Genomic DNA, 72,089 nt, shown 5'->3' on the forward strand with positions numbered 1-72,089 from the left:
CTCTTTTACTGGATAGGGATGAAAAGGGATGTGGTGGAGCTGGTCAGAACTTATGACATATGCCAGAGATGTAAAAATGAAAATGTGGCTAGCCCTGGACTTTTGCAGCCACTAAATATCCCAATGGAAGCTTGGCAGAGTATCTCCGTGGATTTTATAGAGGGTTTACCCAAGTCTGGACAGAAGGAGGTGATATTAGTGGTGGTTGACAAATAGACTAAATATGCTCACTTCATTGCATTGGCACACCCCTTTACTACTGAAACAGTTGCTGAGTTGTTCATGGAAAATGTGTATAGGTTGCATGGGCTGCCTAGAAGTATCATTTCAGATAGGGACGAGATATTTACTAGCAAATTCTGCCAGGCATTGTTCAGAAACATGCAAGTTAAGCTCAATCTTTGTACTGCATATCACCCTCAATCTGATGGCCAAACTGAGAAGGCAAACCAGTGTGTGGAAGGATACTTAAGATGCATGATATTTCAGAAGCCTAAAAACTGGAACACGTGGCTACATTTAGCAGAATGGTGGTATAACACCAATTATCATTCTGCCCTTAAATGCACCCCTTTTTATGCATTGTATGGATACTCCCCTCCCTTACCGGCTTTCAGCTCATTCCCAAGACTGGAAGGTCTCAGTTGGCTTGAAGAGAAGAAGGCTATGTTGACAGCATTGAAGGAGAACCTTAGGCAAACTCATAACAGAATGAAGGTCTAGTCTCATAAGGGGAGGAATGAAAGGAGATTGGAAATTGGGGATTGGGTTTACCTGAAGATCCAGCCCTATAAACAGGTGTCCCTAGCTGTGAGAAGTAACCTGAAGCTTGCATCTAAATATTATGGTCCCTATGAGGTGATAGAAAAAATTGGAGAGGTGGCCTATAAGTTGTTAATGCCCCCAGGTTGACAATTGCATCCTGCATTTCATGTGTCTCAATTGAAAAAAAGGATTGGGGAAGGAGTTGTAGCTCAGTTTAATCCTCCAGAGGTGGGGCAAGAGGGAAAAATTTTGGCAGAACCTTCAGTTGTGTTAGGCAAGAGGTTGGTCAAAAGGAATAACAGGGCAGTGACTCAAATCTTGGTGCAATGGGCTAACCAACCTAGAGAATATGCAACTTGGGAAGACTACTACCACATCAAGAGCCAATTTCCCTAATTTGATCCTTGGGGACAAGGATCCCCTGAGGGGGGGGGGGGGGTGTTGTAACAACCCAAGTGGAAGCCATTAATGGTGAAGTTGGAAGGGTGGAATAAGGGAAATAGAAGCAGGAAAGAGGAAGCCTAAACTGGAAATCAGAAGGAAGTAGTTGGATCAAAATGTCGTCGTACGAATGTCAGGTTGTTATGAGTGTTTAGTTGTAGTACTGTTATGGTTGTTATGAGTGTTTAGCTGTAGTACTATTATGGATCCTAAGGAGTGGGGATTTGTTTTGGCTAGTATGTAACCCCCTGGGGGATGTATGAGGAGATTATGCTATTATCCTACAATTTTCCATCTATCTCTTCTTCTTTTTCCCTTTAACCCTAATCTGCTTCTTCTCATCTCCTCAGAATTCCTGTTTCTTTGCTAAGTTTACTGCAAGTGGTATCAGAGCCCAAAGGATGGAGGATCGGATTCAAAAAATAGAAGCCACAGTGCTTGAACTTAACAGTAAGATTGATGCCAGGTTCCAGGCCACGCAAGACTCGGTCACTGAATTATCCTCGTAGGTGGCCACCCAGTTTGAGAGTCTCAGGGGTGAGTTACTCAACCTGCTAAGGCTTAATAGGCATGTCCCCCCCCCCCCCCCCCATCATAGGGAATTCCCCTGGACAGTAATCAGTCCAACGGCAATTTCCAGATGAACCTAGCCTAGCCCGAAAAGGGAGACCAGACAAGGCACATGTACAAGAGGCTGAAGTTGAAGGTGCAGATCCAGATGAAGTAACTCCTTTGGGTGGTGATCAGCTGGCTAGAGAGTACGTGGCTCCTAGGAGAAGAGTTCTAGAAGGAATAAGGTAAGGGGTGGCTGGGCAGAATCCTGATATATTCCCAAGGTATAAGAGTGACTTTCCTGCTTTTGATTACACTAATCTTAGGCAGTGGATTTTGAGATGTGAAAAGGTTTTTGTTCTTTCCATGTTCCTAGACATGAAATTATGAATTTATTGTATGTGCAATTGACCGGGAAGGTTGGGATATGGTTTGAGAGTTATGTTCATAGCCTAAGGGATGAGTTCTCTGGGCAACTTTTACTGAGGTTGTGTGCAAGAGGTTTGGTAACAGTGGGGTCTCTCTAATGGAAGATTTTGTTGAATTCAAGAAGTTTGGAGGGGTAGATAATTTTACTGTTGAATATGAGGGGTTCAAGAACTTACTACTATAGGCTCACCCTTACTTAACTGAGAATTATTTTTTGAAAAACTACATTTCCAAACTGAAACAAAACTTGAGATACTTGTGTGAGAACTGCTAAGCCAAAGAGCCTGGAAGATGCCATATGATTTGCTAGGAAATATGAGAAAGGTTTAAGAACTACTGAGGGGCCTAAAACACCATCCTAAAACACCAAAACCACCCAGCCTGCAAAAGCCTTTAGCTCCAGTTCCAACAGCCCCAACCTCCATAACCCTACCCACATTTAGAAACCAACACCTTTAACCCAAACTACTGCCTCTAAAACCCCAGAAATTATCCAATTCAGGAACCAACTGAGGGAGCAGGGGAGGTGTTTCAAGTGTTTTGATCCATGGCAGCCAAGGCACAAGTGCAATAGGCCTACCTTCAGTATTATAGAAGGCCAAGAAGAAACTGAGTTGCCTGACTTATTAGAACAGGAAGAGGGTAGATCAGGAACTGAAGAGGCTGAGGTTTCCCTTTGTGCTATAATAGGAGGGGAAGGATTAAACAACATCAAACTGTTGGGCACTATTCAAAGGCAATCAGTAGTCATCTTGGTTGACAGTGGGAGTACGTACACATAGTTTCTTGGATCCCAAACTGTTGGATCAGTTAAGAAAAGTACCTGAGAAAGCTAAACCTCTAGTGGTGACAATAGCCAATGGAGAGAAAGTGGTGTGTGATTCAGTCTGACAGAACCTCAGTTGGCAAATCCAGCAGGAGTCCTTTGTCAGGGACATTAGACTGCTCAGATTGGGTGGGGCAAGAGGGACAAATTTTGGCAGAACCTTCAGCTGTGTTAGGCAAGAGGTTGGTCAAAAGGAATAACATGGCAGTGACTCAAATCTTGGTGCAATGGGCTAACCTACCAAGTGAAGAGGCAACTTGGGAAGACTACTACCACATCTAGAGTCAGTTTCCCTCATTTGATCCTTAGGGACAAGGATCCCCTGAAGGTGGGGTGTTGTAACAGCCCAGGTGAAAGCCATTAATGGTGAAGTTGGAAGGGTGAAAGAAAGGAAATAGAAGTAGGAAAGAGGAAGCCTAAACTAGAAATCAGAAGGAAGTAGTTGGATCAAAACGTCGTCGTATGAATGTCGGGTTGTTATGAGTCATTGAGACAATAATCCAGCGACGTCGTTTGGAGTCAACCGTTGAGGACAGTTGGGGACTTCATCAGACGACGCCATTTTCCGTATTTAGCATTTTTTTTTTCCGATTTTCTTATAGCTGTAGTACAGCTATGGATCCTAAGGAGTAGGGATTTGTTTTGGCTAGTATGTAACCCCCTAGGGGATGTATGGGGAGATTATGCGTAGTATTATCCTACAAATTTCGTTCTCTCTTCTCTTCTTCTTCTTCTTCCCTTCAACCCTAGTCTACTTCTTCTCAACTCCTCAGAATTCCCGTTTCTTTGCTAAGTTTACTGCATTTTCTTTCCCAATTTCCATAGCATCCTTGCCAATATCAAAATTGGATCAATTATATAACATTATTAGATATAATACAATATAAGTATGGCCCTACTACGACTTATGTAGTTTCTTCCATTCCTCCGAAAAAGTGTTAAAAGACACATTAAATGAACATTAACAAGTGCCCAAAGGGTATATATGGCACTTGGTAGAAGAAGTGTGTATACTGGAATTTGTCCTTTTCTGGGGCAGTAGCAAGCCGCCAAACCTGTATGAAAAAAAATCGAAAGATATAGTCTGAAAAGATATAAAGACCAGGTCCTGCATAGTCCATGAAATCTTACAATAAAGCAATCTGCAATCATGCTACAAAAATCACAATACTAACTAGGAGCTCTAATAAAACGAAATCTAAGAAGTCCACTCCAGAGTCTTGAAGGCTAGAAAATAGTTATATGCCTATAAGTTGCTGTAACACCCCGAAATTTTAAAACTTTTGAAACTTATATAATAAAGGTAAACTCTCATTAAATCCCAAAACATAACCTAGTAGAGTACGGGGTGCTATGCCACGCCTGAGCTAGAGAACTCAGGCGCACAGGCTAACTAACTAATATCCTCAATAATGTGAATACATAAGCATGACACCCAGGCCGAAAGGGAGACTATCTACTTACGTACCAAATCTCTAGCGCGCTCCAGTGTCTACTCCTCTGTGACTGAAAGCCAAATATATCTGTTCAGCGAGAGATGTTGGTAACCCACTCCAACGCGTTGAAATACATTATATATATATATATATATATATATATATATATATATATATATATATATATATATATATATATATATATATATATATATATATATATATATATATATATATATATATATATATATATATATATATATATATATATATATATATATATATATATATATATATATAGATATACGAAAACCATTTTGAAGCAGGAAGATATATACTTAAGAGACACTAGTTTTAAAACCAAGAATAGACTCGAAAGATAGGGATAAACACATTCAACAGTTATAATCAAGCATATATCCTATGGTCACAGATTCACTTAATCTCATTCATATCATCATTCCAATTCGTATCCCATCACACACAAGCACACTTTGGTGGCGCCACAGGACCAATCGCATGCCCATACATGAGGGTCAGCGCATATAGCTCTGACACGGCCCCGCAGCACCCTGCCACGTATCGCAATACGAAGGGGTCGATCGCAACCGACCGATGAACCGCAGCTCATCATAATGTTTGATCGCAACCAAACAGTGGACCGCAGCCCAAGAGTAGTCATCTGACCGCAGCTAGGAATATGAACCGCAGCTCATGTAAAATGTTTGATCGCAACCAAACAGTGGACCGCAACCCAGGAGTGTAATTCTGACCGCAGCCAGCTTCTGAACCGCAGCTCAGGAATAACCAATTTGATCGCAACAAATTGGGGTATCATGCACACATAACACATAGCAAGCTCATGCAACCCATATTAACACATTGGGAAAGGGGAGAAAACGTATAATGAAACCTATGCGTGGTCATCCACATACTAGGAATAATCCTAAGGGGTTCATACTTCTTTCACCTAGGCCAACGGGATACAATTCCACTAGCATGCGACATATATAAGACTCGTTTATCCTACGAATGGTACCCGAAACATCAAACTAGACTTTAGGCACAATAAACGGGGTCCGTTGGGACACCACGAGGGTCGGGGAAACATCAAACGGGGAAGCCGAAGTCCCGATGTGGACAATTTCCAACGGGTAGCCGGTGGGTGGAAGGCCACCCGTCGGCTGCCCGCCAGCGACCAGTCTCCGGGCAGCGGGTGCCCGGCGGGCAGTCGCCTGCCCGATGCCGGCGACGCCCTTTTCGGGCAGCGGGTAGGTGGCGGGTCCCCCTACTCCCTCCTACCCCCCACTGACTTTTTACTAAAATAAACGTCCCGGGATCCGTTGTGGAACCCGAAACCATGCTTAGACACTTTTAAACGCAATTGATGACACCACGTATACAATTAATGGATCAAAAGCAAGAATCACATAGCACATATCCTATCATGACTTCTAAACATAATCAACGCCCGAACATGCGAAATCCCATCCAATTATATCAAGAATAACACAATACGAAATTCCCAATTTTAACCTAGGGCTCTAATCATATTCAAATCAATAAAATCATAATTCTTCTTTTAATCATCAAAACATCAAGATTCATCAAGAACATCACATAATCATCAAGAACCTCTTATCATCGTCAAGATCATCAAGATCACACATAAAATCATCTCACACTCATCAAGATCATATCATCAATATCATAAACGACCCATCAAGACACAAGTATAGAGAGGAGGCCAAAGGATATAATTATAGCAAGGAAAATAGGTTTTGTTGAGACATGGGTTACCTCTTAGCCTTAATTAATTTCCTTGGCTATGAAGGGTCTTTCTTTAAGATTCCTTCTTTCTTGATTTCTCCTAGGGTGATTCTTGGAACTTCTTGTGTGGTGAGAGATTATTGTGGTGTGGGTTCTAGGTGCCTCCTATGCCCCCTATTTATATACCTAAGAGTCCCTAATCAGGGTTAATTTTATTCCTTCTAGAACTAGGGGATTGGGTTTAGGGATAAGGGCCAATGGACTATGGTGGGCCTTTTCTTAATTAATTATTGGAATTTAGTCCTTTCTTTTGGGTAATTGATTAAGTGATTAATTGGTTTTAGGGGCCGTAACGCAGGGTGTTACACTCTCCCCCCCTTACAAGAGGCTTCGTCCCCAAAGCATGTGTGTTAATCCACTCTTTCACCCCTGGACACCCTGTATTTTGGTCTCCTAGTTAGGAACGTGGCCCCACGTGTTGTCCTTGCTGGGGTAGACTGGATTTCTGGTGACGTGGTGATTGGAGAGTTCGGGTCTACCTTGGTTTCCTACTCCGGAATTGGATGCCCCGCGAGTGCCCAGGATGGTCTCGATTGCTGCCACCCTTTGATCTAAAGTGCGTGTCGCGTGGACTAAGGACGAGAACCCTTCGTCCATGATTTGGTTTTGCCGAGTGAGCTGTGCTAGGATGTGCTCATTGACAGATTCTTCATTTTGTCCCCTTGGGTTTCCTCCTGTTCATGCGGGTGCCGGTGGGTTAGGCTCGCTGTCCTTTTCCTGTTCCTCACTTCCTTCTAGTCTCCCACAATCTTGCATTGCTCGTTTAAGCTTTTTGTTGGAGATGTCCAATTGGTCAACAAATTCTCTTCGCTCCTCATCGGGTTTCAAGCAAATCTCTTCGAGGGTGAAGTACTGTCCCCCTTCGGTGTAGTAGATATCATTGCGACGGAGGTTCTGGGTATTAAAAACCATGCCGTTTGCGGTCTTGATCTCAGTGTGGCTCAGATCCACCCCCTTTTTCTCCATGATCCAACTTAGGATCATCCCGTAGGGTAGGCTATGTCGGTTGCTAGTTTTGCAAAATTCCATGTGTTTCAACATGAGGGCCGGTAGGTTGAACTTGATTTTGTGTTTCAAGAGATAGGCGAAAGTGCACTCTAAACTCCCCACGTCCTTGCTTTTATTATTGGTGGGCAAAAGGCTGTCAGTTACAATCATAACCAATATCTTTTGCTCCGCAGTTAGCCACTTCCTATTTGGTCGTGTGGCCGGGGTGAACCCTTCCTCCTTTCCGAGTAGGTACCCGAGGTAGTCCTTGTACCCCAGGTTTTGGGTGCCGATCCACCCCTTTCGGTCGTAGTTTGACACACCCGTGATGGTCAGTTTTAAGAGCTTGGCCAAGCGGCCTTCGGAAAGTATTCCTTGCCTCGGACCTTGGCGGTGATCTCCAATTTATCACCTCGCTTGACGGCCACCAAGTGACGATAGAACTCTTTCACCAATTCGGGGTATGTATCCCCCTTTATGGTGAGGTACGTATCTAAGAGCCCTTGGAAGTTAAGCATGTCGACCAACTCCGGAGAGAATTGGTCGGGTTCGAGAGCTTTACCTCCAATCACGGTGTAGTCGGCGCTGCTCCATTCCGGGGTGCGGGTTCCGAGGGGCTTTTTCGGCATTTTTGGGTGGGTAGTGTTCTCCGATGAACTTCCGGTGAGGGTTCCGGCGAGCTCCCGGTGGCGTTGCTTTCTCGACGGCGAGCGGGCGGCGGCGCGGTCTGGTCCCGGCGACGGCTCGGCGTGGTGGCGTAGCTTTGGGCGGAACCGGGCAGTGGTGAGGCGTGTGGCAGCGGGGTGTGTCCGGGTGGGTGACGGATGGTGGTGGCGTCGCGGGTTGCCTCCGGGTGGCGACGTTGGTGTACGGTGGTGCGTCGCCTGGGTGGCCGGCGGCGACTCGGCTGGTGACGGCGACGGGCAGTGGTGGTTGCTGGGGTGTCGTTGGGTCGGCGGGGAGGTGAGAGGGAGAGGAAGGGAGAGAGAGAGGGTGGGGGAATGTGGAAGAAGAAGAAGGGTTTTTTATTTGGAGATTTTTGTGGGTTTTAGGGATTTGTAGGGGTTTAAGAAGGGAGTGTTCCCTTGAGGTTTTAAGAAATACTCATGGCTTAGTGGTTGGGGACTTGGGTTTTCAAGTGGGAGGTTTAGGGTTCAATTCCCATTTGTGACATTTAGTCTTCTCCATTATGTGACCCTTGTCTTTTTCCTTCTTTCGTCTTCTAGTAGTAGAAGACTTGGTTTTTGTCCCCTTTTGTGCATAATCTAGTCTTTTTCCCTTATGCTAAAATTAATTTTGATTTAGTTCTTTATTTATAATAATTCCGAAATAGCTAATCTATGCAAGTGATTCTACTACGAGGGTGGTTACAAGGGTTTTGCCAGTTATCCTAAGCAGAACTCATCTCCTTGGTTTTCTTCTGGTGGGTTTGCGTGGTCCTCGTCCCCTGGAGCCATGTCTCCTTCCTCGAGGTTGCTTTCGTTCTCGATTTTGGCCTGGGTGCGGCTTATGATGAACACCTTTTCGGGGGCACCGTAGTTTCCTTGATGATTCGTGTCCCCGTGTTGGCCCGTGGTTGTGGGGCGTGATTTCTGGGGTTGAGTGCATTGGAAGGCCTTGTGCCCTTCTTCCCCGTAGTTGAAGCATCGCCAGGGGTTGCCCATGCAATCTTTGCCTCTATGGTTTTTGTTGCATTTTGGGCAAGGGAAGCTCCTTGCGTTGGTTTCGTTGTTTCCTAGGGGTGGCCTCTGGCCAACTGGATGGCTTGGCCTTGTGTTGGCGTCGTTTCTCGTTCTCTTTATAGGTGGTGCTCCACATCCTGTGTTCCTTTTTTGAATTTGTTCCTGAACCCCACATTGCAGTAATTGGATCCGATAGAGATTTGCGGCACTAGAGTAAGCCTCGTTGAGGGTCCGGGGTCTGCTTACTACTAGTGCTTTTCGGGCTTCGAAGTTGAGACCCGATACAAACCTTTCTATTTTGGTTGCCTCAGTGGGAACTAGTTCTGGTGCGAAGCGTGCTAGTTCGAGGAATCGTTTATGGTATTCCATGACGGTGGTCGTTCCTTGTTTCAAGTGGAGGAACTCTTCGTGCATGGATGCTTTTACGTGTGTTGGATAGAATCGTTCGCGTAGTCGTGTTTTGATGTTTTCCCAGTCGAACCATGGTTCGTGTCTGTAAGTGGGCCCCTCGTGGATCCACCAAAGGTCTGCCTCGTGTCCGAAATAGAATGAGGCTATCTCTACACGACGTTCCTCTGGGCATTCTACCAATCCTAGAATCTTGTCGAAGGTCCGGATCCATTCTTCAAGGATTACGGGATCTTCTTCCCCTGAGAACGTGGGTGGTTGATGATTTGAAACTTGTCGGGCGACTTCCGAATTCGTGTTTGACGGAGGGGGTCTGTGGTTGCGGAGAGCTACGTCGCTTAGTGTCTGGGCGACTTGTGTTAGTTGCTGTAGGGTTTGAGTCAGGGGGTCGTGTGTGGCGGGTTCCGGAGTCCTTGATTGTCTTTTGTTTGGTGCCATGCCGCTGTTTTACTGGGTCAATGTTTATAGTAATGTTGAGTTAGAGTTTCGTACCCTTACCTTGGTGCGATAAGCGGAGGGGAGGTTCTTTTAATTTAAACAAGAGTGAGGGGGGATATGTGATGGTGGGTATACTCACAATCTCACCACGCGCCTTAAGTCTCCTAAGTCCTATGTACTTAAATACCTAGAGTTCAAGCCTAATGTCTTAAAGTCCGATCTTCGAGGTCTTATCCTAGGGTCAAACTTAGGCTCTGATACCAACTCTAACACCCCGAAATTTTAAAACTTTTGAAACTTATATAATAAAGGTAAACTCTCATTAAATCCCAAAACATAACGTAGTAGAGTACGGGGTGCTATGCCATGCCTGAGCTAGAGAACTCAGGCTCACAGGCTAACTAACTAATATCCTCAATAATGTGAATACATAAGCATGGCACGCAGGCCGAAAGGGAGACTATCTACTCTACGCTCCAAATCTCTAGCGCGCTCCAGTGTCTACTCCTCTGTGCCTGAAAGCCAAATATATCTGTTCAGCGAGAGATGCTGGTAACCCACTCCAACGCGTTGAAATACATTATATATATATATATATATATATATATATATATATATATATATATATATATATATATATATATATATATATATATATATATATATATATATATATATATATATATATATATATATATATATATATATATATACGAAAACCATTTTGAAACAGGAAGATATATACTTAAGAGACACTAGTTTTAAAACCAAGAATAGACTCGACAGATAGGGATAAGCACATTCAACAGTTATAATCAAGCATATAAAGATACTAGCATATATCCTATGGTCACAAATTCACTTCATCTCATTCATATCATCATTCCAATTCGTATCCCATCACACACAAGCACACTTTGGTGGTGCCACAGGACCAATCGCATGCCCATACATGAGGGTCAGCGCATATAGCTCTGACACGGCCCCGCAGCACCCTGCCTCGTATCGCAATACGAAGGGGTCGAGCGCAACCGACCGACGAACCGCAGCTAATCATAATGTTTGATCGCAACCAAACAGTGGACCGCAGCCCAAGAGTAGTCATCTGACCGCAGCCAGGAATATGAACCGCAGCTCATGTAAAACGTTTGATCGCAACCAAACGGTGGACCGCAGCCCAAGAATGTAATTCTGACCGCAGCCAGCTTCAGAACCGCAGCTCAGGAATAACCAATTTAATCGCAACCAAATTGGGGTATCATGCACACATAACACATAGCAAGCTCATGCAACCCATATTAACACATTGGGAAATGGGAGAAAACGTATAATGAAACCTATGCGTGGTCATCCACATACTAGGAATAATCCTAAGGGGTTCATACTTCTTTCACCTAGGCCAACGGCATACCAATTTCACTAGCATGCGACATATATACATATATAAGACTCGTTTATCCTACGAATGGTACCCGAAACATCAAACTAGACTTTAGGCACGATAAACGGGGTCCGTTGGGACACCACGAGGGTCGGGGAAACATCAAACGGGGAAGCCGAAGTCCCGATGTGGACAATTTCCAGCGGGTAGTCGGTGGGTGGAAGGCCACCCGCCGGCTGCCCGCCAGCGACCAGTCTCCGGGCAGCGGGTGCCCGGCGGGCAGTCGCCTGCCCGATGCCGGCGACGCCCTTTTCGGGCAGCGGGTAGGTGGCGGGTCCCCCTACCCCCACCTACCCCCCACTGACTTTTTACCAAAATAAACGTCCCGGGATCCGTTGTGGAACCCGAAACCATGCTTAGACACTTTTAAACGCAATTGATGACACCACGTATACAATTAATGGATCAAAAGCAAGAATCACATAGCATATATCCTATCATGACTTCTAAACATAATCAACGCCCGAACATGCGAAATCCCATCCAATTATATCAAGAATAACACAATACGAAATTCCCAATTTTAACCTAGGGCTCTAATCATATTCAAATCAATAAAATCATAGTTCTTCTTTTAATCATCAAAACATCAAGATTCATCAAGAACATCACATAATCATCAAGAACCTCTTATCATCGTCAAGATCATCAAGATCACACATAAAATCATCTCACACTCATCAAAGATCATATCATCAATATCATAAACGACCCATCAAGACACAAGTATAGAGAGGAGGCCAAAGGATATAATTATAGCAAGGAAAATAGGTTTTGTTGAGACATGGGTTACCTCTTAGCCTTAATTAATTTCCTTGGCTATGAAGGGTCTTTCTTTAAGATTCCTTCTTTCTTGATTTCTCCTAGGGGGATTCTTGGAACTTCTTGTGTGGTGGGAGATTATTGTGGTGTGGGTTCTAGGTGCCTCCTATGCCCCCTATTTATATACCTAAGAGTCCCTAATCAGGGTTAGTTCTATTCCTTCTAGAACTAGGGGATTGGGTTTAGGGATAAGGGCCCATGGACTATGGTGGGCCTTTTCTTAATTAATTATTGGAATTTAGTCCTTTCTTTTGGGTAATTGATTAAGTGATTAATTGGTTTTAGGGGCCGTAACACGGGGTGTTACAGTTGCCTTTAGTTCCAATTTGCCTAACCAAATTATACACCAGTACCTATGTAGCTATATACATATTCCTAACTGGAAAAGCTTAAGATTATAGATTATGATGATTATGGACTGTATATCCTAGTTACTTGCAAAATATTATTGTAAGAATCTAAAAGTTGTAGAATCCACAAACCTATTTTAAAAATAATCTTTGCCAACATGTAAAAAGCTAATGTTTAAAATATAACAACAAGCTTAGCCATACATGCACATTATAATATTAAAAATCTTGGCAGATCTTGCAAATCCCAAAAAATACAATGGAAAAGGGAAGGAAGAATTAACCTCTTTCAATTCTGTGCCAGGCAAAGGCTCGCCTTCTAGATCACATGGTTGATAAGACATTGATTCATTCCATTTTCCAGTCATCAGTATTTTTGGTTCCTCGGCTACATTATAAACATATCCATCAACTTCATACCGTCCAGCCCTGAACCCCCAAATAATTTTGGTCAAGCAATCATACAAGCTCCAAATATATTCTAGCTACTTAAGAAGATTTGTTAAACCATAAATTCAGAAGGAATTGAACTAGTGTAGGAAACCAACATACCCAAACCAACCACAAGGTTGAAAATAGAGCACAGCTTTGTCCCTAGTATTCAGATTGGTCATGATCATTTCACCAGGGGAATCCACCCAAGTTCGACCAAAAATCAAATTGTTGACCTTTGTGAGTGGTGGAACCAAATCCAACACAACACCGTCTCTTTTGAGAGTCACATGTGTTCTGCATCCAAAAGAAACACACAGAAGATTATTTCATTTTGGGGCCACGTAGGTTCCGGTTAGCTTCACATCCTCTATAGTATTTTATCTTGAGTTTTTCTAGTTATAGGAGATATTAAATTAGTCTAAAAGTCAATAAAAGATTTATGGTTATTGCTAACTTGAAATGCACAAAGAAGATTATTTCAGCCTTATCAGACACGCAAATTCCTAACATAAATTATAACAGCCTTATATCCTATTAGATAACTATTCCCGAATATTTTTAATGTTGAAGAAGATATTAAATCACAGTTAAAGCTTGAACCTCAAGGTAGGGAAGGGGAAAAGAATATATTTCTGGCTAACCTTCCAACAGGATAGATATCAAGGGAGTTCCCTAAAAATTTGGTCTTCAATTTTGATGTCACATCATATGCAAAATGCTCATTTTCAGCATGCCCTGCACTCATTGGTGGATGATGACTAACCTGTGAAATGTGAAGCTTCAGCATTAGTAAACAGCATAGAAATCAATTTTTACATAGCTCTCTAATAACCCATACGAGATATGTGAAGCATCAGCATTAGTAAACAGTATCAAATTAGTATGCAAAAGAACAAAAACAGTACAATGGACAAAATATAGATGATGCGATGTAAAAAGTAGAAAGTCTGACAAACTGGACCTACCTGTTCCGAAATAAATGTAACTCCACCATGATTGACCATTTCATAAGTCTCGCCAAGAATTGGATTAAAAGGCTTCCAAGTACGTTGGAAGGCATAGTAGACAGATATTGCCCAAGATGCTACAATTTATATTAAAAGCAATTTTAAAATCTCTCAAAGAAACAAAAAAAAAAAAATATGACCAATGTGAAATTTACAAGTTCCACTCACTTGCATACACCATGCGCATATAAGGATCGTCACATTCATCTGCCCTGTCTAAAAGGTGGGAGTATTCCATTAACTGCCACAAGGATATCAAAATTAGTACTTAATTTTGCTTGTCCACGGACCATTATGTTGTGTTAACTAAATCAACAAGCAAATAAGAGAGCAGAAACCTCTGCCATTTTCTGAAGCATTGTCATTGGTTCAAATATCAGGACAGGGAGTGTCACCATTGATGTGACATCAGCTCCAATGTACTTCTGCATCATCCTCCAGTAACTATCTCGTTCCTTTAGAGAAACCAATTATTCTGTTAGTTTACATAATATGTAAAATTGTTTTTTAAAGAACTAACATAATATAAAGTCTTGGTAAAACTAAAAAGAAACCAAAATATTCACCAAGTTTGTACTGAGTGCTCAAATGAATAGCAGAAACTGTCCATACACAAATCTAGAAGAAAAGAGAAAGCATGTCCATTGATATTATGAAGAAAAATACACATGAAAGGCTTTTGATTATACTGTTATAAGAATTCTTAGCAACTTTACTGTCTTAAAATCAGTTCAGAATTTAGTGCTCCACTTGGTAGACAAGCAAGTGCTTAGAAACTTAAAGACGCATATAGTGTAAGGTAATAAGGTATAAATTATAATTATTCAACCCAAGCCTAATTAGATGTTGAAGTAGTAAAGACAAGAATCGTGTAGTAGCACAAAGTGTGCAAAAGCAAGGATCGATCCCACGAGAAAATGTTCATAACCAAATAAAATAGCTAGTCAAATGTAATATACTCACTAAGAGCTAACAAAAACTCGCATTATATTCATCATATGCTATTTAAAAGACTCACTGGGTAAAAGCTCAAGCTCATACTTATTTTTATAAGTAAAATATTTTTTGACATTTGAAAAGTACATAAAATTTTAAATTTTTCTAAAAGTTTTCAAATTATTATTATTATAACCAAAAGAGAAATAAACAATTTGAAGTAGTAATCCATTCCCCACACTTATTTCAGCATTGTCTTCAGTGTGGAGAAAAATAAATTAGAAGATAAGGAAAGACTCCAGGATAAATTATCTTAAGATGTCTTCAGATTATTCCATAAAATAAGTCACAACAATTTGCCAACTTTTAATTTTATTATATAGCAAAGTTTGCAGACACTAAATGCTGTTATAGTGTTATAGACTCACTTTCTCCATCAACGAGTGCAGGCAATGAACTGTTTTCAAATGGATTCACACACATGAGTGCAATTATTGCCCACACAATTTTCAAAACATGAAAGAGCATTTTCTGGAGAGAACTTACTATTCGAAAGAAAATAAGATTCAACAATTACTCACCTCTTGTTTCTATCTTCCTTTCAATACTTCCTCCTCTGCATCTTCTTTACCTCCTTCGGGATTTATAACTTCCAATCCTTCATATCCAATCAATCTGAAAGCAGGAAGAGAAAAGGCCTCTGTTAAAATAAAAGTAGCTCACCTATTGCAGGATAAAGAAAACAAGAGCTAGAACAATCATGAGAACACCCTACTGCTCAGTGCCTATAAGAGGGAATTTGGGTACACATTTTCATGCCTAAAACTCCAGAGTAACAAATAAGCTGCATTAAGCAATGAGATTAATTCAGAAGCTAGTTCACAGCAAAATAGAAACTTACAAAATTTTGGATGCCCATTAGAAGATAGCATTCTCCCCTACAGCTAGTATTTAGAAATATAGCAGTTCACTATTACTCCAATCAGTAAAATAACTGACAAAATAACTTTATTCATTGGGAAAATGGGGGATCTAATTATGTCAATCTCCATTCATCCTTTGAGATCCAGCCCCATTCATTATCAATTTTCAAATTTCCCAGCAATCTTTGAACAAAGGAAAATATGAAAATCTTGAAGACTAAGATACAAAGGGCTATGCAAAACATTTGAATACCTTTCTAAAATTGATCCAGAAAAAAGTAAAATGCATTCCAAAGCTCTCAAACAAGTGTTTTTTTTATAATCAAAAGTACAAATCTTCTACTCAAAACAGCTCTCAAACAAGTTTTTTTTTTTTTTTTTAATCAAAAGTACAAATCTTCCACTCAAAACATTGCACGTACTCAATTATAAGTGTAATTTGGTGGATTGTAGTGCAACGCACTCACACCAGAAAATTGAAAGAGAAAGATACCACTTAGCCTGCAAAGTCTCACATTCGAAATATGAAGAACGCCAAACAAAACAAAACTGACACTCCGTAGCTCGCTACTCAAAAAATCGCGCACTGAAAAGTGAAAACTGAACAAAGTGCTCCATATATCTATCTATTTACCGAGTGGCGGATCAAATCAAAGCATGGAAAGAAAGAGACGACGAGAAGCTTACCCGTTGACGGATCTGTGAATGGCGCTACTGAACATCGACAAACCCAACGTCATCGAGGCGAAGAAACCTTTGTTCTGGTTCTTCTTCAAGCTCCCCATCTCTGTAAAACCCTAATGCAATTCAATCCAAAAACAAAAATAAAGTGGGTCGGTTTGCTTTTATTTTCGAGTGTTCTTGGGGATTCCGAAGTTGGAATGCTAGTTAAGTCAACCCGTAATGTTGTAGCGTGTGAGTAGGCGCGTGATGAGTATACAGCTCAAAATATTGAAGAAGACAACGACGATTATCTGGCATCGGCGGACAGCATCATCAAGAATTTATGCTTTTGCTTTTCTTTATGCGCACATTACCACTTGCCTGAGTAGACGCACATGACACGAGCATACCATTAATTTCGACATTAATATTGATTTCTTTTTTTTTTTTTTGGGAAAACTAACATTTTTGTCTTTCGGTTATACCTGTGATACAGTGATACAGACTTAGTCCTTCAGTTATATGATTTGATTATGTGTAACCATCTTTAACCCATAAGTTATGCATGAAGTGACGATTTTAGTTCTTGAATGATCAAATCAGTCACTTTATTTAGCAACAAATTGGTGGTAGAAATAGTTCTCGAGGGGCTAAAATCACTATTTTGTGCATAACTTAGGGGTTAGATGGTCACGCATATATGATATAACTCAGAGATTAAATTTATATTACGGGTATAACTGAAGGACAAACAATGTGATTTTTTTTTAACAAACAACAAAGCAATCATTTGCCAACCATTGCAACGAGGATTTGCAAATTCTGTGATGGAATATTAAATTCTAGCCTGTCAATTAGTCGAATCCAATGATTATTACTTATTAGTCCCAACCCTGCTAACATTTAACACTTGATAACATTTAACAGGTTGTTTAGTATAATGGAAAGCTGATTCCCTTAGTCATACAGGTAGAAGGCTTCTGGTCCAATATGTTCTCTCCTCCATGCCTGTGTATACCATACAAGCCTTCCCCTTGCTTTCGAACATTTGCAAGGGAATTGATAAAATTTGCAGAGATTTCCTTTGGGGGGACAAAGATGACAAGAAAAAGGCACATCTAGTCGGTTGGAATGAAGTTTCTCACATCGCAGTCAGGGTGGCATGGGGCTCCGTAAGGCGGAAGAGTTCAATCTTGCGTTGCTAGCAAAATTGGTTTGGCATATGATCACGGAGCCGACTAAGCTTTGGGTTCAAGTTATGTCCAAAAAAATATGTTGAAAATGGGGACTTGTTCACGACCCCAATCCCAAGTTCCGCGTCTTGGAGTTGGAAGAGCATTTGCAAGGGTAGGTTCGTGGTGGAGTTGGGTGCTAGTTGGAGAGTTGGAGTTGGGCGATCCTTGAATTTATAGTCGGATTGGTGGGTCGGACCTAAGCCTTTTGGGTTACATCAAGATATTGAGATTCCAAGTGACCTGAGGACCATTAAAGTTAGTGACTTCATTATGGATAGTCGTTGCTGGGACTTTCCTAAGTTCAATAACATGTTGCCGGATGACCTTGTTAACGAAATTCGGGTGATCCCAATCTTCGCGAATCCAGCGACAGAGGACAAGATTTGTTGGCAATCATCACCTTCAGATAAGTTCTAGGTTTGTTATGCTTTGAAAGTGATTACAGGTAACCAGGAGGGGAAGGATGATTTCGCCTGGATTTGGAAGCTCAATTGCATGGAAAATGTGAAGTTGTTCATTTGGCTAGTGTTCAAAGAGAATATCTTGACTAATGTGGAGCGTCACAAGAGACATTTGACAGAGGATGTGAATTGCCCTAGGCATAGAGAAGGGGAAGAGAGCTTAGACCAGCTCTTCTAGAGCTGTGGAGTAGCGTGGGATTACTGGAGGGGGTCTCTTTGTCTGGTGTTTTTCAGCACTAATAGGCCCATGTTTTTTCGTCCTAGATAAAGACCAATTGCTCCAATGGTGAATGGGTCCTAGATGGTACGATGTGGAATATCAAATTTGCCTATTCTCTATGGGGTTTGTGAAAGACAAGGAACAACAAAGTCATTAACGGTACCCTTAATAACACTAGAATGGTGATTGATTTGGTTGTCACTCTTGTTAAGGAAGCGGGGGATCTCTTGATTAGAAAGAGCTAGAGTGCAAGTAGTAGGGCTATGTGGGTCAGTTGGACCCTGCCTATAGAAGGGTGGGTTAAACTCAACACAGATGGAACAAGGAAAACTACGACGAATTTAGCTAGTGTGGGTAATTTATTCCGAGACTTTAATGGGTCTTAGATAACGGGTTTTGCTGTCAATATTAATGCTACTGTCTTACTGATAGCTTCCTTGTGGAGTTGTGGGGTCTAAGGGATGGTCTACGACTTGGTAGGGAAATGGGGTTCCGAAAGGTGGTGGTGGAGCTTGACTCTGAAGCGGTGATTAAAGTAATGAGTGAGAGTTATTATGGCCCTAGGGACTTCAGCATAACGCTTGTTTCCCACTGCAAGTTCCTTGCTTCGGGGTTTGAGGTGGTGGTCTTCCAACATGTATTGAGGGAAAGTAATAGGTGTGCTGATTTCCTCGTGAGCCTTGGTCAGACTATATGATATGGTACGACAGTCCTTGAGGATCCTCTTGAAGAGTTGTTGGGGCCTCATGCGGAGCCAAATTCAGAAGAGTCAGATAATTCCTGCTTTGAGCAGGGGGCAGACGCACCAAAAAATAATAATAAAAAAATCACAACATAATTCTTTGACATCATAAATTTTGATGTTTCATTGTAGAGAATTGTAATTCCACTTAATTGTAATTCAATGGTTCAGTGGGCAGTATTTGAGAGAATTGACCAAAGTTTGAACCTCGGCAGCGGTAGTGTTGTCTGCTGAACCATTGGGTCACTGTGATTTAATTATAATTATTATTACACAAGAGCATTTTAGTCTTTATATCACTTCTTCCCTTTCCATCCCCAATAATTATATTCTTCCCTACCAAACAATGTAATTTGAATTCTTATTTTATTCTCACTTTATTCTTTTTCTTCGTAATTCCTTCCTTCTTGCTTTATTCCACCTTATTCTTTTTCTCCTTAATTCCTCCCTTCCAACCAAATGTCATGTAAATGAATTTGGTTACTATTATGTCTCTGAAATTCAGTGATGTTATTGTGAGAATGTTTAGATTTTCAAATTTTGTTTTTAATTAATTTTTATAGTCTTCTATATAAATTACATTCTCTTCACATTTTTAGGTGATAGGAAATTCCTAAAAATGTTACATTACTCCAAACATCCCTAATGCTATTAACATGTCAAAGTTTGAAGTTCTCACTACAAGGAGATGAAACGACACTTTGATTCCATTGATCTTTAATACAATTTTTTTTTATAGACATTATAATAGTTTTTTCACATTAATTGAATTTGACTTTTATAGGACGTTTGGTAAAAGTAATATGAGATTTTCTAGTAATGTAGGGAATGTAATGTATTTCACCATTTCTTTGTTAACAAATTAGTTATTTTTTGTATGTGAATATTTGAAAAAATAAAAAACTGTTTAGATTAACATGTAAAATGACCTAAGATGATAATAATAATAATAATAATAATAATAATAATAATAATAATAATAATAATAATAATAATAATAATTATTATTATTTAAAAAAAAAACTTATAAATTAATTTTCTATTGCGTAATTTTATTATTATATAAATTTGTGCAAACTTATGCAAATAACAAATATTATATCATAATTTGTATTTAATTGTTGTGTATTTTAAAATATGTTTATGAAATATATTAAAGATGAAATGTTTTAATATATTGTTTGATATTATTTATTTGTTTTAATCTTATCCATTCAATATATATTTTAAATAGAAAAATACTTCCCGTTTTATATTATATAACAATAAGTTCTTAGTGAGTTATAAATATATTTGTGTAAAATGGATTAATGGTAAACAAGTTAACACATAATATTAACGGACGAGATGACATGTTAAGACATGAAACATAACAAGTCTTTAACAAATTAATCCCTTTGGACCCAAGACACGCTATAGATAAACACTAATTAGTTTTATATTCGATTTTGTAACCTGGTAACGGGTGGTGTCCACAATTGTAAGTCTAATTGAGTTATAAATGTTATGATATAATTATAAATTCATTTTTAAAAATGTAAAAAATATTGTAGTATAAAAATAACATAAAAATAGCCAAGTAAAAGGAGTTTCAGTTGCTAGTTGCTACGGGCAATACCGCAATACAGATAGAGTAGCATTATTATTTCTGTATTGATGAAAAATAGGGAAAAATAAAATTCTTATTATATTATTACTGTTTGGTGTTACTTACTTTCAACAATTCAACCTTCCTAGCATCATCGTCTTCCTCACTCAAACCCTAACCCTTTAAATCGGATCCGATCGGTTGATTGGGATTTGTGGTAACCCTAGTAATTTGGAAGCTTCTGTCGAAATTCACCATGAAAGAGCGAAAATCGGCCAAGGCTAATCTTCAGAATCAGAATCAGCAACACCACCACAATGGTCACTTGTCTCCGTTCAAATTTGCAAAACTGTTTGATCCTGATGCTTCTTGGGACAAGGTTTTGTTTTTCTTCTTTTTAGAAATTAGTTGTTTCGGTGGCCATATTGTTGTGATAATTTGTATTTTTTTACTAATATTACGTCCAATTTGGTCAAAATTTTGTTTATTTGTGTACGGCGATTGTTAATTAAGGCAAAATAAGTAGATAATTTATAGAAGAATTCTGGTAATTTTTTTCCCTACTTAATGCACTTTTACTGGAGAGTAAAAGGTTCTGTCCTAATATTGCCATGTCTTTGATGCGAATGGAAACATATTTTTGTTTAATACCCGCGGTGACATATCTTGAAAGTTAATAAATTCTGTTTAGCACCAAAGTAGATTCTCTGGTGGCTAATCATTTTTGATAATACTTGATATTCTTTTTTAGTTGGCAACTTATACAGCATTGTATTCAACTCTAACTTTTTAGGGGAATAAGATCTTTAGAACTATAAATGAAAAGCAGAATTGATTGTAGATGATGCATTGAGACTGGTAAAAAGAAATTCAAAGCAACCTGGAAAAATGTGCAACTTGATACATGATAGACTTACCTGTTACAGATTTGCTGTTGTAACGCAAGCAAAATATTGAGATATGGAAGTTTTTACTCTTTGGATGCTGAGCTTGTTGCATCTAACCTTTAGGTTTTTTGAGGAGTCTTTATTTTACCTGGGACATTATACTGTTAGGTTTTATTATGCTGTTTGTAGATATATAGTTATGATTGTATTTATTCTCTTATTGCAGGATCAACTAGGTGATGTATTGCATTGGACCAGACAAGCTACTGCTCTTCTATGTGGGTTGATTTGGGGAGCGATTCCTTTGATTGGTGGATTCTGGTTTATGTTGTAAGTTTATTCTTTCTAATATCCTTACCGCGTTTGCTGATAATATTATTGAGTATTTAACACTACTATAAGTTGCGCCATGTTCATGTGCAATGTGTTGGTATACCAGAAGTCATCCTGTCCTATAGCTTCTAACTGATATTAGTTACAGGTGATCTATTTACAGAATTACAGTAACCTTGTTGAGTTTCCTGGACCATTTCATTTCCTGATGGCCTTTATGGCCAGTTTTGGGAAAGTTAAACAGGGTAGGAGTTATTTCAACAGTTGTCCTTTATCGGGAAGTTCTAGTGCTAGAAACTTCTAAGGAAGGACCACTACCTTCATGCACAGTTAGGGCTGATATGTGCATAGTGAACTTATGGCTAAGTTGCTAAGGTGAGGCCCACTGTTGTAAAAATCGGCCTAGGCTCCCTTGGGCCAAAGGGGTTTCAGGCCTAGGCGGCTTTTAGTCGGCCGGCTGACTAGCTAGCCAACTAGGCGCCCAACTTGGCCGCCAAGATTTTTTCCATTAGACAAAGAAGAGCAAAGTAAGGATTTTTTTTTCTTTGATAGCCTTGAAGTAATTGAAAGGCAAAAACAATTTTTTTTTTATTTTATTTTATGTGCTTAGGCTCTACAATTTATGCTTTAGTATTTATGCCTGAAGTAAATGAAAGGTCTTTTATGCTTTGGTATTGAAACTTGAAGCAAATGGAAGGTCTTTTATTCTTTGGCACTGAAGCCTAGAGTAAATGAAAGGTCTTTTATGCTTTGATATTAAAGCCTAAAATAAATAAACGACAAGAAAAAATTAATCCACTGCTCTTGATCGACCCCACCTGCTCGGTATCCAGTAATTCCTGCGATTGGAAACGCCGATTTTCCCCTTTCGTGATTGTCTGATCTTGATTTGTTGACCTAGGCGCTAGGTGCCCATCCACTGACCGAAGAGCGCCTAGCGCCTCTTACAACCTTGGTGAGGCCTCATTGTAATACAAATTTTAATTAATATTATGAGGCTTTTCACAATTGATTCAAGTAGTGTGATGCTACTAGAGTTTCTAAATTTTCAAAGATGCTTGTTAGGAGACATGTTTGTGTGTGTTTTTACATAGTTGAAACCTTTTTAACCCAGTTGGCAGGTTAGTATACTATGAGTCCTGGTTCACAGTTTACATGGTTATGTGAGCCCCAATGAACATTTAGTTCAAACCTATCTTATAGGGATGACTATGAGTCTTGGTTCACAGTTTACTTTGAAATTTGATGAACAAATGCTAGGCTCACCATGCTTAATGAGCCCTAGCTCATGATACATTTTGTGCATTTGGCCTTTATGAACAATGAATTTTCTTCGGATTGTTTGAAAAGATTATTGGTGATCATAATGCTTGTTTATATGGACAATGCATGTATATAACCTTGGTCCCTAATTAGGCTTGAGATAATATAACAAATTAACCAAATTATATTTTTGCAGGTTTCTTGCAATATCCTCCGGGGTTATCTATGGTTATTATGCACTGATACTAAAAGTTGATGAAGAAGAATTGGGTGGTCATGGAGTTCTCCTGCAAGAGGGGCTTTTCGCTTCCATAACACTCTTTGTGGTATCTAAGCTTTCTTTTCCTGTTGTACACAATTAACTACTCCGTAGAATACATTATAGCTCATTGACATGCTAACCGTTTTCATCCACCGTTTGCCTTTCAGCTTGTTTGGACTCTGGTATACAGCCTCTTACATTTCTGATCCGACCAGCCATGTTGTTGATGCACTTCCGTCATCGAGGAAGAAAAACTTCTCTACTTATATTGCCTTCCGTCGCTTCTTATTTTAGCATAAGGATTAAAGTTTATTTTAGTTGAGATGTATGACCCATTTTTTCACTCCAGACATGGAAGTTCCAGAATTGATAATGTTGGTTTAGCCGCAACTTGTGCAATATTATTTTTGCACTGGTTTAAAAACACTAGCATTAGCTGTTTTTTTTTTTTCTTGCTATCGATAAGCCATTGCTTCTGAACCTAACAATTGCAATGGGCAAGCATTTTTTACTGGCTTTCTTTCCCACTTAGATTGTGTATGTGATATGTACTTCGTGCATTAGTGGTCTGTTTCTTTGGTTTGCAAACTGCTCAAAAATGCAATTTTTATTTTTATTTTTTTGGTAAAAATCAAATTTTACACCTTGCAAGTTTCTATTTATTTTGGATTAATTGACTAGTTGAATTGAGCCCAAGTTTTTAAGTATGCTTCAAAATCTTACAAAGAAATTTTCTAAATAAGCATTTTAAATTTTAAAATTTTGCTATTATTCATAAGTATGCCCAAAACGTTACAAAGAAATTTGCTAAATAAACATTTTGAATTATAGATTTTTGCTACTCCATTATAATAAAGTACAAATTAATTGACTTCGCGGGCAGTCAACCGTTGGACTACAAACGCCAGGTTGGTGCATTTTTGGGATAATGTAATCTATTTGTTGTAATATATTCTAAGATGAAGCAAAAACCAAAATCCATGTTGATTAATAGGATTATGGAGTTTACACATACAATACTAACGACTTGTGATTTGAATAAAAAAAAGTTTGATTTCTTTTAAATTAATAAATTAAAATCTTATGAAATAGTTTGTTAGAAAAACTCATTCAAGTTTCGCTAGTGACATTATTGTGAGAGCAACTTCTCAAAATGAGGGGCTTCTTGTGTGTAGTGAGCAAAAGTCTAATCTTTGTTGATTAATTGAGTCATCATAATTTACCCTTTCACAAACTGTCAGGCCGAGGTGTAGGGGTGGGTGATTCTACCATTTTGTCACAAGAAAAATTCATTTGAAATAAGATCTATTATTAATTCAATTTTAAATTAGTCAGAATTCAATGCAACTATATGAGTAATGAAATTTAAAAACGGACAATCCTGAATTATTCTTGAAGCCAAAGTGAGATTAATATAAACGGACCTGGCAATTTTTGTGTAATTGGACCATCGAACTATTAGTACGTGTTAGTGCAATTGGACCATCGAACAAAAAATGTATGCAATTAAACCATTTAACTTTATAAATTTGTGCAAATAGCATTTTTAGAAGGTTGCTTTCAGGTTAAGAAGTAAGATAAGATGTCCAAAATGTTACAAAGAAATTTTGTAAATAAACATTTTAAATTTTAAAATGTTGCTATTATTCATAAGTTTGCCCAAAACTTTACAAAGAAATTTGCTAAATAAACATTTTGAATGATAGATTATTGCTATTATACATACCTTCAGTGCCTAAATAGTTGGAGCAAAAAACGTTGGCTCTAGATATTTGTAATTAAAAAAAAATGAAATTTTGTAAGTTAACATTTGATTTATTGATTTAAAAAAAAGAAAAAAAAAAAAAAAAAAAAAAAAAAAAAAAAAAAAAAAAAAAAAACTAGTTGGCTATCTCACGATTTGTAAAAATTTTAAAAATATACGGAGTAACTGTTAAAATGTAAGGTATTCATTGCGTCTGCCGGGAGTCGAACCCGGGTCTATTGCTTGGAAGGCAATTATCCTAACCGTTGGACTACAAACGCCAGATTGGTATAATTTTCGGATGTAAAATATTTGTTGTAATATATTCTAAGAAGAAGCAAAAAGCAAAATCCATGTTGATCAATAGGATTATGGAGTTTACACATACAATACTAACAAACTGTGATTTGAATAAAAGAAGTTTGATTTCTTTTAAATTAATGAATTAAAATCTTACGAAACAATTTGCGTTAGAAAAACACATTCAAGTCTTACCAGTGACAGTGTGAGAGCAACATCTCAAAATAAAGGGGCTCCTTGTGTGCAGTGAACAAAAGTCTAACCTTTGTTGGTAAGTTGAGTCATTATAATTTACCCTTTCACAAACTGTCAGGTTGAGGTGTAAGGGTGGGCGATTTTACTGTCGTTTTGTCACAAGAAAAATTCATTCGAAATAAGATCAACTATTAATTCAATTTTAAATTAGTCAGAATTCAATGCAACTATATGAGTAATGAAATTTAAAAACAGGCATTCTTAGAATTGTGTTCCTGAAGCCAAAGTGAGATTAATATTGATAAAGTAAATTGTGTCTCACTCATAGTTGTATCTGTCGGCATAAATATATGAAGAATAGGCAAATTATGGCCTCATTTTGATTAAAAACGACGTAATTCGACTTTAAAAAGAAAATTTATTTTTGATGCCGTTAACAGTGTTATGCTATGCATAATTTGAAGTATATATTCAAAATTAATGAACTATATATCCAGAATTAGTGAACTATATATTCACACTGGTTACTGGTACTCTGTTTTGGCTTATGTCAGTTCGCTGCGTCTGTGTATTCAGAATGAATGAACCATATATTCAGAATTAATGAACTATAAATTCAGAATTAGTAAACTATATATCCAGAATTAGTAAATTATATATCCAGAATTAGTGAACTATATATCTACACTGGTTACTGGTACTCTGTTTTAGCTTATGGTAGATTGGAGTTTAAAAAAAAAAAAATTGATTGGTGGAGTTAAACGGTGTCACTAACCGCACCGATATTCCAATATAGTGAAACGGCGTCGTTTGCATGGTGCATATGGTTGCACAACATAATGATTGTGAAGAAGATGCATGGATATATGAAGAAAACGGAGACGAATGGGCCTAAGGAAGCCTTTTCATTGATCTTTAGAGAGAATATGTAGAGAGTGTTTTACACTTTAGGGAGAGAGAGAGAGAGTTGAGGAGAAGAGAGTGGCTTCCCCCCTCCCCCATAAGGAAGGGCTAGGGTCCTTTATATAGGTCCTAGATCCATACTTGATACTGAATAGACGTACAAAATATGTAGGGCGGTATATCTGGGGTATATTTTCAATTAAATATAAGCGTACATGATAATTTTTGTGCAATTGGAGCATCGAACTATTAGTGTTTGTGCAATTGAATCATCAAACAAAAAAAAAGTGTGTAATTAAATCATTTCTTTATAAATTTGTGCAGATAGCATTTTTAGCGGGTTGCTTTCAGGTTAAGAGGTAAGATGAATGACATGGCATCTTATGTGGCAATTTTTAATATTTAAATCAATTTACTATGAGTTTATTATTCAACTCTATCCAAAACACATCTCCAATCTTCTTCATCTTCAACCTCTGTGCAGTACACTTGAGGTAACTTGCAACCGGGCACTTACATGGACGAATGTGACCCACTCCCCTCTCTCTCACTTCGTTGCATTCGACAAAATCGGAAAAATTCTTCTATACTTACTATTTAACTTGAAAAGCAACCTACTAAAAATGTTATCTCACAAATTTATAGCATTAAATGGTTTAATTGCACACTTTTTTGTTCAATAGTTCAATTATAAAAACACTAATAATTTCATGTCCTATTTGATGCTTTTTCCTATAATTAATAATCTAACATAAGTGTGGAAACTATCTAGCCGTACGTTATTTCGTTAAATTGCGCCTTCTAAAGTAATGATCCCACTCATGCTTCTCCACCGTTCCAAACGTATAATATTTCCAGCTTTTCTGCTCGTCAAATTCAGTCGTCTCCTCCTTCTTCCTCAGCCTCTCCACTCTTCCAATCACTCCCTTCACCGCTAAATCAAACGCATCTTCCACCCTCTTCAACCTCCCTCTCGGGTTCGCGAATACCACCTTCGGAATCAGCCGTATAACCTGCTCCCTCATCGCCACAACCCGCCGGCGAGGGATTCTGGCCAGCACTCTCTCGATGCTCACCTTGTTGTCCTTGACGTCGTCTTCGGGGATGAGGACGGAGTACTTGGTGAAGTCTTTGGGGAGGTGCCAGATGTATTGGACGTAGAAGGAGGCGGGGTTGAAGAGCACGGGGATGCAGCCGGCGAGGATGGAGTCGAAAGTTGAGCGGCGGGTGAATGTGTCGCCGGGGGGCTGTAAGCAGAAGACGGATCGCTGGAAGAGCTTCATTACGTCGGTTGCCTTCTCGCAGTTCTTGTCCTCACTCTTGCATTCTAGTAGCTTGCATTTTCGCCGCGATTGGAGGCACTGTTTCATCACTTGGCTTCGTATGGGGTCCTGCATGTACGGATGTCAAAGTGGCCCTAACCCTAACCCTAACCCTCACTACTACTGGAAATTATGAAATTTCTGACCACTTGAAAGTGATCTTAAGTTAAGTCGAAAGCAAAAAGTGATCAGAAATAGCAATAAAGGTTTTTCTGAATACCAAAAGTGGTCGAAACAAAGCTTTCGACTTGATTTAAAATCACTTTCAGGTGGTTGAAAATTTCATAATTTTTAGTAGTGTCTAACCCAACCTACTACTATACGCTTGAATTGACAAATCATTGTGTGGACCATGGTTTGCACCGTGTTGTGTGAACTATAACAAAAAATACATTTTTAATATATTAATATATACATTATTAGTGTATTAAATATACATTTATATAAAATATGTATTTTCATTACACAAATAATGTACTTTACCTAAATATAATGTACATTTTTAATATACTAAAAATGCATTATTTTTATACTAAATGAAAATAATATGCTCAACACTAATCCACACAATAATAATTGGTTCAAATTAGGACCTAGATTGTACCTCACGAGTTTAGCCCACGCAGGGTTAGCTTGTGCCTGCCTTATGTAACTATATATATATATATATATATATATTACCTAATTGACATCCTTTATTACCTACCTGCATGCTGGGCCTTTCGGATCCGGCGAACGAGAACAGCGTCCCCCGCCGCTGTTTCCTCATTTTGCTTTGCCATTGGGCCACCTCCTCGTCGGTGCTGGGATGGAAGTAGGTCGGGTACGGGATTGCAAAATCGTTTTTGTCCCAAGGGCTCGACTCGATCGTTAATGCCGACATGTTCTGGGTTTCCGGGAGCACTAGTAAGCTGTTGCCCCAGGTAGAACCAAGCCGCCGGAAATCCCAGGTAACTCTCCCGGCGATAAAGAAATGGTCTTTCCCCTCCATAGCCTTCCACTCCGGCCTCCCCCTGAGCCAATTTACCAAATCCCGAGCGCCGGAGTCTTGAACGGAGGCGTTGAAGTCGCCCCACAAGTAGCGGGCGATGTCGAAGCCCGCATAGTACGGCACGAAAACGGCGGCGGCTTTGGAGGAATCATTGGTCAAACAATCGTAGTGTTTCATCCGGGCGTGGAATATGGGTTCCAGCGAGAACTGGTGGGTGTAAAACCAGTCTCTTGCCTGGAAAATCTTCCCCGGATTCCCCATCTCCATACCCAAACCCTCATTCGCCGTGTAATTGCACATATCCACCCACGGATCCAACGATTTACATTGCTTCATCAAATCATCGTTGAACCGGGAAGGCAAATCGTGCATATAAACATATCTCCCCGCACATGATGATAATGATGATGATTTCCCATTGTTTTGTTTCAACAAAGGCTCCAATTCTTTCTCCAGGCCTTCCAAATCTCGTGCCAAATCGCCTTTCTTCTCCGGCGCCGGCGGTGGAGGCGTTATTTTCTTCTCCGGCACTCTAACGTTATCTTGCCGGTGTGACCAGGGAATCTTTGTCGTCATTGCATCGAAGGGATCTGCGGGGTGGGATTGGATAATGTCGGATTGGAAATTCCGCGACGCTGAGGTTCCTCCTGGGAGAACCGACCAATCAACCACGTAAAGCAAAAGGTACCATAACACGAACAAAACAATGAAAACGAACCAAAACCTCTTCCGGAGCCTTGCGGCCGTCGGGACGTCCATCTTCAATTCGGAGGATCCTAGGATAGATGGAATTCTTCCTTAAAGTCCCCGACAACGTTTCAATGTAAACGTCGCAATATGACAGTGTATCATTTTTTGCATTGATTGGGAAGAAAAGAAAAAAGGGTGAAAAAAAGGAAGGAAAAACCAAAAGGGTGAAAAGGGCGATCACGAGGGGGATCGGAAGAGCGGAAGATATGCTATCATAGTACAAACCAAAAGTTATTTGGAAAAATTTTCTGCGACTCTTTCATAAAACAGTGTTTTTGGTTAAAAAGGAATGATTTCTTTTAAAATGACTTTTTATTTTCTTTATTGATATGATGATACTGGAGTAGGAGATAATGAAATCTTTCCCTAATTACTTATTACTTATGTGCTATTTTTGTGCGATTGATGTAAAAATGTAGTACTATCAATCATTTAAAGATATACAAAGATTACTAGTTTAATTTTTTTTTTTTTGAAAATTTTCAAAAAAAAAGATTACTAGTTTAATTTGATTGGAACTATTTTATAAAAGGTCTACTAAACTATTTTATGTAGGTCATCCCTAACGCAAAATACTAAATTTTGCATCAAATTTTACACCAAAAAACTAATATTTCAAGCATATTTTTACACTAATTTTTTTTTTCATCTCCGACCCATTTACACAAAATTCTACACCAAATTTTACTCTTTTCACTAAAATAATTTGTATATTTTCATAAGTTAAAACTTTAGATTAATACTTTAATTATTTTAATATAAAATATAATTATAATGCAAATAATATTTTTATTCCACAATAATATAGCACATAACATCAATTACATTTTTAATTAATCTATATTCAATATTAGTCTTGTTTTAATAGTCATGACATGATGAGATCTTTGAAACAATATAATTTATTTTTAATTATATACAATTTATGTTTAAGTATTTGACAAAATATGTAAATATAACCCTAAAAAAAGGAAACAAAAGGAGTTAATTTAAAAAAAAAAACAATGGCAAAATAGAGAATTATGTTTTGATTCTTTAAATGTTTATACAATTTATTTATAATTCTAGATGTTTTTTAGATTAATATTTAATATTTTAGTACTGACTATTAAAGTATTAAACATTTTATAATTACCAAGTCTTAAATAAATTTTCTTTTAAAAAATCCTTTGAATTAAAAAAAAAAAAAAAATCAGACATCGAGAAACGCCTAGCGATTTTTGCAATCTTGTGCACGGGTGGTGGCACACCTGTGTATTAAGCACCGCCGCAACCTGCTTTCCGTGCTGGCATTTTGTGCCCATGCACTACAAGTGCATATGCACGGGCAGTGGCACGCCCGTGCGAGTGCACGTGCGCCGAGATCTAGAAATCCATAATAAATATATCTTTTTTCCTCTTTTGCATAAGGAGTGCCACCAGGCGGGAATTATAGCAGTAGGGAAATTCCAGTTTATGTTATTTATTTCTTTCTTTGTCATTTCATTGTTATTACACTGTTATCTTTGGATATTTTATATTTCTTAGCTTAGATTATCTTGTTTTTGTGTTTATTAGTTTTATCTTCTGAACTTTTACTTGTTTGAATGATTATTTATAGCTTTATTTCTTTAATAGAATGTTGGATGATGTTATTTATGAATTTTCTAGTGCTTTATTAATTTATTATGAGTGAGTGGTGTAGTATAAGGGTTAGATATAGTGGTGTCTATTGTGCTTGATGCTTATTTGATACTTATTGCATAAAAGGGTTTGAAACCCAACATAGGGTTCTTATTTTAGTGAGATGTTTTGCATGTTTGTGTTGATGGGTTTGTGCACAACCTTGTCAATACTTATCTAGTATGGGTATCAGATTTTGGCAATCGAACGAGCAAAGAGTCCACGAGTTAGCATACCCCTAGACTCGTCTCTCAACCGCCAACTTCCCTTAGACCACATCTCATGACCTTCAAGTTTACTTACGAGAGTAGGGAACGTTGAAGGTTAAGATTACTCATGTTTATTGAGGGGTATTTTAGCGTCACCAAAGTGCGACAACCCCCGTATTCCAATTCAGCCTAATATTGGATCACGAGAGTGGCGTGTTAGTGTACCGAATTAGTGTTGGTAGTCTTGAACCTGAAAGTGAAGTTTCATAATCCTCAATTCTTTGTTTGATGGCATTAGACCAACAAATACTCATTACAATCCCTACCTTTTAATTTATCGTCTTTATTCTGTCATTTCCATTCCTATGTTTATCCTGCTACCATTTAGTTATCTGATTGCTTAACTTCCATCAAATGCTTCATGCTTGTGCCTAGATCTTTCTTCGGCTAACCAAACCCCCAATCTTTGAGGGCAATCTAAAACAATTTTTTTTTTTTTTTTGGTTCTACAATCCACTATATTGCACTTGAGCGATCATCAACCTTAAACTGGTCTCCAGCTACCCAACACAATTGCTCAGACACACGAAATATATAGAGAACAAGTAAGCAATAACGCTAAGTAAGAACTCAAAGCAAAGAACAAGGCAGAATGCCTTAAGCTCAAGAAAAACTGAAACCCTTTACAAGCCCCATGAGGGCAATTGTTATGCGTTGGACCCGTGTCCAGCATGCTTGCTGGACACGGGTAACAGTGCCGTTAGGCACTGTTATCTCTTTTTTTTTTTTTTTTTTTTTTTTTTTTTTTTTTTTTTTAATTTCAGACCGCTTCATTGTAAGAGTATATATTCATAATTTTATTATTATATGTTAATAACTATACATTCATAACTCCATAATTGTACGTTCATAACTCTATAACTGTACATTCATAACTCCATAACTGTACATTCATAATTCCATAACTGTACATTCATAACTCCATAATTGTACATTCATAATTTTCGAAGCTCTATGTTCACAATTTTAGAGCTCTATGTTCATAATTTTATCACTATATGTTCATAATTGTAAGTTCATAATGTTAGAGCTCTTTGTTTATAATTTGATCAATAACTGTACATTCATAATTCCATACTGTAGATTCATAATCTCATAACTGTAGATTCATAACTCCATAACTGTAGATTCATAACTCTATAACTGTACATTCATAACTCGATAACTGTACATTCATAATCTTCGAAGCTCTATATTCACAATTTTAAAGCTCCATGGTCATAATTTTATCACTATATATGTTCATAATTGTAAGTTCATAATGTTAGAGCTCTGTGTTCATAATTTCATAATTGCATAACTGTATATTCATAATGGAATAACTGTACATTCATAACGGCATAACTGTACATTCATAATCCAAAAAAAAAATAACGCCGTTAACGGCAAAACGCGCACAATTTTTTTTTTAACTAAATGACGCGTTTTTTTTAAAAAACGACGTCGTTTTGGGTCCGTGTCCACAATTCAATGTGGACACGGGTCCAGGGCATAATTTGCCCCATGAGGGGGTATTTATACATATATAGGTGCTCCGCTTAAAGTATGAAACTAAATTAGTTCAAATCTGGTTCGCAAATCAAGGACCAAATCAAGCGTCAATATCCTAAAATTTGACTGGCATTACCTTCCTAAAATACAAATTACATTCTTGTCCCAAGGTTGAATCTCCAACCTTAAAGGTCCCTCACACTCCGACCCGACAGAGCATGTGGGAGGATATATAAATTACATTCTTAAAATACAAAAGGAAACTAAAATATATATATATATATATATATGAAAGGAAAGTAGTACAAATTATGTAACAAATCCCCTAAACTCTTTGGGAATGAAAACTCCTAAATTCTGCCAATCCAGTTCATTTTAGTAATACCCATCAGTCCCTTTGCATTGGCATTCTAGCATTCAGCTCCAGGGTCCGTAGTCCTCCCACCTTTAACTAACCGACCACCTCAAACTGACTGCCCAGGCACTAACACCACATCCAACATCCACTCCCTCACTTTCTTGTGACTCGTGAAGTTGACGAAGCAAGAAAGTAGCAAGAAAAACCCTATCCAACCACTTCATCGTGGTTTAAAAGTGAGGTTTGGGAAGAATGACCAGGGATCGAATCTCACCAGTGGTAGTGTGGGAGCAACCTCTCAAAGTGAGGGGAGCTCCTTGTGCGCAGTAAGCAAAGGTCTAGGTTCTTACCATGATTTACATCCTCTCACATGCTCTGTTGTGCTAGAGTGTGGAGGGGGGGGGGGGGGGGGGCTTGGGGCTCGGGATTCAACCTTTTGAAAAGGAGTTAATGTCATTTTTGGTCCTAGACTTATTGGGGGCATTGACACTTTTCATCATCCATAATAAAAATTGCCAGTTAGTAGCCACTGTTATTGGTCGTTTGATACTTTTAGTCCTCTGTCACTTCTGCTGCCTATTGACTGTTAAAATAAAGGGCATTTATGTCATTTTATGTCTTCTCCTCCTAATCTTGACAAGATGAACAGAGTTTTCACTGTTGACCCACAATCAGAAACTCCACCATCATCTTCGCTGTGCCGTCACCAACGTTGCTGCTCGCCGGAATCGCCATAGCTGCCACCGACTGCCACCACCGTGCTAAAGTTCCAGCCCTTTAAGGCACTAACCCTCTGATCTCATGGCCATGGCAGTTGGAGAACCTTAACAAAACTTTCTATCATGGATGATAATCTTGGTAACACTTAATAACTCTTCATTTTTCTTTCTGGTTTGAATAGATGTGGGAAGAGCTGTAGGTTAAGATGGACTAATTATTTGATGCCAGATATCAAGAGAGGCAAAATTTCCCATGAAGAAGAGCAGACAATTCTTCATCTCCATTCCATCTAAGGGAACAAGAACGAACATTATCCTAAATATAAATTAGTAAGACCAAACATTATCACAAGTAAGAACGAACAGTATTACAAGTAAAAACGAACATTCCATCCTAGACTAGACAATGGGCTCCACTCCAGCGTCCACCGCGCGAGCCAGAGCTTAGAACCCTCCACCGACGGTCTCTCCTTCGCGAATCTCCCAACCAGAGTCAAACTCTCCTCTGTCTCCACCAAATTCGCCCATTCCGATGCGGAAATTTGCACAATAGGCCGATAATCCTGTGAGATTTCATTCGGATAACCAGTTCCGGCTAACTGATCTGCTTGAACTTGCTTCGGACTCCCCGATCTGGCATACGCACGAGAATCTGCTTCCTCTCGCCTCTGAAATACGACTTCTAGAAATCGCATGCAATCTGTTGGTAGATCGCCGAATAGATCATTAGTCTGAGCTTTTGGATGCATCCTCGTGATTTTTGCCAAATTTCCGTTTTCCGGTGACATAACCGTCCGCCGTCGCTGGCCCCTCCCCCACCGCCAGCCTTGCTTCACACACACACGTTAAATTGCAGTGAATCAAGTGGGAGTTTTAGCAAATTAGCTGCACAAATTGCGATTATGAATTGATGAATTCTCTCCAAAAATAAAGCCTGATTAAGATCGATTAATTCTCTCCAAAATAAAGAATACTACTTGATAGGACTAAAAAGCCCTTTTTTTTAACAGTCAACAGACAACAGAAGTGACGGAGGACCAAAAGTGTCCAACGACCAATAACAGTGGCTACTAACTGATAATTTTTATTATGGATGATGAAAAGTGTCAATGCCCAATAAGTCTAAGATAAAAAATGGACTCTTTTGGAAAGAATAATCATTTGCTTTGGCTTTCCAAGTAGTTAGCCCACCGACCACTCAATAATTGTATAATACCAATACACCTTCTGCTCAATTGCATTTTTGACTACCTAGACTCAATACTATTCAACTCCCAACCGCATTTAACACATCATAAATACCTAGTTGAACGGCGGTAGTTGGAGCAGCTAGCTGGTTACGATTCTCAAGTTTCTCCCTAATTACAAAATGTTAAAGTGAAGCTGTCAATAATTAGTTAATTACAAAAATACAATTACATTTTTTTAAAATTAGATTTGAACTTTCCAAGTTTACATATGTAAGGTTGAAATTGATTATTAGTTTTGTCTTTGGAATGTGTTCTCATGGAATCATAAGCCTATATAAAAATCCAATCTGGTTTACAACAAATATTATTGTTTAAAATGAGGTTACTAAATCTCTAGCTTATTCTCTAACTATTCATTGGATGCCTCGAATGTTCCACTGAAGAGCCTTCGGATATCAAACGGCTTGATCTTCAAAGAAGGACTTGTATATAGCGTATTCTTTGTTGAAGGACCTCCAGACTCAAATAACTTTATCTTCAATGGTGAACTCTAGAGAGAACGATTGCAGAGCTTCCGGGAATGAAATTTATGCCGATGAGAATTCAATGAGCTCGGATTCATATTGAAAACCTCTTTGTAGACGACATTGGTAGTAGCAACAGAATCTTGTCCATCCTTGTCTAGAGCTAACATCTTCAGGCCATCAGGATGGGTGATTCCGGAAAAAGCCACATACAATTGACCATTGCCCATTGCATTACTATTTTCTCTGAGAAATCAATGAGCTCAGATTCATATGTATCCCATATAATACATATATTATAGTTAATCCGTTTTCTTTTTGAATAGTTAACCAGGGATCATTTAGAATTTTGAGTCAAATAGTAATATTCATTTCCTTTTTCAATTGGCCTAATTTATGTGCCATTTTTAATCATAGTCAATTATTTTTTAATACATATCAATTAGTTGATTATTAATAACAAATTTTTTAATATTTCCAGTCAATTATTAATAATAGATTATTTTTCCAATTTACCTATAATATTGTTAATCTATTTCCTTTTCGAAATAGTTAATTGGGATCATTTTTAATTTTCAGTCAATTATTAATATTCATTTCCTTTTTTAATTACCATATAATTAACATAGTCATGCAATAACGTAGTAACAATCTTCTCTGTGCAAAGTATTCTCAAAATAGTTTGCTCATTGCATGACTATTTCTTCTGGAAATCAATGAGTTCAGATCTATATGTATCCCATATAATACCTATATTATGGTTAATCTGTTTCCTATTTGAAATAGTTAATTGGGGATCATTTTTAATTTCCAGCATATTATTAATATTCATTTCATTTTTCAATTGACATAATTTTTGTGTCATTTTTTTTATCTCAGTCAATTATTATTTTGTTACTACATATCAATTAATTAAGAGAAAATTTCAATTTTGGTCACATGACTATAGGGGCTTTGTTAATTTCAGCACCTAACTTTCAAAAGTGTCAATTTAGTACCTTGAGTATGTAATTTTTGTCAATTTTGGTCACTCCGGCCAAATTGCCGGTCAAATTTGGCCGGAAAAATTTAATTCAACATTTAGTCTAAATATTAGGGGCAAAATCGTCTTTTGAACTGTGGTCCCAATTAAACGTGCAAACCAGATTTTGACTCCGTCCACCGCATGAGCCCGCATCCGGACTCTCCGGCAGTCCTCCTCCAACGTGAATTGCATCAAGATGCTACGCCTATCCAAGGATCCTATCTGCACTTCCCCTTCCAGACGAAGGATTTCTCAAATTTTTGCCCTAATTGCATCCAGAAGCGGCCCCCTTCGCAAAACGCTCAATCAAGGTGAATCACTCCTCCGTCTCAACCATATTTCGCCATTCTCTCACTGAAATTCTTGCAATTGTCCTTCTCTAATTTGGAATTGCAGTCTTATTTAGACCTCTGCCATTTACGTAGCGAGAATCTGTACGATCTGTCCAATCTCATTTTGTGTCGCTATTTCTTGAAACAGGACAAATTCTGGCAACAAATCGATGCTCTGACCTCCAATCGACTGATAATCCTCTGGATTTACCTTCAGATTCTCAAAAATTGCGTTTGATCAAGACAAATCTAACTTATCTCGCCTCAAGAAATATGGTCGAACGGTTCGTGCATTTGTGCAATGAAGAACAGCTTAATCTCGAATATTCTGAACAATTTCTGGACAATCAGGTCGTGAATCAGCATTTTGCTCACCGATCGGAGCATTCTCTACCAACTTGCCGTCGAGAATCTCACTCTGCTCGAGCTTAAGCTCTTTCTACGCCTCTTCTTCACCTCCGGGCTCTCCTCCAAGTCGGATATTTTGCTCATTTTCCGATCAAAGTCGCCGGCTTTCGAACGGGTCGTCGCCGAGAAGAACGACTCGTTCTTGGTCCGGTCAATTAGGAGCAGATCAAGAAAAGACTGTTTTGTCCCTCAGATTTGTGCCTAAAAGTTGGATTTAATTTTTCCGGTCAAATTTGACTGGTAAATTGGCCGGAGTGACCAAAATTGAGAAAAATTACATACTCAAGGTACTAAATTGATACTTTTGAAAGTTAGGTGCTGAAATTAACAAGGCCCCTATAGTCGTGTGACCAAAATTGAAATTTTCTCATTAATTAATTATTATTAATAGATTATTTTTTAATATTTCCAGTCAATTATTAATAACAGGTTTATTTTCCAATTTATCTATACTATTGTTTGGGCGGCCTGACCATTTTCTTTTTCATTTGAATCAATTTGTGATCATTTTTAATTTTTAATTTTAATCAAGTATTAATATTCATTTCCTTTTCCAATTGGCCTAATTCCGTGCCATTTTTATTCTCAGGCCATTATTATTTTTTAATACATATTAATATTAATAAGTTAATTATTAATAACATATTTATTTTTAATATTCACAGTCAATTATTAATAACAGATACTTTTTTCAGTTTACCTATACTATAGTTAATCAGTTTTCTTTTCGAAATAGTTAATATGAAGATCTTTTTTAATTTTCAGACAATTATTAATATTTATTTCCTTTTTCAACTGGCCTAATTTCCATGTTATTTATATTCTCAGTCAATTATTTTTTGCAATACATATTAATTAGTTAATTATTAATAACATATTCCTTTTTAAATATTTTCAGTCAAATATTAATAATAGATTTTTTTTATATAGTATAGATTAGAATAGAATTGTATTACACTATTTTATAATATTAGAATAGGAATTTTAACCTAAAATTATATTACGAATATGAAAGTAAAAAATAATATATTTTTATTAGAAAAAGAGATTTTTTTAAGAATTGGGCGGGAGATTTTTTCAATATTATATATATATATATATATATATATATATATATATATATATATATATATATATATATATATATATATATATATATATTGAAAGGTTCCCGTGCGGTTGTGCGGTTATTAATGTGCGTGAGATTTGTACTCAATGTGCGTGAGTGTTGTGTCTAATGTGCCTGAGATTTGTACTTAATGTGCGTGAATGTGTAAAATGCAGCAGAAAATATGGATTTCAGCTTCCCATCCCCCGTAGCCATTGCTCCCTCCCCGATGATGATGATGCCCCTCCCCGATGATGATGATGATGCGGAGGCGGGCTATTGTGATTAAGAATTATGGGAATAATACAACAGAAATCCACACTTAGTTACTGTGCAAATTTACTGTGAATGCGTCATTTATATAAACATTCAACTGCACTGAAGGTAGCTGATAATCCAGAATCCATGACCAAATTGAAGGAAGAAGTAACAAGAAGCTTGGGCGTTAATGTGCGTGAGTTTCTGTTCTGCTTCCTTCTAATTGAAGCATGTGCTCCATCTCAACTAAAAGCTTAAGCTGATAGTTGGATACACATTAATGGATATATGCTCACACGCCCCCTCACGTGTACGGTGGATTCCAACCAACACGTGGACCGGTAAACCGTAGTCGATTCGAACCCATGACCTTTGGTCTGGCTCTGATACCAAATTGAAGCATGTGCTCCATCTCAACTAAAAGCTTAAGCTGATAGTTGGATACACATTAATGGATATATGCTCACACTTCTGAGCTCGTAATTCTGAAATACTCACGCACATTAAACACAATACTCAGGCACATTAAGTACAAAACTCACGCATATTAACATGACGCACATTAAGTACAAATTTCAGGCACATTAAGCACAACACTCACGGACATTAAGTATAAACCTCACGCACATTAATCAACTGCACGGGAAGCAACAAATGCACCTGATCCCTTCCCTATATATATATATATATATATATATAGTATAGAAGTATAGATTAGAATAGAATTGTATTACACTATTTTATAATATTAGAATAGGAATTTTAAACCCGCACGGGCTTAGCTCAATGGTTTAGTGGGCAGTATTTGGGAGAAGAATACGAATTTTAATCTAGAACTATAGTACGAATAGAAAAGTAGAAAATAATATATTTTTATTAGAAAGAGAGATTTTTTAAGAATTGGGCGGGAAGTTAAAGTTCATGATTTGTTTGTATATATAGTATAGATTTGTTGAAATTAACGGATGGTTGAAAAATCATATCATCGTAAAAAGATTGAAAGAATATATATTTACGCAATGCGATTTTAGACAACCCCAAAAACAAATGTATAAAATTACCATTCACCGTTCACTGTGGTTGAGCGGCCGATAACGTGTTGTAACTCATTAGCTCAAACATGATCACAAGAATTACAGAAAAAGAGAAAGTAAGAGACAAGACAAGAAGATTATCTTATTATTCATCTGTCCTTCATATTACATACAACCACAACATATATAATATACAAATATAACAGAAGACATAATGTAGTCTCCTAACCGTTACATAATCAATACTAATAATGATCACACTAAATATATTATTTATAACATAAGTCAAATTAATTTAATTAATTAATGTGAAAAAAACCTCAATTAAGATACGACTCGATATTATTGACTGATTCAATATTGTCAAATTTTTTCATGTGTGCGTTTAAATTAAAAATATCGGTTTTAGTTTTAGGGTTTTTTTTTTTTTTTGTTTTTTTTTTGTTTTGGTTTTATCAATTTCATCACTCATTGTATACGACAGATTTCGGTGCTGATCTAGTGCTAAAGACTAAAGTCAACTTTAGGCCAAAGCTGGAGAAAATATGTAAACATCGGCAATTACCTTCATAGCTTAACTTATACGCATACTTTATTCCAAAATGGGTCAAAATACTTATAAAGTCCTTGTACTATCATGTTTTGTTCAATTTAATTCTTGTGCTTTTATTATGTTCAATTTAGTCTCTTTATTTTAAAAAGTAGTGAAATTAAATATAATAGTTAACGGTGTTAATATTTCCGAGGACTTAGGTTATGTGGCGCTGATGATATTTATATTACTACTCATATATTACTTTATAAATATTTAAAATTAATTATTTTTATCACTAATGTATTAAATTAGTATGTCCAAAATAAATAATTACAACCATGTTCCTAATAAGATTTGGACAATTATCCTTAATTTCATCACTTTTTAAAATAGAAGGATTAAATTGAACAAAATAAAGATATAAGTACTAAATTGAACAAAACACGATAGTACAGGGACCTCATAGATACTTTTACCTCCAAAATCAACTAAAGTCAAGAGTCAACAAAAGTCGAGAGAAAAATTAGAAAAAAACAAAACTAGATAAATTATATTTGCTCCTATAAATATTTCACGAAATATACATGATAGAAACAAGTGTCATATATGTCTCTTACATATCATTTTGGTGTAATCAGGGATGGAGCGAGAAATTTGGTTGAGGGGGGCGAAACAGTACAGACGGATTCAGAAAATTTTTCCAGAAAAGGCGAAACATTAAAACAAAAGAGATAATTTAAAAATAAATAAATAAACTACCTAAGAAATATAATTGTAAATATTATTGGATATGAACGAAAAATAAAACACATCGAAACTTTATAAAATATTAATAACAAAATATGAAACATAATTAATAAAATAATTTGAATAGAAAACACATTAAAAATTACACATCTTATTATAGAGTGTGTGTGTGTGTATTATTAAAATATACAATTGTAAAACTATGTTAATACTAAGATTGGAACCCTTAATCTTATTATTACCAAAGATGTGCTCTACCACCTACTCTAACTCACTTCTTGTTACCATTTTGTAGTTTTTTTTTTTATACTAATACTAAAAAACATGTACTATATATACATATATACATACAAATACTATATATGGGGCGGGGGTGGGGTGAGGGGGGACAGCCGCCCCCCCTCTCCCTCCGTCCCTGGGTGTAATTGAGTCACTCAACTTTAAAAAATGTGTAATTAAATCATTAAACAAATAAAATATGTGCAATATAATAGAAAAATTTGTGTGGTTTCTTTAAATGCAATTTAAGTTGAAAACATTTCAATCTTTCATCCCAACTAAGGCAAATTATGTTGTGTAACCGTGTGCACCATGTTTGGTGCACACTGTTCTATGTTCATAATTACTGAACTATATGTTCATAATTATAAAGCTATATATTCATAATGTTTGAACTTCATATTCATAATTATTGAACTGTATATTCACAATTATAGAACTCTATGTTCATAATTTTTGATGTTCATATTCTCAATTGTTGAACTTTGTATTCACAAATCACATAACTATATGTTCATAATTTGATAACTATACAGTTTAGAAATTATGAATCTACAGTACAGAAATTATGAATCTACAGTACATATATTATGAATCTGCAGTATAGAAATTATGAATCTACTGTATAGAAATTATGAATCTATTGTATTTAAATTATGAATCTACGGTTTAGAAATTATGAATCTACAGTATAAATATGAATCTACAATATAGAAATTATGAATCTATAGTATAGAAATTATATATCTATAATATAGAAATTATGAATTGGACCCGCTTGCACCTTGCATGGTGCACACGGTTGCACAACATAACGTTCCCCCAACTAGTATGACAAAGAAAATAGCGATTCTTAGCACATACCATGTAAATTATATGGTCTGAAATTTTTTTTTAAAAAAAAGTCTTAATTGTACATATTTTTTACTTCAATGGCTTAATTACACATTTTTCAAATTTAATGACCCAATTGCGAAAGTGATTAGTTTAGTAACCTATTTGACACATTTTCATACATAATATATTGCCTATATAAACATTGTATATGTATTATTATTTTGGCTTCATTTTATATGTGTGGTTTAAGTAATGAAATATATAAGTTAGACAATTTGTAATTTAATTAATGAAATTTGATTCAAACTTTTTTAAAAAAAAAAAAAAACCAAATTTGATTCAAACTATTTATTTGTAATAGTATTTGATTTAGTATTCATATTCAAATATTATAACTTAAAGTTATATTATCAAATCAATAATCTATTAAATTTATTCAAAATTTAAAAATTAATCATACTCTGTCTCTAACAAAGTGATAATCAATTTCTACATGCTTAGTACGAGCATGGAAAATAGGATTGGCACATGAACATGTATGTAGCACCAAGATTGTCACACCACAGCCTGGTAGTAGACACACCAGACACGCCAATTTCACGCAGTAGAGAGAGGATCCAAATTTCCTTAGCACAGACATCTGCTAAAGCTTTATATCCAGCCTTAGTAGACGATCTAGCAACAGTTCTTTGTTTCTTACATACCCATGATATAAGTTCGGAACCAAGAAACACAGCGTACCCACTAGTTGACTTACGATCCTTAGGACAGCCAGCCCAATCAGAATATGAAAAAGCATGTAATTCTCTGGACACTGACTTTCGTATTCGCAGACCATAAGTAGTAGTTCCATTTACATACCTCAGTACAAGTTTCAATTGCTCCTAATGCGAGACGTAGGAGCATGCATGTGTTGACAGAGTTGGTTGACCACAAAAGACAGATCTGGACGAGTAACCGTAAGATGTTGTAAAGCTCCAGCTAAACTCTTATACTGTGTAGCATCATCATATAAATCAGCGTTAAAAACAGTGGTTTTCGAAGGAGATATAGGAGTAGTTAAGGGTTTACAGTCTGTCGTGCCAGCACGTTTTAAAATGTCAGTCATGTATCTTTGTTGAGAAAGCAAAATTCCATCACTATATTTAACAATTTCAATCCCAAGAAAGAAACCATGTTCACCAAGATCCCTAATCTTGAATGTAGAGGATAATGCTATCAGTAAGGTGCTGACAAGATTTTGATCATTGCCCATTACAAGAATATCATCAACATACACCAGAACATAAATGAAGTCTGAACCCTGTGAGTAGTAAAACAAAGATACATCTGTTTTCGAAGCTTTAAATCTCGTTGTCATCAGAAACGCATGCAATTGATTGAACCAAGCTCTAGGAGTTTGTTTTAATCAATAGAGAGAACGCTTTAACAGGCAAACACGATTAGGAAACTTCTTATCAATATATCCAGGTGGTTGCTTCATATAAACAGTTTCAGGCAATTTCCCATTCAAAAAAGCATTGTGCACATCAAGCTGCTTAACAACCCATCTAGAGGATATGGCCAAAGATATAAGTAACTTGATTATGGTAGGTTTGACTACTGGACTGAATGTGTCAAAAAAATCCTGTCCTGGTACTTGATTAAACCCTTTGGCTACTAACCTTGCTTCGTATCGTACAATCGATCCATCAGCTTTTCGTTTGGTGCGAAAAAGACATTTGCACCCAATTATATTCATATCTGACTGAGTTGGAACGAGACACCAAATCTCATTTTGTAAAAGTGCATTAAACTCATCATCCATTGCCTTGCGCCATTCATAATGTTTGACTACCTGTGTATAACAAGTGGGTTCAGTAAGACAAACCTGAGCAGAAAGAGCCAAAAGGAGAGCCTTAGACCGACTCCGAGTCGCCATGGTGTGTGTTCGGACCGTAGACTGCGTAGACCGCCCCTTCGGGCGGCCTCGAGGGCAGGCGATAGTAGCAGCTTCGTCTGGACCGGTGGAAGCTTCTTTGTGTCTTCCTAGGTTATCCTGTGTCTTTTAGGGGGTATAGGTGCATGGACTTACAGACTAATAAGATTTACATATGCATGCATGTCAGATTTGATGAAGAAGTATTTCCTTTTGCTACTAAATCTTCCTTGCAGGCTACACCACCTACTTAGATTGCTCCTTGGGGGGAATCTATTCTCCATCATGACGTCAGCAATGCTGCATAGAATTCTGTGCATCCAGATGCGCCGCGAGAGCCCGTGTTGCTGGACGAGCCCATGCAAGCTGATTCCGTGCAACCTAGATCATCCTCGGCCGAACCTGTAGAGGCTGCACGGCGTCCGCGTGGCAAGTCGACGAGGCCAACCGTCCGCACCCACTCCATGGAGACTCACAGTAAGTCTCAGGCTCCTCCTATGGCTCTGGCTACTCAAGTTTGTCCTACGGAACCTACGTGTTACACTCAAGCTGTTAAATATCTTGAGTGGCGTGAAACTATGGACCAAGAATTTAATGCTCTACTACAGAATCAGACTTGGTCCCTAGTTCCCTCCACCACAGGTATGAATATTATTGGGTGTAAATGGGTGTTTCGCACGAAAAGGAAGGCTGATGGAACTATTGAGAGACATAAAGCCAGGTTAGTAACAAAAGATTTCAATCAGGTTCCAGGTCAGGATTTCTTTGAAACATTCAGTTTAGTGGTGAAACCCACAACTGTAAGGCTTCTATTATCCTTAGCTTTATCATCTGGATGGGTTATCAGGCAGCTAGATGTTCATAATGCTCTTTTAAATGGAAATTTGACTGAAACTGTTTATATGAAGCAACCCCCTGGTTACATTGATGTTAGTTTTCCAAACCATGCCTGCCTATTAAAACGTTCATTGTATAGATTAAAACAAGCTCCTAGAGCTTGGTTTAATCACTTACACACGTTCTTAATATCGGTTGGATTTCAAGCATAAAAACGGATGTCTCTCTATTCTATTATTCACAGGATTCTGCTCTAGTTTATCTATTCGTTTATGTGGAAGATATTCTTGTAATGGGAAGTGACCAAACTCTAGTGACTCTTTACTGTCAAAACTGTCTGCCACTTTCAGGATAAGAGACCTTTGTGAACCAAATTTCTTTCTTGGCATTGAAACTGTTAAATGTGATGATGGAATTCTACTGTCTCAACAACGATATATGAATGACATCTTGAAACGTGCTGGGATGGCATAATGCAAACCTCTTTCTACTCCTTTAATTAATCCGTTTCGAAAATTTTTCCCTTTAGTGCAGACTTATATGATGATCCTACACAGTACAGGAGCCTAGCTGGAGCACTGCAATACCTCACCATCACACGACCTGATTTATCTTTTGCGGCCAATCAGCTATGTCAACACATGCATGCTCCTACAATTTCACATTGGGAGCAATTAAAGAGAGTTTTGAGGTATGTTAAGGGAACTGTCACTTTTGGTTTACGAATCAGAAAGTCTTCTTCAAAAGAGATTCATGCCTTTTCTGATTCTGATTGGCTGGCTGTCCGGAGGATCGAAAATCTACAAGTGGATTCGCTGTGTTTCTTGGCTCTAATCTTGTGTCTTGGTCTGCAAGAAATAAAGAACTGTTGCTAGATCTTCTACTGAGGCAGAATATAAATCTCTAGCTAATGTTTGTGCTAAGGTAATTTGGATTTTTTCATTGCTGCGAGGGATCAAAGTACTAGGTATCTCTATCCCTAAACTATGGTGTGACAATCTTGGTGCTACATATATGTATGCAAATCCAATCTTCCATGCTTGTACCAAGCACGTAGAGATAGACTATCACTTTGTTAGAGACAGATGGAGTTGCTGCTGGAGATATTCACAACTTCATCTCAACAAAGGATCAACTTGCAGACATATTCACAAAAGCTTTGCCTAGTCCTAGATTTTCTTTTCTTAGAGACAAGCTACAGGTTACTAGTATACCATGTACTTGAAGGGGGAATATTAGGACTAGTATTAGGACTCTCTGTATTTGACTCACATTATGTCTCCCTATCCTAACCTCCATGTGATTCCTCTTGTATATATTCTCCTAATCTATATCATTGTCATTCATTACATTCAATACAATTCATTCAGTTCTCATCTGACATATAGAGAGTGACGTATGAGAGTATATGTTTTAATTATTTGCTAAGTTTTCTCTTGCAAATGGAAATGGAAATGGAAGACCAGCTGGGAATTAAGTCGTTATTGCTTTCCAACAACACATCTCCGATCCTAGCTAGATTGGGACCAGCTCCGATACTGGTCGGTACGATGCTTTTGCTTTTTGTCCATGTAAATTTACATGCAAAGCTCATTTAATACGATCTTCTTTGGATTCTATATAATCTAAAGGCCTAAACTATCTTTCATTTAAGGTTTGGCATTGAGTTTAGTCTGCTCTTTGATAATAAACCATATTGAGACATTAAATGAGAATATTAATTATGCCTAATTTTTCCTTTTCCCAAAGTGCACAAATTGAAAAATGAATGCTTATGTCATAGTCTTTTTCTCTGTACTCTCATTATTATCGCTTGAGAGATTGGAAACTAGCACGCACTGGGGTGTATATATAGGGTGCTGTGGATGCTAGTTCAATTCATAAACTCTCAAGTAAATCAGATCGAGGGAAGGAATTTTCAGGTTTAATTTTTCTTTTTCTAATTGTTTTCACATGCTAGAAACTTATTGAACTATTATAGGGGCAGGTTCATAGAGTTTTTTTTTTCTTTTTCTTTTTTTCCATTGATTATTCTATATGAATGAATAAGATTATTCAACATTTGCGTGTGTGTATGTGTGTGTGTGCGCAATGAAAGTATCTTCATTTGTTGGTTTTCAAAAAAAAATAACTCCGTCCTATAAAAAGTGATCTAAGGACTAAATACAACCGCTCATCGGGATTCATAAATAGTAGAAAGTTATGTATAAAAAGATATATGGTCAATTTTATAAATATTGTAAACTTTCAACATTGTAATATTTGTAAATGACTTTGTTCTTTTTCTCATTATTTTTTAGCAACCCTCAATTGTTAATAATGCATCCAAATGAATGGATCAAACCAATATTTACTTTTTACCTAAAAAGTGGAGATGGATCTAACCCATTCTTTTAGGTAAATTTGCGTTTATGATTGCTGAAAAATAAGGTAAAAATAGACGGTGTTAGTTTCATAGATATTATAAATTTGAAAGTTTACAATAATTATAGAAATGATTCGTTTTTTTACTAAAATTTTCAACAATTACCTTTATGGATGGTTATGATCAGTTTTCACTTTTTAAAAAAGGATCCTATTATTATTAGAATCCATATATGAATACACACACACATACACACACACACAAGCGCACTCCAGTGAGAACTGCTCCTTAAGCGAGAACTAGAAACCGAGCCATCCAATTTGGAAATATCAAATGGATTAGAATCAATTTTTAAAAAATGCGTTGTTATTTTTGTAAATAACTCAAACTTTAAAATGTAAGTAACACATGCAAGTGTGCAAATAACTGGTTCAATTAAATCAGTATAAAGCGCAACATTTAATATTGTACAATGGAGTGCAAGTATAATTAACTTTCAAATTTGGTACAATTGATTATAACGTTAGTTGCACACTTAATATTGTTGTTTGCACTTAAAGTTTTAGTTGCATTTTTTTTTCTTCTCTTACTGCTTTAAAGACATTATATTTTTCCATATGAATAGATCTTATTTGTTTCTAGTTTTTTTTTTTTTTTTTTTTTTTTTTTTTTTGTGCGCATGTTCTTATTTGATCCAAATAACACACACAAATAAATAAATAAATATATATATATATATATATATATATATATATATATATATATATATATATATATATATATATATATATATATATATCAAGGTTGCAAAACTCGGCCGCCTAGGCGCTAGGCGGCCCCGAGCCTTGGAGTTTTGGCCAAAACTCGGCCAAAACTCAGCCGGCCGCCTAGGCGGCCGCGGCGGCTGCTAGGCGGCCTGGGCGGCCAAACTCGGCCAACTCGGCCGAGTCGGTCAACTCGGCCAACTCGGCCAACTCGGCCGAGTCGACCGATTTTGTCCGATTTTGACCGTTTTTAACCGATTTTGTTTGATTTTGACCGATGTCGTCTTTCATTAATTATTGATTTTAATATTATTATGACATTATGACTTATAAATTATCATTATTTCATTTATTTAGATGTGTTATTTGAGTGAACGTTGAAAACAACCTCATTAAAATTGTCGAACTACAAGTCTGTTACTATTTTTTTTAATTTTTTTGGTGCCCGCCTAGCGCCGCCTAGAATCCGCCTAGGCGCCGCTTAGACCGCCTAGGCGCTAGGCGCTGCCCGGCCGCCCGACTAGCGCCTAGCGCCTACTGCAACCATGATATATATATATATATATATATATATATATATATATATATATATATATATATGTATATATATATATATATATATATATATATATATATATATATATATATATATATATATATATATATATATATATATATATATATATATATATAGAGAGAGAGAGAGAGAGAGAGTAGAGTTCTGGTGTGGCGGCGCCTTAACATGCGGTCAGTGCGGCTACATAGATAGTTATGCAAATATGTACCAATAATGTTAAAAAATGCACAACAAAAAAATGCACAAATTAGGTACGCATCACAAAAAACGCACCATTAGGTACGCATAAAAGTACCACACATTGTTCGGAAATGCACAATTATGGGTGGGGAGTTATGGTGCATATTTTTGGGTGTGTTGTGTGTTTTTTGGTGTATTTGTGCATTTCATTGTTGTGCATTTTTCAAACACTATTGGTGCCTTTTGTTAACACTATTGGTGCCTTTTTTAAGCGGCCGCACTGACCGTATGTTAAGGCGCGACCGCATTTGAGCAGAAGTGTGTGTGTGTGTGTGTGTGTGTGTGTGTGTGTGTGTGTGTGTATTTATATATATAATGATTTTTACCTAGTAAGTATACATCATTGTACCGCTGTACAACTGCACAAATCCTCAGATTTTGGTCGTCTAATCACATATCTCAACGGTGCATAGGAATTCACAGGTTCACACCCAAGCAGGGGTTATCACCTGAAGTGGGGTTTATATATATGTATATATGTATATAAGGAAGGGTTCAAGTGCAGGTATAGCTTCCCGTGCGGTTGACGCACCTTAAGCATTAAAATGACGCACCTTAAGAACACAAACTACGCACCTTAAGAACACACCACGCACCTTAAGAACACAAACCACACACCTATGGTTTTAAAATGACGCACCTTAAGTTTCACACAACTAGCGCACCTTAAGAATACAAATCACGGATCTTAAGAAAGTAAACAACGCACCTTAAGCACAAAAACCACACACCATAAGAAGAAAAATCACGCACCTTAAGAAGGAAAACCTCGCACCTTAACAACCGCACTTGAGAAGGTCAACCGCGCGGGAACCTCTCTCTCTCTCTCTCTCTCTCTCTCTCTCTATATATATATATATATATATATATATATATATATATATATATATATATATATATCATTAATTCTCACCAAATTTTATCAATAATTAAGTGCACCAATAATGTTAACAAGGTAAATTACTTGCACTATTTAGTGAAAATTGTTGCACTTTTAATTGATTTTGCTTGCAGTTTTTATTTGCATACTTGCACCAGTTACTTACACATTTAACACATTTTACTGGCACCCTACCAAAGATCGAATTATTAACGAAAATTCCACCACGTAAGTTTTCAAAATTATATCTGATTCATTAAATCTAAACACGTGAATGGTTGCGATTAATTCTTAGTTCTTTCCTGAGCACCCGTCCTCACCTGAGTGCGCATATATATATATATATGTGTGTGTGTGTGTGTGTGTGTGTGTGTGTGTGTGTGTGTACATATACATATATATATGTATGTATATGTACACACACACAGATATATATATATATATATATATATATATATATATATATATATATATATATATATATATATATATATATATCTACTATACTAATAAGAGCCTAAGAGAGTTAGGCCTATATTGGGTAGAAAAAATGGCGGTCACAGATTTTAATCAAATGAATGGCTCAAATTGATTAAAAGATTGATCAGATTTAAATTTTACACTAAAATTTTCTAAAATACCCACACATCGTTACTAATTCCGTTAAAATTTTAAGAATTGCCGTTAGTTCACCGTTAACTCACTCATTGATTTCAATAAAAAAAAAAGGTCTTAGGTTCGAACCTCATCCTAATCAAGTTGGCATAATTAGTACTCTATTTTACTCTTATTAAATTACTAGTTTTTTGTACGCGCTTTGCGCAAATGGGATAATGCCCAATAATTATTTTTAAATAAGTATTTCAAAGTATATCAATGTAATATTATATAGGAGATGTTCATGCATAGGTAAATAAATGTTGTCAATAGAGGATGCTAATAAATAATTCAAAATATATGGTTACAATAGATATTGATATAATGATATAGTAAAAAATATTAATACCATAATGGCCTAAATCATTTCAATAATGCAAAAGCATAATTGAAATATTATGTTTTGTTCTAAATAATCAGATGAAGATTAATTAAACCAAAAAAAAAAAAAAAAACTTAACCTAAATTTGATTTTTTTTTAAATAAAAAATTCATGAAAATCAAATAATAATTTTAAAGTAGTTCCTGATTTATAATCTTTGATGCTCAACTTTGAATGTTATGTATTTAGTCGAGCTAATTATTTTATCAAAGTTTATTTTAAATTTTATATTATATTTTTTTTAATACATTTTAACATATTCATAATATATGTTTAACAATTATGCCAACTATGCTTGGGATGAGGTTCGAACCTAATACCTTATATAAATTAAGAGTATGTTAATAATAATAAATAGTTAACGGAATATTCCGTTACTAAAGTTTAAACTAACGGAATTTAGGGTTATTTAAGGGAAGAAAATAATATAATAGAGGGTAAAAAAGACAAATCATTAAAAGATACTAAAATCAAAATAATATGAACCATTCATTTTAAGAAACAATTAGTACCGACATTTTTTTTGTTCCAGTTAAGGGCCTAACATTATTCGCTCTTATTAGATTTGTAGATGTAGATATAAATAATAATTTAGTAGTTACAACAAAAAATAATACATATGCATTTCTTTAATTTAGAATTATGTGTTCACAATGTCTTTATTCAAAAAAAAAAAAAATTCATTATCAATAAATTAAATAAGATAAATAATTTTATTAGTTATATTGTCTTTATTTTTCTTCAATATAAAAATTCTTTATATTCAAATTTATTAATTGATTATATTCGCTACATTGTCCTTACAATGTCTTTATTCAGTGAAAAATAAATTATTAATTATCAATAAATTAATTAAAAGAAATATTTTCATTAGTTATATTGTCTTTATTTTTCTCAAATGTAAAAATTTTTACATTCAAATTCATCAATTGATTATATTCATTACATTATCTATTATCTTTTTGTGCACTATTTTATTAATTAAATATCAAAGTTATAACATAAAATAATGCTATATATTTATTTACCAAGTATTTTATTAATACCATGAAAAAATTAAAAAATATAATTAATAAAGCCATCCATATTAACTACTTGAGAGATATTGTGACAAAGAGAGTATTCAAATCACACAAAAAATTGAAGTGAGAACTACCTCGCAATGTCCTTGTTTGACAATCAGCAGTTAGCGGTTAACGTTAGCGGATTATACAAGCAGATTTGACCAGTGAATTTATTTAATTATTAACATTGGGTAGAAAAAATGACCGCCAAACTATTAAATCAAATGAATGGTTCATATTGTTCAGGTTTTAATTTTTTTCTTTTAAGATTTTCTAATTTATCCTTAATTATATGATTATCCATTTAACTTTTCCGTTAATTCACCGTTAGTCTAATTCTAATATTAAAGTCTAATATAGAATTATAACTACACCATTAATCTAATTCTAATATTAAAGTCTTAATAGAACTTAAGCACAAATCCTAATGTCGGAATCTCCTTAAACAATATTTGTATATATTTCATATTTTATGCCCTAATTTTTATTTGTTCTCCCTTATGTCCCGTATTTGGTTTCAACCATACCTATACAATTATTTTATTGACAATTATAATTAATATTGACTATATTATCTTGCATTTGTAAACTTAGAATTACCTATTTAACCTGCATGGGCTTAGCTCAATGGTTTAGTGGATAGTATTTGGGAGAAGAGACCAAGGTTTGAACCTCGGCGGCGGCAATGCGTGAATTATGTCCAAAGTGGGTAGATTCCTTGTGCGTAGCAGCATTTGGCCCTGTCTGCTGAACCATTGAGTCACCGTGATTTACAACTTCCCACAATGCTCTGTCGGGTCGGAGTGTGGGGGGGCCCTTGGGGTTGGGGACTCAACATTTGGGAAAAGAATTATCTATTTAAATACGCAAATTCAACCTTCAATTATCTATGCATGAACAATTTCAATATAATCTTGCCTTAATATACTTTAAAGTACTTATTTAAAAAAAAGCATTGGATATTATCCCAATCGCGCAATGCGCGTAAAAAACTAGTATATATATATATATATATATATATATATATATATATATATATATATATATATATATATATATATATATATATATATATATATATATATATATATATATACACGGATATAATTTTGAAAACTTAGGTGGTGACATTTTCGTAAATAACTCGATCTTTGGTAGGGTGCTAGTAAAATGTGTTAAAAGTGTAAGTAACTGATGCAAGTTTGCAAGTAAAAAGTGCAAGTAAAATCAATTAAAAGTGCAACAATTTTCACTAAATAGTGCAAGTAATTTACCTTGTTAACATTATTGGCGCACTTAATTATTGATAACGTCTTCACATTGGTGCACTTAATAATGATAAAATTTGGTGCACCGAGTGTACTTCATATTGATCCTCAATGTACATTATTTGTTGGACTTTTAATACATTTTACTTGAACTTAGGTGCACTATATGAAACTATTACTTGCACTTTTAATAAATTTTTACTCAGTTTCAACCCGTTTAACCTGTTAACAAAATGTGTTCATGTTCGTGTTAAAAATTTTAACTCGTTAATCTTAATTTGTCGTGTCCATATTTAACCTTATCGTGTTTGTGTCATTAAGGTGTTGACCCGTTAAGGAACTCGTATACACGAATTGCCAATTGTAGTTGCACACGCCTTCATATATAGTCACTTTCCATGCTAGGTAGCTGAGGGAACGAATCTTGACTCATATTACAACTTTCTTTTTGTAACGCAGCTAGCAAAAGGTAAGGGAGGATAGCAAACTGCTCTAAAGAATATAATGGAAAAAGAAACAACTCGTGACTACATTCCCCACTTGGTCTCAATTGGTCCCAACCATTATGGAAATCCCAAACTTTCTGACATGGAAACTCAGAAGACAGAGCTTCTTGATCTTGAATCCAGGGAATGGAATTCCCAAAAGGCATCATCCCTCACAAACGCTTTGCTAGAATTGGAAGAGAAGACTAGAAAATGCTATCCCCATAGTTTCAACCACATGGATGGGGATGCATTTGTGAGGATGATGCTCACAGATGCATTCTTCCTCATAAACCTCTTCACAGATTACCCCAAATTCCGCAAGGTACTAGCTTATTAAATAATTCCCAACAATTTCTCTCTCTTTTTATTATTATTATTTTTTATTTAAGAAAGATCCATAAGAGTAAAAAGCCGGGTTACCATGCATTAATATAAAAAATCACGTCGATGAAACACTACTTAATTAGTATTGTTGGAATATTGTGATCACTAAGAGTTTGGCAATCATTATACCATGAAACATGATCCATCTTTTATTAGTATATTAAATGTTCATTTTTAAGGTTATTTTGTGTGTAGTGAAAGATCATTTTTCGGTATATATTATTAAAAGATGAACGTTTAGTACATTAAAAATTAACATTTAATTCGATAGAATGTATAGAAATTAAATTATATGCATACAGTACTCAAAAAAAAATAATATATATATATATATATATATATATATATATGTATGTATACAGGGTGACGAAGAATTACCAAACAGATGCATTTTTACAACGCGTTGGATGCTGCCATATATTTGTGAGGATTTACTAATGTTAGAGAACCAGGTCCCCTTTTTCATCCTTGCCAAGGTGTACGTTATATTGACCGATAACGAATCAGCCGATAGTTTGAAGAAGCTGGCGCTTCAATTCTTCAAACAATTAGTTCCCTTTGGCAAAGCGGCAGAGAGTTCTACTTCAAGATCGCCAGAAAACCCCAAACATTTGCTGGATTTGTTTCATAGTAGTTTCGTTACTCAAAAGGATAGATCAGAGGAAAGCACAACTAACCCATCATCACATAAAATGGAAACCAAGTTTTGGGTCGACAATGCCTCAACACTAAGGTCTAAAGGAGTTACATTCATTGCAAGGGAAGCTAGGAGGATTATGCCACTGGATATTGAATTCAGCTGGCTAGGACTCCTCAGAATTCCAACGCTTTATATCGATGAAAGAAACATGAGGGTCCTCAAAAGCCTGTTGGCATACGAGCAAGGATCACGTGAAGTAAAGCCATATTTCAGCTGTCTTGCAGTGTTCTTCTCCAATATCGCAACCACTAAACGTGATGTGAAGCTTCTGAGGGAGGCAGGGATTATCCAGCACCAACTCCATAGTGATAAAAAGGTTGTTAGTCTTTTCCAAGAACTCTACGAAGCGGTTGAGTATAGCTCCGACGAGGATTGCCTGCTCAAATGTGAGGTTGAGCGTATTAATAGATTTGCTGCGGCATTTGTTCCGGGAAAGTTTATTAGTTACGCCAAGAGAATATTGTTGGCAAACTTTGTCCCTTTCGTTGTGTTGTTTGTTACTTTATTCTTATCTTTGTCACCAGCTGATACCTTAAAACCCTTTAGAATTAGAGCCTAGGATCGATATATGATGCCCTTTAATTGGCTCAATTTTAATTTCTCGTTGTACTTGTGTTTTCATTTGTGTATTCTTTTAAGAAATGTTTTTAAACTGTAAACTTTTTTTTTTTTTTAAAAAGAAACCAAACTCAATTGATTAAAGAATGAATACATTATATTGAGGGGGAATATCCTCTCAACTACATAAATTAGTGGTAGAATGTGTAGCCCGAGCTACAGTGTGAGCTAGCACATTCACTGATCTACTGACATATCTAGCGACACAAGCCCAAAATTTAAATAAGAAACAACGACTATCCCTAGTAACAATACCGGTGTAAGATAAATTCTGAGAAGAGTCGTGATTTTAAACTGTAAACTTGGCATACCTTATCCCTTGAAAAATCACATTTGTGTTTTGTGTACTATTTCTTCTATAATAATAATAATAATAATAATAATAATAATAATATTATTATTATTATTATTATTATTATTGTTGTTGTTGTTGTTGTTGTTGTTGTTGTTGTTGTTGTTGTTGTTGTTGTTGTTGTTGTTGTTGTTGTTGTTGTTGTTGTTGTTGTTATTATTATTATTATTATTATTATTATTATTATTTCTTAAATTAATTAAATATAATCATAATTTTAATATTGATTAATAATGTTGGATACTTTCGTACATCGCCCGAACAAAGACTAATTTTCATGAGAATCAGACTCTCATGAGAACTAGTAGCTCCATGGGATAGTTTGTGGATAAACTAATCTTATCTAAGTTAAAGACGAATCTTCCTAATTCATACAAGTCCATCACTCAAAAACAACAATCATCTTTCTGTACGTGTTGAAGTAAGTTGGAAGATCATCGAATCCTAGAAACGCGACTTAGTGATTGACCTTTAACTAGTTTTTGATTAGGTAGTGAAGGACAAGTTGGCGTGGAGCTCATGACTTGTCTCAAGGATTGCCACCGGAAGAAGCCAGTAGTACAGTTAGCCGTGTGTGCAAAGAGCTTCGTTTCACTTTGTATTGTGTACAACTAATACTTAGTGAAATCCTCATTGAAGTTTAATGAGAAGAGTGGGGTGAGAAAGTTTTCTGAACCACTATAAAATTATCTCTCTCTTTTGAACTTTACATTCATATTATTTATATATTGTGCAAACTAACTACATACTCAAGCCAAGGATCTTGTGGTCTAGTGAAGTTAATCTCCCATATAAGAGGTTGTGGGTTCAAGCCTTATTGGAGGTGGTATTGACTTATTGAGTCAATAGTACTAAAAAAAACAAAAAAAAAAAAAAAAAACAAAAAACTACATACTCAGAAAACACATTCATGCAATCTCACAAAACTTAGCTACAATTTTTTTTTTCTTTTTGGCAATTAAGAATTTTTTTTTTTGAAAGGAGCCTGTACGGCATTTATTCGAAATATGCAGAAATAGCAGCTGGTGGACTAGAGTCCGAATACATAACAGTTGTCTGAGTAAAGGCAAAAGATGCTAAAGTATGAGCTAAATAATTCTCTAATCTAGGAACATAACGAATTAAACAATTCTCAAAAGTCAACATACTAGTCCTGCAGCTATCAATGGTGTAGCCCAAGTAAGCCCGTGATGATCGAGTCGAAGATGATAGATATTGTTGTAGTACTAAACAATCTGTGAAGAGCTGGATAGAGTTTATACCGCGATCCCTCAACCATGACAAAACTTCTTTGCACGCTAGAGCCTCTGCCATTAGAGGTGTAAAACAATCTGACATAGGGGTGGTCATTGTGGAAATATATCCTCTTTGCGTATCTAGTATAATAGCACCCGCCGCCGCCTTGTTCGTTTGTGGGTTGTATGCCGCGTCGAAGTAGCACATGAGAGGCTCCACGTCTGAGGCGATTGGTTGTTCTACTGGTTGCATCACAGCGCTGCTTTGTGGCAGTCCGTGCACTGCCGGCACAGCAGTGACATTCACTGTCATTGGCGGCATTATGGTTGGCATTCCACCCTGCTCCGCTACGGCCGTATTGGTTTGTGGCTGTGCATGTGTGGGGTGCGCAACCTTCCAAGAATGTACAGCTGAAGACGCCATTGCTGATATTTTCTGAGGCCTGGGTAAACATGCGTCCCAAACAGCCCCATTCCTCGCACGCCAAATGTAGTATAGAATGGCCACTGCATAAATAATCTCATTATCATCTAAAATATTCATCAAATCATTAAACCAATCACTGAAAACATTTGTGACACTATTGGGAATTGGAAGGTGAGATTGTGCCCAAATGTTTGTTGTATAGCCACATGTGATCAAAGAATGCACAATATCCTCATGTGTAGTTCCACACATAGCACATGTTGGATCAATATCCACTCTCCTTATAAGTAGATTGTTTGTGGTGGGTAAAATATTATTCAGAGCTCTCCATATAAATGTCTTCCACTTTGGGGGATCTTGAGTTTCCATAAAACCTTCCATTTATCAAAGGTCCCTAGCGGTTGGGAGTACTCACCCACTAGTTTCCTATACCCATCCTTGACTGAATATTCACCATTTGGATCCCCATACCAGTACCACAAATCATCATAATCAGGTGACACAAGTATTTTTTTAATTCTTTCTACATCCTCCGATATGAAAATATCCGTGAGAATATCCGGATCCCAGGTTCCTGTTTGTTGATCCATTAGACCCATCACCTTTGCCTGTGCCAATTGGGGTGGTCTTTCCGTTTCTATTCTCGGGTGGTTTTCATCATGTAACCATGGGTGGTCCCAAATTAAAGTTGTTCTACCATTCCCAATTCTCCTCCGGACACCCCCACAAATTAACTCCTGAGCTGCTAAAATACTTCGCCAACAAAAACTTGGGTTATTACCCAAGCATGCATCATAGAAAGAATTATTGGGATAGTACCTGGCCTTATACACTCTCGAAACTAGCGATTGCGGCTGTGTCAGAAAACGCCACCCTTGCTTCCCCAACATAGCAAGATTAAAGGCATGCAAGTCTTTAAACCCCAAACCTCCATACTTCTTTGGAATACATAGTTTATCCCATGCCTTCCAATGTATACCCTGGTCATTCTTGGATCTCCACCAATATCGATTCATGGTTCGCTCAATAGCAGTGCATAAAGTCATAGGCAGCAAAAAAACGCTCATTGAAAAGGTAGGCATAGATTGGGCTACGCTTTTCAATAAAACTTCCTTCCCTGCTTGTGACAACAATTTTTTATTCCATGAGCTGATCCTCTGTCTTATCTTATCCTCAATATAAGAAAATGCCGCCCTCCTATTCCTGCCCACAAACGATGGAAGTCCTAAATACTTCCCAAAATTCTGAGCCTGCACCACCCCTAATATATTGGCAACCTCGTCCCTTATCTCTCCCCGTGTATTTTTACTGTAACAAATACTCGACTTATTGTAATTTACTGCCTGACCAGACATCTTCTCATACTCCGATAAACATCGTTTAATTACTTCTGCCTCCTGCACATTTGCCTTAAAAAACAGTAAACTATCATCGGCAAAAAATAGGTGGGTAATGAGAGGTGCTCCTCTTGCAACCCTACAACCATGTATTTCTCCTCTTGCTTGTGCCTGCTGCAATAATAGTGAAAGCCCTTCAGCACAAATTATGAACAAATATGGTGACAGGGGATCACCTTGTCTTAGACCACGAGTCGGGACTATCTGTTCACTCCGTGACCCATTTACCAGCACATTATAAGATACCGTGGTTACACACGTCATCAGTAATTCCACCCATTTGCCATCAAACCCTAAGGCCATTAACATTCTTTGTAAAAAGGACCATTCCATACGGTCGTAGGCTTTGGCCATATCCAGCTTTAAAGCCCCCCAACCCATGAGTCCACATTGCTTCCTGTTCAAGTAATGACCTACCTCCGCAGCTATCAATATATTATCTGTAATCAATCTCCCAGCTATGAATGCACTTTGTGATTCAGATATGATATTCTCCATCAAAGGCTTCATTCTAGCTATAATTATTTTGGCCATAATTCTGTACACCACATTACTCAATGCAATTGGCCTATAATCAGAAATCATCTCTGGGGTTTTCTTCTTCGGGATCAATATAATATTTGTCTCATTCAATTTACTAGGAAACGAGCTAGTATTTAGACAGTTGACAATATAAGTAGAAACATCAGTACCCACCACATCCCAGAAATGCTGATAAAATCCAGGGTTCATCCCGTCCGGCCCTGGCGCCTTATCAGGAAACATTGAAAACAACGCAGATTTAACTTCACTTTCCTCAAAAGGGCGCAACAGGCTTTCATTATACGCGGCAGTCACTCGCGGTTGTATACTCTCAAAGAAATTGTCGTTAATAATGGGAGAACTCGAGTCAAAGATATCACGATAATAATGCAAGATACTATTCCTCATGGCATCTCCCTCAATCCAATCCCCATTAGTATTCATAAGTTTCATAATAGAATTCTTTTTCTTTCGGTGAGAAGCATACCTGTGATAAAATCTGGTGTTCGCATCTGCGTTCTTGAGCCAATGCTGCTTGGCCCTCTGCCTCCAATACGTATCCTCCTGCAACTCAATACTAGTCAGATTGTCCTCTATCTTTTGAAATTCAGCTAGAGATCTCGGATCCATTCGCCCTCTCAGCCGCATCTGGTCCTTTTTTAAGTTCAGTATTCTCTCCCCGAATTTGTGAAAACGGTCTCCACCCCAGCGTGTTAACCGTTCCCCACAAAACGTGACACATTCCTGCAGCCCCCTACTCCTTCCTTCCTCCCATGCTTTTTCTACCACACCCCTACAACCTTCATCATGCAACCATGCCATCTCAAATCTAAAACCCCTTCCTAGGCCACCTCTCCTTTCCCGAAGATTGAGAATCCCAAGGAAAAGAGCAGAATGGTCTGACTTCCGGGTCAATATATTATGCACACTAGCATCAGGCACCAGATCCCTCCATCCTTGTGTGGCTAAAACCTTATCCAACCGCTTCTCTATCCAGTTTGGTGTACCCTTCCCCTTTTGCCAAGTAAACGGATATCCTGTCATGGGTAACTGCGCCAATCCACACTCCTCAATAGTCTCACCAAAACCCCGTAATAAAGCATCAGGGTGCGGATTACCTCCACGTTTTTCATATTGAAATAAGAGATCAATAAAATCTCCTATCATAACCCACGGTAGATCAGATTTGTTCGCTAGTGTACGAATAAGGTCCCACGATTCCCTTCTCTGCGGACGCTTTGAAAAGCCGTAGAAACCTGTCATTCTCCATTTTTCAAACCCGGGCATACTCACCTCCATGTCTACATAATTATCTGAATAACTTAATAATCTTGCTGTATTATTTGTCCTCCACAACAATGCCAAACCTCCACTCAATCCGGAATTATCAACATTAAATAAACCATCGAACCCAAGCTTAATCCGGAGTCGCTCAGCATGATCCCGGTTAACCTTGGTCTCCATCAGAAATACAAAATCGGGTTTCTTTCGGGACACTATGTCCTCAATTTCCCGAACTGTCCGTAGATTACCCAAGCCACGGCAGTTCTAACTCAAAGTACTCATTGGGTCGGGCGGGTCTGCATTGCAGCACCCGCCATCATCAAGTTTTTTTGAGCATCCGTCATTGCAACGTCTTCCCCCACTCCCTCATTCACTCCACGTCCACTCCCACTCCCATCCATCCCTCTCCTCCTTTTAGCCACTGCATGCACTGTCTCGTCCACCCCCCTCTCCTTCTCTAACCTGCCAACACCCACCCCGCCCCCTCCTTCCTCTTTCCACCGTCACACCCACATCCCCTTTCGGTTTACCCCCCAATGGGACCAACCATGAATCCCTAACCTCCCTCGGACTACGCACACCCCCCGCCCTCAACTCATCATTGTACGGAAATTGTTCCACCGGCACCGTAGCATTCCGGGCTTTTAGACAAAATCTATAAGAATGCCCCATCATTCCACAATAAAAACAAAAAGTGTGCAGCCTTTCATACCTGAAATTAATCCAACAATACGTCTTATCCCGTTTCATCATTCTCATTCTTCGTTTAATCGGTTTGTCTACCGGGATTGCAACTATTATTCGGTAATACGTTAGCCATGGTGCATCTAGGTACCGATCATCCAATCTAACGAAAACCCCCAAAAAATTCCCGATCTACTCCAGGATTTTGTCCGTTGTATATCCAAACGGTATGTCATAGCATTGGACCCACAACTCCACGGTGTCAAGAGACACCTCGGTCGGCACTGCGCCCTGCGGAAGCTGTCTACATACTAGTGTGTGATTCTGGAATGCCCAAGGACCACCCTCCAACACATACTGCATATCTGTATAATGATAGAAAACGAGCATGAACAATTTCGGTTGAACCTCAGTTATTTGAACTCCCCGCACCGGTTGCCAAATGGAAGCAAGCACCTGGCGCATGAATTCAACTTTGATCGCCTTTTTCGTCAGAAAACGCCCGATCAACACCCAAGTCTCGTCCTCCTCTACGGCTTGCTCCGCCTCACCTTCCTCCTCCTCGGCCGGAACCAGCGTAGCTTCTTCCTCCTCCAGGACGAGTTCGTTCCACTGCTCCACCAAGCCAGCGATCTCACCACCTACTGCTGCCGCCTCCATCCTTCTCTGTTAACAGGCCGGAAGACAAAAACCGTCGCCTGTCGTGTGTATTAATCGGAAACCCGCAAGAATTGCCGTAGAAGATTGCCGGAACCCTAGGAAAACCCTAGAATAATGAGAAACCCTAGACTAGGCGCTAGAGAGAAAATTTTAAGAAGAAGATTGGCAATTAAGAATTTAAGATTTCCACTATAAGAAAATTTCATTTCCTTTGTTCAATCAGGATTTTTTTTTTTAAAGTCTAGTCAACCTCTCACCCCAGCCTTATCTCTCAACCTTCTAAATTTTAACTTGTCCAGAACCAACCGAACTCACAAAACCTAGCTACAAACTTTTTTTTTTTTTTTTTTGCAATTAAGAATTTAAGACTTCCACTATAAAGAAATTTCATTTCCTTACGTTGTTTAATAAGGAAAAAAAATTAAAGTCTATTCAACCCGATGGATTTAATTCACCCGGGATGGACCCGAATCATTAAACCCGAATAAGAATGTAATATAAAATAAGTAAATGCAACGAAACGATGTCGTAATAGGTCGTGAAGACCGTATATTATATTAGATGCCGTAAATAGGCTATTACAAAGATTTGATGGGACCAAGTATCTTGAAATTAGTGAAGGTGTCCTAATAATTAAGATGAGGTGGGGGGTCTTTATATGCAAAAACCCCCAACTGCTCCACCTACTCTGGGGGGAGGTTAGATCACCGCATTGACCGGGCCCGGGCAAGACCGGGTTGGGTCAACGCCCATTCAGCTTGGGTAGTACCGAGCTCCCTTACCCGAGCTCATTATGACACGAGCTCGGGTAAGGCCGAGCTGCCCGACCCGAGCCCACCACCACGTGCTCTTGGGCCGAGGTGTCTTGGACTCCACCTTAGTGCTCCGGGTCCGCGATGCTACCCTGGGTTGGGTCGTATGTATAATATATCCGTCATGAGTCCCCCACTCTCTTCGTTGCGAGAGGAAGTCAACAAATGAGAGTATTCGTACGCCGACCCGACCTCTAGGTGAAAATTTCCCGAGCTCAAAAATTTAGCCAACCTCGTTCAAGAACTCTATCGCGAATAAAATTCTTTCTCCGCAAAATTTTCTTCGAATGAACTAGAATCTTTACAAAAGTGCAACAATTCCCTATAAAAGTCTTGAAACTCCCCCCACATTAAACCCAATCAAATCAAATCTCATCAAATCTTTCCCACATCCCTATCAACTTTCACTCTTCCAAACACCCCCTTTTTTGAATTTCAAATTTGGTCAACTCTTTTCCCCCTTCTCTCTCCTCCTTTACTCCCTCAACACTCTATTTAACCCCACCATTCTTCCCCCATTTTTCGGCCATCACCTCCCCCATCACCATAAAAAATCTCTCTCAAGCTCCTTCCAAGTCACAAGTGCTCTCCCGGGTTTCCAAGTCAAGTTTCGGTTTCGTGGTCGGTTAGTCCCTCCTACTCCATCTCATTCTCTCGGCCCGACCGCCTTTTATATATATATGTATGTATATATATATATATATATATATATATATATATATATATATATATATATATATATATATATATATATATATATATATATATATATATATATATATATATATATATATATATATATATGCACTCAGGTGCGAATAAGTGCCCAGGAGGGAATATGTGAACGAATCCGCGCACGACACGTGTCCGATCTAATAGATTAAAAAAAACACGGTGACATTTTCGTAAATAATTGAACATCGAAGTGCAAGTAAAATCACTTACAAGTGCACCTACTTTCACCTATAAGTGCATGTAATTTTGCATTGTGAACATTCACTTCCCACAAACATTCATGCACCTGGGTGCACCTACTTATAACTATAGGTGCAACTACTTATAACTATAGGTGCACCTACTTTCACCTAGAAGTGCATGTAATTTTGCCTTGTTAACATTCACTTCCCGCAAACATTCATACACCTAGGTTCACCTACTTATAACTATAGGTGCAACTACTTTTAACTATAGGTGCAACTACTTATAACTATAGGTGCACTTAGTACTGATACTCAGTGTAAATTTTACTTGCACCTATAATACTTTTCACATGCACTTGCAATACATTTTACTTGCACTTCGATGTTCAATTATTTAAGAAAATGCCACCGTATTTTTTTTAATCTATTAGATCTGGACACGTGTCGCTGATTCGTTCGCATATTCCCTCTTGGGCGCTTCATTCGCACCTAAGTGCAATTATATATATATATATATATATATATATATATATATATATATATATATATATATATATATATATATATATATATATATATATATATATATAATTTTATTTGTTATTATTTTTATTTTTTATTTTTTATTATTTTTTGGATTCCGGTCGTGCTCCTCCATCCACGGCCGAGCTGCCGCCGTCGTCCTGCCAAGCCGCCTCCGCCGTCTGGCCGAGACTGCCGGTAGGAATTCCGGCCGAGTCCTCCGGTGGGTACTCCTGCCGACCCTACGGGGTGCTCCCACGTTCCCCCATTGTTGTCTTCTTTTTCGTATGTCCATATGCTTTGATCTCAACGTGCTAGATTCCATAAGTGATAGTGACCTCAATTCCGCCGATGAGTTTCCTTCTCCCGGGAACGGGGCTACTGACCTCCATGCGCTCCCTGGGCTCGGCCACCCTCTCCGAATGGCTGACCCCAAACCGGTTGCCGACCCCGAACCGGTAGAGTATACCGACCTGGAGTTGGACACCCCCCGCACCACCTTCGCTAACCTCTTACCTCACCAGTGGGAGAAGGCCAAGAAAGCCGTGGGGTCAGGTGCCAAACTGGCGGAGCCTTTGCCAAGTGACAATGTCACGGAGCCCCCGAGTGGTCACCACTTTGGCATTCACATCTTATCTTATGGGTTCCGATTTCCTCTTCATCCCTTCGTGGTGGACCTACTTAATTTTTACGAAATTGGTCCAGGCCAGTTGGTCCCGAACTCCCACTATGTGGTCTTAGCCTTCCTCCTTAGGTGCCAAGAAATCTGTGTCGAGCCATACCTTGATCTATTCAACTTCCTCTTCCATGTCACCATCTCTTCGGGTCAAGCAAGTAAAGGATGGGTAGCCTTCTCGGCCAGTCCGCACATGAAAATCCTCCAAGACATTCAATCGTCTAGCCACCAGTAGAAGCCCTCGTTTGTTTATGTCTTCATGGGCCCAGAGCTACATTTCGGTGCGTGGTTTGTGTTCTTGCGTGATTTGTGTACTTAAGGTGTGTGGTTTGTGTACTTAAGGTGCGTCAACCTAAAGCTTTAGGTACGCGTTGTTTGTGTTCCTAAGGTGCTTTGTTTGTGTGCTTAAAGTGCGTGATTTGTGTACTTAAGGTGCGTCATCCGCACAACCGCACGGGAACCCTTCCCCGCACCTGAACCATTATATATATATATATGTATATATATATATATATATATATATATATATATATATATATATATATATATATATATATATATATATATATATATATATATATATATATATATATATATATATACATATATTTATTTATTTATTTATAGTTAATAATCAAAATGGTCCCTCGACTATGTCGCAATTACCAATTTAGTCCTCGACTATCAATCTTACCCAATTAAGTCCTCAGCTATGTAATCTTTGCCCAATTTAGTGATCTGTTAACTTTCCTGTTTGTTGATGGTTAAAATTAGGGGCAAAAATATAATTTCATAAGCTTTGGAGTGATAGCAAAAGTTGTTAATTGAGTAAATGTCGATGTATTTTCTTCTAAATTTCTCCATCCTTCCGCACGCTTTTCTTCAGAAGATTATCTCCACCCTCCACCTGTATTCCCCTTCAGCAGTCAAAGAATCAACCCCCAAATCTTAACTATTATTTCTTCTGATGGATATATTATAATCGGAGCAAACCGACCCGAGAAAGAGGAGCGAGAAGGTGTGGAGCAGACTCGGGGCCACGAGGTTAAGCCTCGTGCTCGGCTCAAGGGGACCTCGGCCAAGAAGCATCGGCCCAGGAGAGCTCGGCTAAGAGGCTCGGCCCAAGAAAGCTCGACCAACGTGAGGTTGGCCTAAATGAGCTCAGCCTAAGAGAGGTCGGCCAAAGTGAGCTCGACCATATTGAGCTCGGCCATTTGAGCTCAACCATATCGAGCTCGGCCATATTGAGCTCGACACGGTTGACTCGTGGACCTGGTGTAACACCCCGTGTTACGACCCCTAAAACCAATTAATCATTTAACCAATTATCCAAAGAAAGAATTAAATTACAATAATTAAATTGGAAAAGGCCCACCATAGTCCGTGGGCCCCCTTCTCTAAACCCAACCCCTAGTCCCAAAAGGAATAGAGTTAGCAAGCCTATAGTATTTGGGCCCTAATTAGGACTCTTAGATATATAAATAGGGGACATAGGAGGCACCTAGAACCCCCACCACAATAATCTCTCACCACACAAGAAGTTCCAAGAATTCCCTTAGGAGAAATCAAGAAAGAAGAAAGCTTAAAGAAAGACCCTTCATAGCCAAGGAATTAATTAAGGCTAAGAGGTAACCCATGTCTCAACAAAACCTATTTTCATAGCTATGATTCCCCTCTTAGGATTTCCCCCATATTCTTGTGTGTTGATGATTCGTTATAATGATCTTGATAATTGGTGTTATGATTCCATGGGTGATCTTGATGATAAGAGGTTCTTGATGATTATATGGTGTTCTTGATGTTCTTGATGATTATATGGTGTTCTTGATGTTCTTGATGATTATATGATGTTCTTGATGTTTATATGATATTCCTACCGAATCTTGATATTAGAAGATGAATTGTGTTCTTGTTGATTTAAAAATAATTAGAACCCTAGGTGTATCGTGGAATTCGTATGGTATTATTCTTGGTTTATTGGGTGGGAATTCGTATGTTTGGGTGTTGATTATGTTTAGAAAAGCATGATAGGTTATGTGCCGTATGTTCTTGCTTTTGAATCCGTTAACTGTCTACGTGTTGTTGTCAATTGCGTTTGAAAGTGTCTAAGCATGGTCTCGGGTTCCACAATGGTTCCGGGGCATTTTTCTGTGATGAAAGAGTCAGTGGGGGGTAGGTGGGGGTGGGGGACCCGCCACCTACTCGCGGCCAATGTTGGTAACGCCGGCATCGGGCAGCTGGCGGGCGGGCAGCTGCCCGGAAAGCTGCCGCCGGCGGGCAGCCGGGGGGTGACCCCTCACCCACCGGCTACCCGCTGGATTTTACCCCACCTTGGGATTTTGGCTTCCCCGTTTGATGTTCCCCTGATCCCCGTGGTGTCCCAACGGACTCCGTCTATCGTGCCTATGTCTAGTTTGATGTTCGGGTACCGTTCGTAGGTGGAATAAGTCTTATATATTGCATGCTAGTTGAATTGGTATCCCTTTGGCCTAGGTGTAAGAAGTATGAACCCCTTAGGAATATTCTTAGTGTGTGAATGATCACGCATAGGTTTCGTTATACGATTTCTTCCCCTCCCCAATGTGCCTATGTGGGTTGCATGTGTTTGCTATGTGTTATGTGTGCATGATACCCCAATTCGGTTGCGATCGAATTGGTTATTCCTGAGCTGTGGTTCAGAAGCTGGCTGCGGTCAGATTTACACTCTCGGGCTGCGGTCCACCGTTTGGTTGCGATCAAACGTTTTACATGAGCTGCGGTTCATATTCCTGGCTGCGGTCAGATGACTACTCTTGGGCTGCGGTCCACTGTTTGGTTGCGATCAAACTATGATGAGCTGCGGTTCATTGGTCGGTTGCGATCGACCCCTCCGTGTTGCGATACGGGGCAGGGTTCTGCGGGGCCGTGTCAGAGCTATATGCGCTGACCCTCATGTATGGGCATGCGATTGGTCCTGTGGCGCCAACAAAGTGTGCTATGTGATGAGATATGGATGATTGGATTGTTATGGAAGCGTGACCCTAGGATACATGCTAGTAAATGTATATGCTTGTTTATGACTATTGGCTGTGCTTATCTCTATCTGTCGAATCTGTTCCCTACGCCTGTGAATTGTGCATGCTTGATTATGACTGTTGGTTGTGCTTATCCCTATCTGTCGAGTCTAATCCCCGTTTTGAAAGCTAGAGTCTCTTAGGATATATCTTCATGCTTCGAAATGGTTTTTCATATATCTATGTATATATCTATATGTATTGTATTTCAACGCGTTGGAGTGGGTTACCAGCATCTCTCGCTGAACAGATATATTTGGCTTTCAGGCACAGACGAGTAGATCACCGGAGCGCGCTAGAGGCTTGGGGCGTAGATTAGATAGTTTTCCCATTCGGCCTGCGTGCCATGATTTTTGTATTGATACTGTTTGAGGTTTTAGAATTTAGCCTGTGCACCTGAGTCTTCTAGCTCAGGTGTGGCATAACACCCCGTGTTCTTATAAACGTTTTGGGATTTATGATCATTTACCTTTGGTATACAGTCTTTAAAAGTTTTTGAAATTTCGGGGTGTTACACCTGGTCTTGAACCTAGGCGCTCAGCGCGGGAGATGTAACCGTCCTCCGTTTTAGGGGGGCGGTTGGGGGTTTGTTTTATATAAATACCCCCCGATTTGTCCCATTAGGACATATTCTCTATCTCTTATCGTGTTATATCCTTTGTCCTAAATTACCAATTGTAATAACATTATCCTATCATTGTAATAGCTGGATAGTGTCACCATCAATACAATATACGGTCCCCACGGCCTTAAGATATTGCTTTGCATATTTACGACGTTGCTTGTACCCCAACGAGGTGAGGTCAGTCATAGAGGAGGTCCACAAAGGGGATACCAAACCTGATATACTACTGCTTTACATCCAAATCTAACTCACTGCATATCATGATTATTTCCCTAGCCCATACACATAGTACGTGGTAGAATTGAACATTTTCCAATCTGCGTTTCTATTCTTAGTATGTAGTCCATTTTATTATATCACCACCACAGCGTACCTCTAAAAGGGCTATCAAAGAAACCTACGTCTGTTGATTAAGTACCAATAGCCATGATTAGGGGATCAATAAGAATAATTATGTACGCTAACTGCATACTTAATGAAGATTGTTTCTTGACAATAGGGGGAGATAATAGGCTAACTTTTAATGGAATGCCAAGAAATTTCATAGAATGAAAACATCTTCATTATTTAAATCCATGTACTAGTTAGACTGAACTAGAAGTTCAAAAGATAATCTATTGATCATAATGATCAGAGTGACTGGTCCCATATACCTTCCCCAACTTGGACCAAATATATATATCGATACTCCTTGACCTAAGTGTAGGAGATTTATCGGTGATAGAAATAAGAATCATAATACTAGATCTAGTAAAGAAACTTTGTCACTCTTGAAACACCTTAAATAATTATATCTTGGAGACGTTCGTCCAGATGATAAAAAACCTAGTAAATTTATAGGTGCACCAAACAAACGCAATACTAGGGATGTCGAACGAACAGATCAAAATATCTTTGGGAAATGTCTAGAATTTGGTTGTTTTTTAAATTGCCATTACTTTTACAAATATGGGAGACATTTATAAAAAGGTTATAGTTGTTGACAGGACAATTGTCATTACAAATTGCTCGTTATATCATAATCTGGATCTAGAGTTAGGCACCGGAAGTGCCATGACTATTTAACGTATAAAGGAGCAATTAAGGCATAGCTCGACTTGTTAAAGTGAATAATTCTCTTTATAACAATACACCATTGAACGTTAACCCTGAAGGTTACAAATGAGTGTGTGCATGAAAGAGAAATAAGAATAACGAGGTGATAGGATATGAAGCGAGTTTGTAGCCTATGGGTTCACGTAGAAACCCTTGATTGATTTTAATCAAATATACTCTCCCACGGTAAATGGCATTAAGTTCCGCTACATAATATCATTGGCAGGAAAATAAATTTAGATATGCAGCTAATATTAAATTCAAAATTCCTCGAAGGATTTTAAGTTCTCGAAATGAAAAAAATGAAAATAACAACATGTATATTATTAATTTACAAATTAAAGGTCTTTATATGACCTGAAATGTAAATAATTAACTAAGTGTTTTTCCTCTTGAAGAAGGAATATGTAGATACTATGTGTCATTATGTGTTCATTAAGAAATTACTAATGGAGTTATTTATCTATTATTTTAGTCCATATAAATGGTATAAAGATTATTGAAATACATAAAGAGCTTAATGATATTAGCTCCTAGCGACAGAGTTCGAAATGAAAGACTTGGAAAACTCAAGTATGACTTGGAAAGACTTGGGTATTGGCTATTTTGTTTGATCCCCGTGATGCTAAATTCCAAACTGGTTAAATAATGAATTCCCCCCAATGTCCCAAATGAGGACAATAACGTTTGTGTTGTACAAATGATATATGAGTATGTTAAAGAATATTTGACAAAGCATATATAGCGTCAAAATTCAACCAATATGAGCTCTAAAAGAGTCACAAAATTATTGTGCAAGATATTCACTCTAGTGACAATCCAGAAGATTTGTCTAATCCATTTCTACAATATTTGAAAATATATTTTATGTGTGGGATTTCAAGATTGTTATCTTGAGGGAGAGTATCATTTTACATGAATCAATCCTGAAGATTGGATTTTGACAAATAACGGTTGTACTCTTTTTGCTTAGTTAAGTTTTTCCTCACGGGGTTTTTTTCCATAAATCTAAGGTTTATAATGATGCAACTAATCTAAAACAAGAATACACATACATCATGCATTCTTTTTCTCAACTAGTTTTTTTTTCCCCCACTGGATTTTTTCTAGTGAGGTTTTAACGAGGCATGAGTATGATATAGTAATGTCAATGGGGAAAAGTTGTAAAATAGTTGTTTAAGTAAACAAATCCCAAAACCCTAAAGATTATGTCGATTATGCCTTGAAGGCTTATGGTTGTACTCTTTTTCCCTTAAATAAGTTTTCTCCCACATGGTTTTCTTAAGTTAAGGTTTTGTAATGAGGCAACCAGTACAATATATAATTTTACAAATATCATGTACTCTTTTCTTCAACTAGGTTTTTCTCACGTGGTTTTCCTAATAAAGTTTTTAATGAGGCAGGATCATGTCAAATAATGTCCAAGGGGGTGTTATAAACAAAACATTATTGTGGACATTATTATCCATTTTGTAACAGTTGTAACTGATATACTTATTACCATTTATATGCATTTATTTTATTACCTTGTGTATATATACCTTTGTATAGTATAAGAAAGACGTATGAATGAGAAGATCCTACTTCCCTCTCCATTCTCCGTGTATTCCTTCTTCTTGTTTGTTGCAATTTCTATTATTTCCTAACAATCTTCTAATATTTATAAGATTTATGAGTTTCTTTATTTATTTCAACCATTTAATTTTACTAACTTTTTCTTATTCATTGGACATTATTCAATTGCACAGAGTGTGTATTTACATCTAGTAATAATAAATTATACAAGAGTCAATATTGTTTTAAGTATAGTTCTAATGAGTATATAAAATAGGTTGGTGTAATCATGTGTATTAATAATAAGTTTTACATTTTAATTTCTTTGTTCTATAATGATATAAAATATGAGAATTAATTTGCAAAATTATCTTAGTCAAAATACCTTTTGCTGGAATTAAGTCTAAATAAATATGCAAGTAGTGGAACACAAGGTTACTAAAGCAGAGTAGGAAGTACAACTTTGGAGAGGAAAACCTACTTCATTTTCATTCACAATAATCCCAAAAAAAAAAAAATTGTGCATCATTTAATTTGAGAAATAAGTTAAACAAATACACGTGGGTAGCACAAAGAAAAAAGTGGACTCATATCATATTGTTAGAGTTCTTCGCACTTTTTGTCCCACGAGTTTTGTGACATTAACAGGATTGCTTTACGACTTTCAAATCTTGCAAAATTAGTTCACGGCTATCACGTTTTTTTAGCACAATGGTCCTTCCGGCTAAATCTTCGTCCACTGCTCAACCCTATTGTGAAGGGGATTTTTTTTCCAGTCACAAATGGA

At 37.4% G+C, this 72,089-nt stretch overlaps 5 protein-coding genes, 1 long non-coding RNA gene, 1 other non-coding gene and 1 pseudogene across 7 annotated transcripts; 4 read left to right on the forward strand and 4 right to left on the reverse strand.

The window, feature by feature from the left end:
• Positions 1-3,918: 3,918 nt before the first annotated feature.
• LOC109156232 lies at positions 3,919-16,772 on the reverse strand (annotated as a pseudogene).
• Positions 16,773-20,713: 3,941 nt separating this feature from the next.
• LOC109156224 (uncharacterized protein C20orf24 homolog) lies at positions 20,714-23,944 on the forward strand. The gene is made up of 4 exons (XM_019304083.1): positions 20,714-20,996; positions 21,731-21,834; positions 23,297-23,426; positions 23,530-23,944. The coding sequence occupies exons 1-4, from the start codon at positions 20,874-20,876 to the stop codon at positions 23,566-23,568; spliced, it is 396 nt and encodes a 131-aa protein (XP_019159628.1). The 5' UTR covers positions 20,714-20,873; the 3' UTR covers positions 23,569-23,944.
• A 1,371-nt stretch (positions 23,945-25,315) lies between these two features.
• TRNAG-UCC lies at positions 25,316-25,387 on the reverse strand. The gene has a single exon. It is a non-coding gene; the product is annotated as a tRNA-Gly (tRNA).
• A 1,896-nt stretch (positions 25,388-27,283) lies between these two features.
• Positions 27,284-29,576, reverse strand: LOC109156326 (probable xyloglucan galactosyltransferase GT11). Its single transcript, XM_019304164.1, has 2 exons — positions 28,533-29,576; positions 27,284-27,895 (listed from the first exon to the last, which is right to left on the reverse strand). Exons 1-2 carry the CDS (start codon positions 29,574-29,576, stop codon positions 27,284-27,286), a joined length of 1,656 nt encoding a protein of 551 aa, XP_019159709.1.
• A 7,884-nt stretch (positions 29,577-37,460) lies between these two features.
• Positions 37,461-44,658, forward strand: LOC109156358. The gene is made up of 3 exons (XR_002050008.1): positions 37,461-37,689; positions 40,058-40,060; positions 44,646-44,658. It is a non-coding gene; the product is annotated as an uncharacterized LOC109156358 (long non-coding RNA).
• A 246-nt stretch (positions 44,659-44,904) lies between these two features.
• LOC109156327 lies at positions 44,905-45,972 on the forward strand. Its single transcript, XM_019304165.1, has 4 exons — positions 44,905-44,981; positions 45,108-45,189; positions 45,342-45,432; positions 45,632-45,972. The coding sequence occupies exons 1-4, from the start codon at positions 44,905-44,907 to the stop codon at positions 45,970-45,972; spliced, it is 591 nt and encodes a 196-aa protein (XP_019159710.1).
• A 7,826-nt stretch (positions 45,973-53,798) lies between these two features.
• LOC109156328 lies at positions 53,799-55,425 on the forward strand. The gene is made up of 2 exons (XM_019304166.1): positions 53,799-54,104; positions 54,619-55,425. The coding sequence occupies exons 1-2, from the start codon at positions 53,799-53,801 to the stop codon at positions 55,423-55,425; spliced, it is 1,113 nt and encodes a 370-aa protein (XP_019159711.1).
• Positions 55,426-56,832: 1,407 nt separating this feature from the next.
• LOC109156329 lies at positions 56,833-57,750 on the reverse strand. The gene has a single exon (XM_019304167.1). It carries the CDS (start codon positions 57,748-57,750, stop codon positions 56,833-56,835), a length of 918 nt encoding a protein of 305 aa, XP_019159712.1.
• Between the last annotated feature and the right edge of the window lie 14,339 nt (positions 57,751-72,089).

This window comes from Ipomoea nil, unplaced genomic scaffold (assembly GCF_001879475.1).
Source record: "Ipomoea nil cultivar Tokyo-kokei standard unplaced genomic scaffold, Asagao_1.1 scaffold2705, whole genome shotgun sequence".
Classification (NCBI taxonomy): Eukaryota; Viridiplantae; Streptophyta; class Magnoliopsida; order Solanales; family Convolvulaceae; genus Ipomoea; species Ipomoea nil.

Coding starts and splice junctions, on each gene's coding strand:
- LOC109156329 (XM_019304167.1), bottom strand. CDS start 57,750: ATGTGTGGAACTACACATGAGGATATTGTGCATTCTTTGATCACATGT.
- LOC109156327 (XM_019304165.1), top strand. CDS start 44,905: ATGAATATTATTGGGTGTAAATGGGTGTTTCGCACGAAAAGGAAGGCT. Junction 44,982..45,107: donor ATTGAGAGACATAAAGCCAG/GTTAGTAACAAA, acceptor ATGGGTTATCAG/GCAGCTAGATGTTCATAATG. Junction 45,433..45,631: donor GACTCTTTACTGTCAAAACT/GTCTGCCACTTT, acceptor CCTTTAGTGCAG/ACTTATATGATGATCCTACA.
- LOC109156326 (XM_019304164.1), bottom strand. CDS start 29,576: ATGGACGTCCCGACGGCCGCAAGGCTCCGGAAGAGGTTTTGGTTCGTT. Junction 27,896..28,532: donor CCGAAAGGCCCAGCATGCAG/GTAGGTAATAAA, acceptor CCGTACATGCAG/GACCCCATACGAAGCCAAGT.
- LOC109156224 (XM_019304083.1), top strand. CDS start 20,874: ATGAAAGAGCGAAAATCGGCCAAGGCTAATCTTCAGAATCAGAATCAG. Junction 20,997..21,730: donor CTGATGCTTCTTGGGACAAG/GTTTTGTTTTTC, acceptor CTCTTATTGCAG/GATCAACTAGGTGATGTATT. Junction 23,427..23,529: donor CTTCCATAACACTCTTTGTG/GTATCTAAGCTT, acceptor TTTGCCTTTCAG/CTTGTTTGGACTCTGGTATA.
- LOC109156328 (XM_019304166.1), top strand. CDS start 53,799: ATGGAAAAAGAAACAACTCGTGACTACATTCCCCACTTGGTCTCAATT. Junction 54,105..54,618: donor ATTACCCCAAATTCCGCAAG/GTACTAGCTTAT, acceptor TTAGAGAACCAG/GTCCCCTTTTTCATCCTTGC.